Below are 72,089 nucleotides of genomic sequence, written 5' to 3'. Positions count from 1 at the left end.
TTTAATGTTTTAAAAAAAATCTGACCATCTATTATCAAAATATGTTTTATTAGTTCAGCATTGACTCCAATATCTCCATCTCAAGGGGTACATTCTCTTATGGATGTGACTGTTTTGATCTAGGATCAATCAGACAAAACCAGCTTCTCTGTGACTCTCATTAACTGCACTTAAAAGTTTTCCAGCAATGAAATGCTGTTTTTTTTTTATTATTATTTATTGTTTTGTTTATATTTTTATGTATAAAATTTTGTTTACCTGTCATTTGTGCTCTGTCCCCAGGTGTGTATATGGCTGTCTATTTTTATTGTTATACTATAACATAGCTACAGTTTTTATATAAAAATAAAAATCTGAATTACAAAAAAGTTGCCAGTGCTTTTTGTCAAAGTTACCTAGATATACAAGTTTTCATAGAAACATAAGGTTTGCACTGTAGTATCAGCACACAACTTGAAAGTGTGTTTAGTGGTGTGTGTGTGTGTGTGTGTGTGTGTGTGTGTGGAGAGGGGCATTATGGTTAACTGTTTTCTTGTATGTTATAAACATATTAAGCATTTAAAGAGATGGACCCCATTTAATGCAGATTGCCAGCCATCTTTCACCTCTACAAGCTTTCACTAGGTTATGTGGGTGATACATTCAGATTATTGTACAGTGCACTTGCAGTTCACACACCTGAGGTTGCCAGATATTTCTCATGTGCAGCTTTTCCGGCGTGCATATTTTACCAGCATCTAAGCACCTCTCTTTAAAACCAGCACTTGCCTTTAAACCAAAATAAATCGAGTGCCAGACAATGTGGAGTGATATAGCAGTTCACACTTTCTGAGTGTGAGTTTTCTGAGTGTCTATCTAGAGAACGTATATTTGCTAGTTACCAATAAGTTAGAGAGAAAGACGGTCCTGAGCTCAGATACTGCTAGAAACGGTAGATACAGAGAGAAAAGGACAGAGTTGAACAATCAATACTTCACTCAGTGCTTATTTAAGTGCTGTGTAAAGAGATGATTCTTCAGTCTGCGTTTGAAGACAGCGAGAGACTCTGTTGTACAGAGAGCCAGTGGGAGTTCGTTCCACCACCTGGAAGCCAGTACAGAGAACATTCTTGATGCTTGTCTTCCAGGCGTCTTGACAGACGGTGGGTCAACTTGAAGCTCAAAGGGCTCGTGGTACAGTCCGAGATTTCTCCATTGCCATCAAGTAGGGAGGGTCTGGTCCATTTTTGGTTTTGTAAGCATCAGGGTTTTAAATCTGAAGCGTGCGGCTACAAGAAGCCAGTGAAGGGAGCGGCAGCAGCATCTGAGGGGGAGAATTGCACAGCGTTGTACAGCAAGAAGCTCAATGGTGGTCAAGTCATTCCCAGAAGGCTGGTTATCAGTGGGTACCCAATCAAGTCAGAAGAGGCAACAGCATCAGACACACAGGACGGGCAGCTATTCAACTCGGCATAGAAAGGAAAAAAAACAGAGTTAGTTCTGTAATGAGTGACTGTTCATAGATTACAGTATTAACAGAGCAACAAAGACTCCAGCAGGTCTAGATCTGACAGGGAAAATGAATTACCAAGGGCTTTTTAGCCTAGACTTAAAGACTGAGGCTGTGTCTGATTCCCGAACATGCTGGGGGGGGGGGGTGTTGTATGAGGAGGCTGCCCCCCCTAATGTAACTTCATTAATTCTAGGTACCAGTAGTGAGCCAGTACCTTCCTCCAGCAACCCCCACTTCCTCCAGAATTAACTGCCATGTTGTCAGGATAAGATTTATCTTGGCATTAGAGATTACTCTAATTTATCATTTGGCCAACGTAGGGGTGTTTAAGGCGCATTGTCTTACAGTCTGACAATATGGTGGGTCAGTGCTGATATTCAGCTGTAACTGAACTGGATAGCGACAGATCTTTATTCAGTCTGGATTACTTGGTCATTTTTATCATTGTCTTTAATGAGCAAACCCACATTCTGTTCTATCCTCCAGTAAGCTGTGCAGGCAGGCTGTTTCACCTTCAGTCAGCAGATGGAGACATTTACTGTAAAACAGGACACTGAATTTCTCAGGATAATCGCGACATTTTACTCTGACGAAACATAGAAAAGCACAGCTTTTTAGAATGAAGGTAGTCTGAGTTAATAGTGCTAAGAATACACTTAATAAACTAAAAACAAACGGATACTTTTAAGAACACCTTACATTATACATGCGGCAGTGTGGCCGTGTGATAAAGTTTGGTGTGGTGACAAGCGTTTCGTAACTCACATGTGAATTCCGGTAAAAGCAAAACCTGTTTTTGGCAGATGTTTGCAGTGATCATCTGTCATCATTAGATTTTCAGATAAATCTCTGACCAGAATGCAAAGCAACTTTCAGTCCTCAAAGATTTCAATACTATAAAATTTGCTTAAAAGTGTTTGTGAGGTTGGTACTGATGGGTTTTGTTGACTGTATTTGACTTTTTGTTCCAATAAAAATGTTTTTTTATTTAAAAAGTATCTGCCTGTTTCCACATGAGTTCATTTCTTTATTGACCTCAATAAACATTTTTACAGTCTTTTTTTGATTATTCCAACATTTAAGTGAAGAATTGATATAAATGTCCTGACAAACAAAAACATCAGTTCTAGGAAATGCATTCATAACTGGTTGTTTGTGATAGTGATCTAAAAGCAACTTTTAGTTTCAATTCAGGTCACAGATCCTAACAATGACAAACCAGAGAGCTTGTATAACCTCTGTTCTGAAAGCTCTGGCTCCTTGTATCTTTCAAAATCAAAGTTCTCCTATTAGTTTTTAAGGCTCTAAATGAACCTTAAAGCACTGCATACATCACAGAGTGTCTTTCTGTTCATGATCTTAGATCTGCAGATACAGAACTGCTACAAATAGTTTCTGTAAATACAGAAAACGTGGAGAGACTCTTTCAGCTTCTCTGCTTCTAAACTGTGGAGTTCAGTTCACCTTTTATTAGACAGTCAAGCTCAGTGCTCACGTTTAATATAACATTCAAAAATGTATCTGTTTAATTTAGCATCTATTTAAATGAAACATATCTTTGGTATTAATTTTTTTTTAATGTGATCTGTGTTACTGTCATATATGATTTTAAATTAATATTCCAACTCTTGGTACAAGCAGTGGTCATCTCACGCCTCGACTACTGCAATGCTATACTGACGGGCCTCCCGGCCTGTGTTGTAAAACCACTGAAGATGGTTCAGAACGCTGCAGTGCGTCTGGTCTGTAACCAACCAGAACGGGCGCATGTCACCCCACTGCTCATTGAGCTCCACTGGTTACCGGTTGCTGCTCGTATCAAATTTAAAACTCTTACGATTGCCTACAAGGTGTTAACAGAGCAGGCTCCTTCCTACCTGCACTCGCTCCTAAAGGCTTACAGCACCGCCCGGCCGCTGCCATCCTCCAATGAGCGTCGCTTAGCTTTGCCAAACATTCACACAAAGCAATCGAGACTGTTCTCATACTTGCTTCCCCAATGGTGGAACAAGCTACCTTCCGCTGTCAGAGCAGCGGCGTCCCTCGCTATGTTTAAGAAACTCCTGAAGACGGAGCTCTTCAGGGAGCACTTGCTCTAATCGCCTCTTGCAGTCTAACCACTACCAACCTCATCTCCTTCTTGCCCTCCTTCCCTTCTCTACCCCACTATTACCCTTTGGCCTCCTTTAAGGCCTGACTATGTTTGTTCTATGTACCTCATTATTTGTAAGTCGCTTTGGATAAAAGCGTCTGCTAAATGTAATGTAATGTAATATTCATAGTTTTGTCTATTACTGTTAAGCTTTATTACCTGCCACTCTAAGCCACTACTGGTATGAAACGTGCTCTATAAATAAATGCAAATATGACTATAAACAGACTACATTGAATGCATTCAGGTGTATCATTATTGGCACCTTTGAGGAAGATGTGTAAGAAACGTAAGAAAAAATGTCTTTGTGGATAATTAGCATTGTTGGCATTCAAGCCTGTTGAGCTGGTTGTGTTGCTGGCAGTTGGAAAGATGTGGTTTGATGTCATATTTCTCAGAAGAAGCAAATGACAGCCTTCACCTTCCCAGTCTGAGCGTGGTGTGATAGAGGGAGATTTAGCTAACAGGTAGAATTAGCAATTACTAAAATGCCGGAGAAAACTGGAGAAAACTCTTCCTGGGTCCAACGTCTTCTCTTTTTGACTCTGCTCTTTAGCTCACCCAATGGGCTTTAGGCCAGGGAACTGTGACAGCCATGTCAACATCTTGTTTCTGTGGTCACTGAAGCATTTATGTGTGAAGCTGGATCACTATCCTCCTGGAAGATCTAAAAACAGCCCAGTTTTAGCTTTTCGCCAGAGGCACAGAGATTTTTCATTTTAAATCTGGTACTTCATGAAGTCCATGCTAGTTTCCTAACAAGGTTCCTGGAGTCCAAACCGTCACTGATCTGCCACCCTACTTAACAGTTGGGCTTAAGTTCTTTTTCTCTATTACAGGCCTTATTTCTACACAAAATTCAACTTAATTGTTTGTTGCCAAAGAGCTGTTTTTGCCTTATCTGACAAAAGGGCACAAGGGTCCATGATTTTGAAAAAGAATTTCAAATTTTTATTTGTTTGACCACAAGACACTTTTCCACTTTGTCTTCGTCCATCTTAAATTATCTTGGGCCCAGAGAAGGTGGCAGCATTTCTGGATATTGTTTATAAATGTTTTCTTCTTTATATAGTACAGTTCTTGCGTTTATGGATGCAGTGACAAAATGTGTTCACAGACACTGCTATTTTGACTGAACCCATGCAGTGATTTCCTTTACAGAATCATGCGTGTTTTTTTAATGCAGTGCCACCTGAGAACCCAAAGATCATGACCAGCCAATCCTGTTTTTCAGAGATTTTTCCAGATTCTCTGAATCGTTTAATGATATTATGTACATCCCCATTTATAATAAAGTTGTGTCACTGTACAACATGTAAATAAAAACAAAATGCAATCATGTGGAGATCATTTAAACCCCACATTTCACTGAAAATAGTACTAAGATCAGAAATATCAAATGTCAAAATTAAGAAATGTTATTGTTTGGTGAAAAATATTAATATAACAACATGTTCCAAAAAAGTTCGGATGAGGCCAACAAAAAAGGCTTATATATATGATACGTTAAAAATGATAGAAAAGGTTGTTTACCTATCTTTACCAAGAGTGCTAATAATGTTGGAGCTGACTGTATGTCCATAGCATGCAGAGATTTAATCTGCAGCTTTTCATGCCTTGCTTATCAGGCCATCTTCAGATGGTTGGGTTATGGTATTTGCTGTGTGTTTCCTGTTCTCCCACATTCTTTCAAATGTTTTTGTGCCATTTAATTCTTAACTCGATACATGTTCAGCCACATATTCACAGTATGGCTCTCTGTTTGTTTCATCGGTGTCTTTGTGTGTTGTTGGTGGCTATGATGTTGGGGCTGGGGGCCCAATGTGATCATACAGAGCCCCCATGTGGGGCATATACACCTGGGGACATTATCCTTGGGATTTTGGCATCGGTTCATTCCAAAGTAAAAGATCTTCCAGCACGGATTCGTCCAGATCAGTACACCTGCATTGAGTGAGTATATGGGATGAGTGTCCTTTTAAAAATAGTAATAGTTACTGCCTCACACTTTTTTATTACTGTAACCCACTCTCTTTGTTTGTTTTTTTCAGTTTTGATTTAATACCATTTGTACAGTCTTTAGCTGCAATTCACACCATTGAAACTATCAACGACTCTGGATTTCTTCCTGGGATTCGGCTTGGATATCTGATGTGTGATTCTTGTGTATACGCTACCAAAGCCTTGCATTGTGTGGAGCAAATGCTTGCTGTGAATGGATCATTTCCAGTCCTCTCTAACTACTCAGACTTTACATCATCTGTGAAGGCATTCTTGGGAGAAAGATACTCTGAATTGTCTATTCCCGTGGCAAAATTCTTGAGCCTCTATATGATTCCTCAGGTAATACCTTACTGACTTGCAGCCTAAATGGCTACCCTTAGAAAAGCTTGTGCTGTTAAAGGGATATTGCAATAAATTTGTCATGGTTTAAAAGCTCTTTCTTAATGAATTAGTGATTAGCTGATAATGATAATCAGGGTACCCTATTAAAGAATACAAGTTTGTTTCACTACAAGGCAGGCAGTGCATAGGTTCCTCCCAAGAATATTTACAGCTAGATTAATATTTAAGGACTCACTGTAAAACTATAATGCAAACATCAAATGTTTGCATCTTTATATAATGAATGTTAGTGCATTAAACTCGGCTATATAATGATACGAGGGGCCATGCAGAGGCCATGGATCAAGATTTTTAACCTAACTATAGCAGCAAATGAGGAGAACATAATAAACCATATTACATAGTTGCATTGGCATCTATTAAAATATAATAAATAATTCCAGATACAATCAGTCAACCATGTCTTATTAATGTTAATGTACAAAAATTCTTAAAAACAAAAAATGATAACTTCACTGAAAGAGACACAATGAGTTAAACCTGCTACCACAACACATACACTCAATATCACAGGAGGGTTTAAGTTGAAATGGACAGCAAATCCTTCAGTTTGAGTGTTAAGAAGGTTAAACTACTTCAACAAGAGAAAGATGGACAAACACAGAGGATTTTTTTTCCATTAAGACTTTGCATGCTTAAAATTATTACTGCCTAGCCAATGTGGCAAAAGCAGTTAATACAGGACAATATCCATTTCAAGTCAATCAACTCAACTCAACTCAAATTTATATGTAAAGAATTTTAAAAACAACAGAGGCTGCAACAAAGTGCTGAACACTGCAGGTATAACACAGACATATAGAACAGTAAACCAATAAAACCATACCAATAAAATAATATAAGCTATAAACAGTAAGAAAGTAAATATAAATAAAACCACACACAAATAAGATGCAGGAATAAAAATTATGTTAAATGAAAGGCCAAGGAATAAAAGTGGGTTTTGAGGCTGGTTTTAAAAGTGGACAAAGAAGAGGCCTGTATAATAAAAACTGGCAGTTCATTCCATAATTTCGGAGCTGCTATTGAAAAGGCTCGGTCCCCTCTGAGCTTAAGCCTAGACCTCGGTACCTCCAGGAGTAGCTGATCAGCTGACTGGAGGCACCGTGTGGGCACATGCAGATGCAGGGTAAGGCGGGGCAAGTCAATTTAAGGATTTAAAAACAAATAAGAGAATCTTAAAACGAATTCTAAAATGCACAGGCAGCCAATGGAGGGAGGCCAGAATGGGAGTTATGTGCTCCCTCTTGCGTGACCCCGTTAGTAGCCGGGCAGCTGCGTTCTGCACCACCTGGAGACGTTTGAGGGAGGACTGGCTGACTCCAAAATAAAGTGCATTACAGTAATCCAGCCGAGATGTAATGAAGGCATGGATTACTGTTTCAAAGTGCTCATGTGCTAAAATGGACTTCACCTTCGCCACTTGCCTTAGGTGATAAAAGCAGGACTTCACTACTGCGCCAATCTAGTGATCCAGTTTAAAATCGCTGTCCAATACATATTTAGATGTTCAGCAAAGACTAAAATGCCAGCTAAAAGCTTCTAAGCCCGCAGTCGTTTTTCTTCATATAAATGGCACTGAATGCAAATGAAATGACGTCATTTACTATGGTGTCTGTGTTCAGCTGATGCAGCCGTTTTTCACACACAAATCTAAAGCAGAAGTTTATTAGATTCGTTTTTGTGTTTGGAATTGTGTAGGTAGCTTTCAATCTGATTTGTTCAAACCGTGAGAACAGAGAATAGCTGACTTGTCAGAAAATCCCTTCAGCATTAATAATGCTCAAAAACGAATAACAACTAAAGCAAAAAAAAACCACAACAGAACACAAACCGCTTCAAATGTAGTACATAACTCAGAGCTGATTTGAGAAAAAAAACCTTTTTATTGCTTTTGTGCTGGTAGTGCTGCTTACATTTGGATTTCAGCATTTTTGTCTGTATTACACTTTTATTTAGCAGTTTTACAAATGAGTAATAATCGTAAATTACACAAACTTTGACTGTCAGTTAGATACGCTATAATGTACACATTCTCTTTTCTCTTCATAGATCAGCTGCACATCTTCTTCACCAGCACTGAGCGACAAATCACGTTATGCATCCTTTTTCCGTGTCATTCCAAGCGATGTGTACCAGACAAAGGCCCTGGCGAAGCTCATGAAGTACTTTAACTGGGACTGGGTCGGAGTGGTGACCCTTGATGATGACTATGGGAAACCTGCCCTGGAGAAATTTCTGATTGATTCAGGAAAAGAACAAATATGTGTGGAGTTCCAGGAAGTGGTGCCAAACTACTTAGGTTCCACAGATATCGCAAAGCGCATCAAAGAGTTGGCAGATAAAATCCGAAGATCCACCGCCAAAGTTGTGCTGCTCATTCTGAGACCAGAACATGTGGAGATGCTCTTTAAAGAGCTGATTAAGACCAATACTTCTCGAATCTGGATCGCCAGTGATGCCTGGTCTACAGCACGCTTCTTAATGAAGATGAAGGACATAAACAAAGTGGGCGACATCTTTGGCTTTACCTTCCTCACAGGGATGATCCCAGGGTTTGAAGACTATCTCAAGAATCTCAGGTTAGCCCCAGGAGAGAGGAATGATTTCATCAGGGAGTACAAGCAAATAAGGTTCAACTGCAGTCAGCAGTCAGAGCACACGTCCCCTTTGGCCTGCAATGTGACAGACCCGCTGGAGGCCAACGATGACTACCTGCTCAGTGCTGTAGACCTGACAGAGGCCTACAATCAGAGAGTAGCAGTGTACGCTGTAGCTCATGCCATCAGGAACCTTCTTAAATGTAATGACACTGCCTGCTCTGGAGATACCAACTTACTGCCGTGGCAGGTAAAATTTCTATGTTCATTGTAAGGATGTTTAACTAACTCATAATGCACATGGTAATTGTTTATTATATTATTTTATCAGGCTATGTGCTTGGAAGGGTGGTAAATAGCAGCATCTGGAAATATATTATTATTTAAGAGTAGTTTGTTGTACCCACTTCAGGTACACAGCCAGAAAAGGGGTAATTTACAGACATATGTTTGTCCTCCAAGATACAGTGTCATCTAAAATAGCTTGCCTTGCTGGAGGTACAACCACAGTCCATCTTTACCGATGAATGTTGGCTATGGAATTGGAAAGACATTCAGTTTTAGAAGCAAACTTAAAAATATAGTCACACATATGAGGAAATAATTGCCACACATAAAAGTCCAAACATTTACTAAGTATATCTTGTTCCTTTTTTGTTCATATGTAATCGTTAATTATATTTTAACATTAAAAACAATAGTCAGTCTAGGGTTCAAAGTGTTAATAGCTTTTGTTAAAACAGCTTTTCACTGTACAATTGCTATATAAAAGTGAACTAAGAGAAGCAGACTGAAAATGTACCTTTACAACAAACGTGTATTGATGTGAACAGAAATATATTTTTATTTTTGCATTTTCAGCTTGTGAGCATTCTTCGTGAAATTAATTTTACCTTGGACAACAAGACATATTCCTTTGATCAATATGGCGATTTTGAGAATGCTTATGACCTCATTAGCTGGAAAAAGAACGGTGATGAACGAGTGCCAGAGGTGGTGGGACAGTTCCTTATAAAGAATGAAGAAGTTGAGGTCAATGACCACAAAATCCCATGGAACAATAAAACGGTAAGATAAATACTTTCTGTTCCACAGTGTACAATATTAGAGGGCACTACTGTACAGCTGTACATTATGTAGGTCAGTTAAACAGTCAGCTACATGCGTTTATACGCTTTGTCATTTGTGGGTTAGGCACTTGTCCCTTTTTGTCATTCTGTGTATAACTACTGCAAATGCAGATCATCTTATACATCTAACCAAACCAAGAAAACCTCTCTCTTTACATCCAGGTGCCCTTGTCCAGATGTTCAGTGACATGTCTCCCAGGCACAGAGAAGAGCATATCAAATATCTCCTGTTGTTATACCTGTACTAACTGTAGCGAGGGATACTATTCTAATGAGACAGGTGAGTTAAATAGATATATTTGTAAAATGAGTTCCTTGGGGGGAAACTAGTTATTCCTCAAATACAGTTAGGCTCTATCTATATACTTGGTCCTAAATGCTTTTATTAATGTACAGTGAGTCGTGCTGACTATATCTAATAAGCAACACAAGCAGCTGCTTAGGACACTGCAGCCTCGGATGCTTAAGTGAGGAGAAAAAAAAACAACTGATTAATCATGTCGTGTAAGGGGAGCGAGGAGGCGGACGCAAACGCTGAGATAAGCGAGATTTATTAAGTGCAAATCCAGGGTCGTGGTCAAAACAGTCCAGGGTCAATGAGCCAACACGGACAGATCGAGGGTAAGACATGACAAAAACCAGAATAACCAGCCAACAGAGACATCAAACAAAGACCAATACAATGATACAAAGATACAGATACAAAGATACAAAGACTGGCAAACACAAGGGGCAAACACAGGGCTTAACTACACGGAACAATGAGGGACAGGTGAACACAATCAGGGGCGGAGTAACCAAACAGGGGGCAGGACCAAACAAACCAAAACAAAGGAGCACATGGACAGGACTGGGAGGGGCCAACCATGACATATCTCAAAGAGAACATATGCATTTTAAACTGAAAAACAGAAAAGAAAAAGAGATCATGTAAAGGGCCATTTGTTCAGTGAACATCATCTTGTGTCTGCAGGATGTGAGCAGATGTGATGCTCCTAAGCAATTCAAAATTAGCCCTGGTTGTCTATGCCAGCAGACTCAGCTTAATATAAATGCTTCGTCCAGATAAGTTTATTAAAGCTATCAAAATATAATTATCATATTAAAGCTGAACATATTTCCTGATAAGGACATTTAGACTGGCTTCCTACCCGCCACCTTCTTGCTTGAAGTTTCCTGTTTCACCTTAAATGGTGTAGCAGTTATTATAATGCCTGCTGCACCATTTAGGTGGAACTGGAAAATTAGCTGTCAAATAAGCTGATTTCAACTTTGCAGTTTTAATGCTGGTAGCATTTTTGATAGGGTGATTCAGGTCATTAAAATATCCTGCCTATAGTTGTATGTAGAAAACTATAAACTATGTGCTATGGTAGGACATTTTGACAAGGTAGCACAGTTTGTTGCAACCCCAGGAGGGTTCACTGAGGATGCAGGAGCAACTGCTTCACTAACAAACATGCTTCAGAGTTTTGTGATTGTGATTGAGAGGATGTGATTAATCCAGACTTACATACAACCTTTGTTATTAAACAGTAATTAATGTAGATTTAGACACTCAGTGTTTGATTAGTCCAGGTTTAGATACCTAGACTGAATAATTCAGGTTTAGCTACTCAAACTGTGATTAATCCAGCCTTAGATAGTCAGGCTATGTTAATTCCAGGTTTCAATACTCAGACTGTGATTAATCCAGATTTATACACTCAGACTGTGATTAATCCAGATTTATACACTCAGACTGTGATTAATCCAGATTTATACACTCAGGCTATGATTAATCCAGCTTTATACACTCAGGCTATGATTAATCCAGGTTTATACACTCAGGCTATGATTAATCCAGATTTATACACTCAGGCTATGATTAATCCAGGTTTATACACTCAGGCTATGATTAATCCAGGTTTATACACTCAGGCTATGATTAATCCAGATTTATACACTCAGGCTATGATTAATCCAGATTAATACACTCAGGCTATGATTAATCCAGGTTTATACACTCAGGCTATGATTAATCCAGATTTATACACTCAGGCTATGATTAATCCAGGTTTATACACTCAGGCTATGATTAATCCAGATTTATACACTCAGGCTATGATTAATCAAGGTTTATACACTCAGGCTATGATTAATCCAGATTTATACGCTCAGGCTATGATTAATCCAGATTTATACACTCAGGCTATGATTAATCCAGATTTATACACTCAGGCTATGATTAATCCAGGTTTATACACTCAGGCTATGATTAATCCAGATTTATACGCTCAGGCTATGACTAATCCAGATTTATACACTCAGGCTATGATTAATCCAGGTTTATACACTCAGGCTATGATTAATCCGAATGTAAACATTTATTCTGTTATATATGTGTATAATTTTAACAGTTTATTGTTGTCATTTGTTAGTTAGCCTCTAACTTAACAGGACATCACCTAGCAAGATGGGGGAGCCCTCCAACAAATCCCATCAAAAGGTTAGAAGGGGGCCTGATTGTGAGGCTTTCCTTTTTGACTGCCTGACCTGTATTGCCAGTAAGAACAGTTGTGTGCAGAATTTGATCCATCCATTTTAAATAAATAACTGTTGACAATACAAACATTTATTTAGTACTTTCATATTGAATGTAAACTATATTGCCAAAAGTATTCACTCACCCATCCAAATCATTGAGATTTGATGAAGAGTTGAGGCTGTTATAGCTGCAAAGGGTGGGCCGACATCTTGTTAAACCCTGTGGATCAAGAATGGGATTATCACGGCGGGAGGCTGTGACGAGTGGAGGATGTAGACATGCTTCCCCATAGTTCTGAGAGAAAATGGTCTAGAAGTTTATCATTTATAACAGTAACGTCTTTGATTCTCCACTTTTACCAATTATTTGGGACCCCATTTATCACCTGAATCACACTTGTCTACTACGCAAAGTAAATTTGAGGCTCCAAAGTCAGGCAATAAAGCCTCGGCTTCGGTTGAAGCTACGGTGCCGGAAGAGGGAGGGGACACCTCCAAACAAGGCACTATCAATGCTATTCTTCTACAAACTTTGCTGGACTCTGTAAAGGTAGATATCTGTACTAAAATAGACAGTTTGGCCACAAGTCTACGTGCCGAAATGGCTGTGGTTAGACAAGAGCTACTCGCTTCGATTGTTCCTCTACAACAAAGTTCGGTATCTCACGCTGAAACTTTGCAAGAGCTGGAGCGAGCTACTACTGATCATGGTGCTCAGCCAACCGAGCTGCAAACAATGGTGGTCACTCTTTTGACTCAAGTTAAACGTCTTGAAGACAAGTATGAGGACTTGGAGGCTCGGTCTAGGAGGAACAATTTGCGGATCACCACGATCCCAAAGGGCTCTGAGGGTCCACACATTACAGAATTCATGGCTGGGTGGCTGCAGAACCTCCTACAACTTGAAGAAAAACCTGTGCTAGATAGGGCTCATAGAGCTCTGAGAGAGAAGCCCACAGAAGGCCAGCCTCCTCGTCCCTTCATTGTCCGGGTTCGCTTTTTTCATGTTCGCTCAGAGATTTTGCAGCAGGCTGGGAAGACCTCCCCACTTCTCTTTGGAGGTAAACATGTGTTTATCTCACCAGATTACACATCTTCGGTTGCCAAACAGAGGGCTGCATTTGGTGGGGTTAAACGGCAACTATGCTCTGTTCCCAGGGTGAGGTTCAGACTTCACTATCCCGCTACATTGAGGATCTCCCTTCTAGATGGTCACTCCATCAGTTTTAATGATCCACAAAAAGCAGCGAACTTTGCTGAGAAGTTGAACAAAAAATCCTCAGATTAAAATGGAGAGAGTGGACATGAGGAGGTGCTGGTCATTTTCCAGTGGTCCCCTTCACGAGTGGTTACTAGTAACTGTAAGTTGTGGAGACTGTGATATATTATTGCTATTATTAATACTATTTTTATTGATTACAACATTATTAATAGTTGACTTGGCTGTACAGATAGGTTACTGTTGTTGGTGATTTCTTAAAGGCCTTTTTCTCTCACATAGGATTTTGATGAGCTTTTTAGACACTTGTTTTCCAATATTCAAACTTCCTTATTATGGGTGGGGACTTTAATTGCTGGCTTGATCCTGATTTGGACCATTCCTCAAACGGCTCTAGGATTCTATCTAAATCAGCTTGAGTGATTAACACATTTTTGGATTAATTTTTCATTTCAGACACTTGGCGTTCCATAAATCCCAAGACCAAAGCTTACTCGTTTTTCTCTCATATGCACCATATTTATACACAAATTGATTATTTTTTATAGATAATAGTTATATAGTTAGTTAATTACCTGATTTCTTGCACATAAAATACAATTCTCATTTCGGACCATGCTCCTGTTAGTATGGTACTCCACTTGGACGGTGCGAGGGTTGCATGTGCTCCGTGGTGTCTGAACACACGTTTATTGTCCGATGACGTTTTTGTTAAATTTGTTTCTGATCGTATAGATTTTTTTCTTAGCACCAACGCTACTCCTGAGATCTCTGCCTCTACACTTTGGGAAACATTTAAAGTTTACATCAGAGGCCTCATAATCTCATATTCTCATAATGAAAACCGACAAAAAACAGAAAAAATGAATGACTTGATAAATCTTATTGCCAAACTTGATAGAGATTATGCCTCCTCTCCATTTTGGCTCATCAGATCAAACTGTTCTGTCACACCAGATTTCTCAAATTCGATCGGCCAGTGGACTCACAGCTGATCCTCTGCAAATTAATTTAGAATTTAAACAATTTCATAAGACTTTGTACTCCTCTGACATAACAGCAGAAACTCAAGATTTTAATAACTTTTTTGACTCAATTAACTGACCTCAGCTGGACCAGAGTTTGGTTGAATTGCTGGATGAACCCCTCTCCATAGAAAATCTTACTTTCGCTGTTCGATCTATGCAGAGTGGAAGATGTCCAGGCCCAGATGGGTTTTCCATTGAATTTTATTTAAAATTTTTGGACAAATTGTCCCCCATGCTATTAAATATGTTCAATGAATTGCTGGACACAGGCAGACTACCGACCACTCTTAATCAAGCAATCATTTTTGTCATACTTAAAAAAGACAAGGATGCCTCACTCTGCTCATCCTATCGTGCAATTAGTCTATTAAATGCTGATTTTAAAATTCTATCTAAAATTAAGGTTGGAGACGGCACTACCTTCAGTGATATCTCCAGATCAAACTGGATTTATTAGAACAGGCATCTCTTTTTCAACCTGAGGCGTTTGTTTTATGTAATCTATACCCCTTCTAATTCCAATTCCTCAGAAGCAGGAATTTCAATGGACGCTGAAAAGGCTTTCGACAGGGTGGAATAGGATGACCTCTTCTACACGTTGAAAAAATTCAGTTTTGGTAGTGCATTCATTTCATGGGTGCACTTGTTGTATACCTCCCCTATGGCAGCAATTAGGACCAATAACAATCAATCAGATTTTTTTCCTCTATATCGCTCTACTAGACAAGGATGTCCTCTAAGTCCCTTATTGTTTGCTCTGGCCATTGAACCCCTTTCTCTAGCTCTCCGTGAGAATGTTGACATCACAGGCATTACTAGATATAACACGGAACAGAAGGTTATGCTGTACGCTGATGATTTGCTCCTATTTGTTTCTAATCTTCACAGTTCACTCCCTGCTGCTCTTTCCACAATAGACCAGTTCACTGCTATTTCAGGCTATAAATTGAACCTTACGAACAGCGAACTCCGTCCCCTTAATAAGCTGCAGAGGAAGCCAACATTTTACCATTTAAATTGGCTCAACACAGTATTAGGTATCTGGGGGTACAGGTGACTTATAACTTTACAGATCTTTAAAAGGCAAATTTTTTATCCTCTAATGGAACGGCTCAGAAAAGATTTGTCTCGTTGGTCGATCTTAAATATACTTGGTGCTTGGATCAATGTGATTAAGTGTAAATTGCTACCCATGTGAGCAGGGTTGGTGGCTGGTGCACTAGCTTGGGGCTAACGCAACAGAATGTGATTAATTTGTTAGTTTGCAGTGGCATGTCCAGCTTCTGTACACTGATCTTTGTCCAAGGGTAAAAAGTTTAGCACAGTAATTCTTAAGCTGAGATGATTTTCTCATGTTGTTTTGTTTTTTTTTTTCTCTCACACCACACATCCCATTTGATTTAGATTTTGATTGAATATGAAGTACAACCTTTATTTCGTGTGTCTGTGCTGCACATGGCCCAGACTGAACAGATCAGGCTAAACCCTACTGAACGCACTAATAAACAGAAAATAGAAGCTTTAACATGTTAGCATAAACATTGACACAGGGCACATTTTCAGAAACCCCTTATTTTTGCTGTAATGTATTGAATCAAGCAAATTATTACACTCCTAGGCTGTAGGCTGAGTTGTTCTGTTGAAGGGCGCAGGAAAGCCTTTGAAAGAGGTTAAAAATGGTATCGTTAACTCTGACGGAAACACAAAATTAGATATATTTTCAAAAACACTTCAAGACAGAAGACTTCAAAAAGGATTTCAAATTGAACCTTTTGTAATAAACACTATATCCAGACTGAACTTCAACTTTCATTTGCTATGTCAGTGGTTTTTCTACATTTCTGCATTTTGCGAAAGGTACCAGAAGACAAACAATGTATTTGGACCACTTTTTGTTTTTCTTTTTTAATAACTTTTACTTTCACATTGTGCTAACTTTGAAGACTTGAAAGTTTATGAACTTATTTTTATTTAGCACAAAACAGTATTATATAAGAAACAGCACACGTATGTGTTTTGTAACATTTCTTAAGAAAAGGACCTGTTATTTCTGAGATTTTATGTGAGCGTTGGGCCAAAAAGCTTGTCTACCCCTGTGGTACTTTGTCTCACATGTTTTGTAAGAACTGACCTAATATTAAATATTGGGGAAAAACTCAGAAGATTGCATTTCTGTCTATTTTCCCTACATGAACATATATTGCTTTCTTTCTCTCCACAGATCAACTTACCTGTAAAAAATGTCCAGAAGGCTCCTGGTCTCTTCCAGGGTCGAGGGAATGTCAGAAATGGAGTATCTGGTTTTTGGAGTGGTCTGCAGCTTATTCCATTGTAGTGATGATTGGAACAGTAATAGGTGCTCTACTGCTGGTGTTCTCATTCATCTTTTACATCCTACACAGAGAAAAACCCTTCATAAAGGGCATCTTAGTCATTTCATGTCTAATGAAATTTGGCCTGATGGTGAGTTTTGGAGGTGTAATACTTTTCTTAGGCAGCCCAAACATCCATGTTTGCAGAGCACAACAGACCATGTATGGTCTTGGGTTCACTCTCTGTGTGTCCTGCATTCTGGTCAAGGCCCTTCACATATTCTTAGAGTTAATGTCCTCTAATCCTGCAAAGCAGCGTGAACTAAGAAAGTTTGATAAGCCCTTTGTCATCATAGGAATCCTCACTGCTATTCAAGCTCTCATCTGCATCTTCTGGATGGTATTTGATCCTGTTGATGTTGAGGAGAAACAATCAAAAACTCAGTTACTTACCCTGAACCGTCTGTGCACTCAGGGCTTTATGTATGGCTTTGGTGCGATGCATGTCTACATTGCTTTACTAGCTGTGGTGTGTTTTGGATTGGCCTTCAAGGGGAGAGATGATGAGACTGATCCTATAGTCTTCAGCATGCTCATCCATCTGTTTGCCTGGCTTTGCTTTATTCCAATCTTTATCACTCAATATGACTCACGCCCCATCGTCCAGATCTCTGGCATTATGGTCTCCAACTATGGAGTCATCTTCTGCCACTTTGCCCCAAAATGGTTTAAGATCCTCTCAGAAAAGACATTGGAGACAGTAAAAACCCCAGTTGCTCCTCTCACAAATGACTCAGACTCTGGAGTAATTTCTAACTTCACAAGTGACTTAAGAGAGTCAACGCACAGCATTCCACAGAGCCGATTCAGCATTGCAGAGTCAGAACCATCCAACTGGGATATTAGCAGCCTGCATCTGTCTGAAGTCAGTATAGCCTCATTTAGGCGTCGGAGACAAAGAAGTTGGAGATCAAAAAGTCTGAGACCAAGACGCCGGACACTAAGTAATTTATAAGCCTGTTTGGGTTGAATTGGTTTATTCATCTGTACAATCTGTAATTAAATTCTTACATGTCTTACCAGTGATAAACAACAGAACAAGCAAGTTTCTAGTGGGTTGTATTTTCTACAAACCCAGAAGTCTGCATCACCATGGTCATACCAAAACTAAAACTTGTATAAACGATAAAAACTACCAAGACTAATGGTTTAATGACTTTTTTGAAGCATCTGTCATTTTTGCTAGTTAAAAAGTGTTTAATATGGATCCACGCACTAGGAAACTAAGCCGAAGAGTAGTGGTCAAAACCCGTTTTTTTCTGCAGTTTGTGGTGATATCTACATCTACTGCTTGGACACAATTTAAGTTATTAAGCCATCTCAGATGGTGGCTACTTGGGCCTGTGATTTTCTTAGGGAAGAAGGTAGGAAAGCACTGTTCCAGATTTTCCAGGGTGTGTTATAAAACAGTGTTGTGAGAATATCATAAAGAAGTAATGCCACTGTTTTGTTTGTCTTCTTTTTAATCTCTTTAATCTTTAATGTATGTTTAATGTGTGCTCAATAGTGTTTGTCACAGCCAGAAAACATTTCTAAGGCACATATTTTAAAACAAAAATATGATTTGAAAAAAAAAATGTTTGTTTTTTAGAAAGAAATCTGTGTTAAAAATGTATTCTTTATTGTTCTGTAAGTTCTGTATATACAGTTGTGTGTTTTTTATATTTTACAAATACTGGAAATATGTTTGGTTGAGCCAGCATCCCACAGTAAACCCCAAGACTGACAGGGTACTCCTGTTTGTGCCCTTGGGAAAGGCAGCTAACCCCCATCCTACTGGCACCGCTGAGCATAGTTAGGCAGAAAATGGCAAATTTCCATTATAGGATCACCATCAAACCTCTTAGTGCCATAAACCTGTTTGGTGCTTTCTTCTAGAGAAAGAGGGCTACAATCTCTTTTTGACATCATTCATCTCAAATTGTTTTTAATCAGACAAAACTAGCTGCTCTGTGGATATGGAGAGTCACCGTTTGTCAAATCCTGTGTTGTCTTAGTGTTATTATTTATTAAAGAATGATTATGTATAAGTTGTTTACATGTTTTATGTTTGTCTTTCATTTTTTGTTTAATGCAGTCCTGTGTGTTGAGACAAGGATGTGTGATATGGAGTGTGTGGAGTTAAATGAGTGTCATCAGATCCTAAACCTGAATTCACGATCCTGAGCCTGAATTTGTGATGCTGAACTCAAATTCATGATACTTGAAAAAAAAAATTAAAAGCATGTAAAATTTGGCCTAATTAAAAACACAGTGAAATTTTAGAAATTTTTAACAATAATTTAACAATAACATATTGTTCACAGTTAACAATAATTCTAGTAATAAAAATCCAAGCCTGGAAATTCAAGGAAAACTCAGAAAAAGCAGGGAATACTCCGAAAAAACAAATAAGTGGGCAGTCGTGGGCTGGAGGTCAGGGAACTGGCCCTGTGACTGGAAGGTTGCCGGTTCGATCCCCAGCACCGACAGTCCATGACTGAGCAGTCCTTGAGCAAGACACCTAACCCCCAATTGCTCCCTGGGTACTGTGGATAGAGCTGCCCACTGCTCCGGACAAGTGTGCTCGCTGCCCACTAGTGTGTATGTGGTGTTTCACTTCATGGATGGGTTAAATGTGGAGGTGAAATTTCCCTGTTTATGGAAGTTCAGGACTCTTTATCTTATCTGACCAAAGAATATGGTTCCATCCAAAGTTCTGTGTTGTGAACACCAGAAGCTTACATTTGTGGTTAAATAAGCAAAGGCTTTCTTTTGACATGTCCTCCAAATAGTTTCCAGTCTATCATCTTCTGCCAATCTCCAACTGGGATCCTTGGAGATTTGCATGTGAGGAAAATCTAGACATGTGTCTTCTTCCAGGCATGTTCACTGTGACTCCAACTGTTTTAAGCTTAATAATTATTGCTCTAACAATAGATATTGGCATTTTCAGGTGTGCGGCAATTTGTTTTTAAACATAGTCTGATTTAAAAGGGTCAGCACATTTTTATCTTACAACCCCAATTCCAGTGAGGTTGGGACGTTGTGTAAAACATTAATAAAATCAGAATACGATGATTTGCAAATCCTTTTCAACCTATATTCAGTTGAATTCACTACAAAGACGAGATATTTAATGTTCAAACAGATAACCTTTATTGTTTTTTGCAAATATTCACTAATTTTGAATTTGATGTCTGCAACACGTTCCAAAGAAGTTGGGACAGGCATTTTGGATGAACAGTCCTCCTGCTCCTACTCTTAAAGTTGACAAAGAACATTTTGTGTCTATTTAGAAACATCTTTTTTGGGGAACATGCCACCAGACCTCTTACTAATGACTTGGCCCCATAAACGTCCATAAACCTCTAGTGATGCCCCTTACTGTGCCTACCTTTCCTTTTTCTGATGTATTGTTTGTCAGTCTGGCTTGCTCTAGTCCTGTCATACTTATTGCTTCAGCACTCTGTTTGATGAGCTTGAAATGATTAATTTCCATTTCCATTTTCCAAACCGCTTCTCCGTCAGGGTTGCGTGAAATTATTAATATGAATATTAAACTTTGGCTGCATCTCTAATGTTATAAAATGAATTTAAAACACTAGACTGATTGCTCAGTGCTGCTGTTCTCTGCCCTGTTTTCAGTTTACATCAGCACCAGTGAATCTGTCTAACTGTAAAACACTCAGTGATGTTAACCCTCACAAGATGTAAGTTTAACTAATTTTACTACGCAACACTCATTAATGGAAGCCATAGTGGTTGGTAGTAATTGATTACAGTCTTATTCATGGCAACAAAATATGTCACTGTGCAAAAACAGCTGTACAAAACTACAGTTTAGCCGTTTTTGGAAAAAACCTGACATCTAGTGTGCACTACTGTTTAAGGCCTTATCCTACAGTCTGTATGATATGGTAGATCACTGCTGATATTTAGCTGTGACTGAACCGTAAAGTGTCGTATCATTATTCAGTTAATAATGCTAAACTCGAAATCACACTAAAAACAAACTGATACTTTCAAGAACACCTTACCTTATACAGGCAGCAGTGTCAGCATGTGACAAAGTTTGGCATGGTGACAGGCTTTTCTTAACTTACATGTACATATCTGACCTTTCCTGTGAATACAAAACATGTTTTTGGCAAATGTTTGTAGTGATAATCTGTCATTCGAGTGCATCGCAATCAAATTTTTCAAGACATCTCACAATAAAAACCATTACTTATTGTAATATTAAATAAAATTTAAGATGATTTCACTTGCCAGGCTATTTTGAGTCTATAAACGCTTCTCATTCAGTCTTAATCACTAACATAAGTGTTTTTTAGACTTTGCTTTCCTGTTCTGATCTTCCACTTGTTATGCTTTCACTCTCCCAGAACATGACCTTTTGTAATACTGAATTAAGCTCAGCCACATATTTCCATTACTTCACTTCAGTTTCAGACAATGAGTTCTCAAAATAAAGTGTCTTTTGTGCTGTGGGTGGCTGTAATATTGGGGCTGCAGTTCCATATATAGTTGCCATATATACAGAGTCCATATATGGGGCACATGCACCTGGAGACATGGTCGTTGGGATTCTGAGTTCAGTTCACAATGACATAAAAGATCTTCCACCTTGGATCTTTCCAGATACATCTGCCTGTATGAAGTGAGTATACAGCAGAGCTTTGACTCCTTTTCACTGTATTAAATTGGTAAGAAAACACCTTAATTTATAACAATGCTGGTTTACAGTTCCTCACATTTTCAACATTCCAACCAGTTCTTTCTCTCTCTAGTCAAGCTTTGATCTAATAAGATGTACAGTATTTAGTTGCAATCCATGCAGCCAAAGTGATCAGTGACTCTGGATTTCTTCCTGGGTTTCAGCATGGATATCTGATGTCTGGAGCACTGGCTTACTATTAACAGGTCACTTACAGCCCACTCTAACTTTTCAGAATTCAATCCAACTGTGAAGGCATTTTTGGGAGAAAGTCACGCTGAATCATCTATTTCTGTTGCCAGCCTGCTCAGCCTACACCTCATTCCCAGGAAATACTGAGTAAGATTCTGGGTTTTTACAGGACTACTGCAATATAGTATTGGACCCCCTTTTGCCTTCAGAACTGCCTTAATTCTTTGTAGCATATTTTCAATAAGGTGTTGGAAACATTCCTCAGAGATTTTGGTTGGTTATTTGAGTTGCTGTTGCCTTTCTATTGTCAGGGTTTTTGAAGAAATATGTCCATAAATCACCATTTGATAAAAGTTTTGTAATAACTATCAACTTGGAAATCTTTAAAAAACAGAGTTATAAGCCTTAAACTGAGACAAACTCAGCACTTAGAGGAAGAGCAGGCCTAATGCTCCATATATAGAGATTACACTCCAGAAGCAGGTACTGCAGGGCATGAATGATAGTAGGGGCACCTGGCCTAAGAAAACCTGAGAAACGCTGCACCTTCAAACCGAACCTGCGGCTGAAGTTTGGTTTTTTCATCTGACTTTGACTTTTTGTAAGATTGATTCTTCACCTTTCTTTAACTTTTGCAAGAATACTTTTTCAATTCTTTTAATTTGTTACTCATTTTTATATTAGAGAACAGACTAAATTAAAACTAAAACTTTGATTTAACTTTAATTAATTAGTTAAGTTTTTTGACATCTTCTGGGACTAGTGGGCTGAGGATGGGGAGCTCTGGGTCCCGACACTATTATCTCAAACTAGTCTGCCCATTCTCCTCTGACCTCTCACATCAACAAGGCATTTTCGTCCACACAACTGACCGCTCACTGGTTTTTCGGACCGTTCTCTGTAAACCCTAGAGATGGTTGTGCGTGAAAATCCCAGCAGATCAGCAGTTTCTGAAATACTCAGACCAGCCCGTCTGGCACCAACAACCAGGCCACGTTCAAAGTCCCTTAAATCCCCTTTCTTCCCTGTTCTGATGCTCGGTCTGCACTTCATCAGGTTGTCTTGACCACTTCTACATGCCTCAATGCATCGAGTTGCGGCCGTGTGATTGGCTGATTATCTATTTGTATTAACAAGCAATTGTACCTAATAAAGTGGCAAGTGAGTGTATATATCTATCTGTATATCTATCTATCTATCTATCTATCTATCTATCTTTATATATATATATATATATATATATATATATATATATATATATATATATATAGAGTGTGTGTGTGTGTGTGTGGGGTGTATATATATATATATATATATATATATATATATATATATATATATATATATATATATATATATCATGAGACTCATGAGAAATTACAATTATCATTTAGGCTAGTTTTTGCATATCGCTGTTGTCGAGACAAAACCTCATATCTACATTTTTTTTTTTCATTTTAACTTGAAATTACCTGTTACCCTTCACATTCTGTGTTAAAAAAGCTTGGTTCCATTGACTTACATTAAAAGTAGAAGAAATTTTTCCTTCTCCTGTAAAGTTGTTATTTTGGAGATACAAGGTTTTGTTCCAACAGATCAAATAATCAAATAATCAAATAATTTTTTATTGTCTTAATTTGCTAGTTGTATATTGTGTTATGACCTGGTCAAGGGTCAGGCCATAACAGAAAGTTAGGGTGAGCTCTCTCCCCAGACCTGCTGCCAGAACAAACTACAGACACTGTTTCAAATGCAAGTCACATTTTTAAGTGGAAAGTTACTGACTGCTCTTTAATTCATAGCGTGAACTCCACTTTCAACAATCACACTGTAATGTCCTGTCCTCCTGCTAGGCCACCTCCAACCACTAGGAGGAGTCAGAGAAATGGGACAAGCTGATTAAGGCTGAGCAGATGGAGCTGTGCATGCTGTACATGAGGACAGCTCTCCCACAGGTCACTGCACAGTCTTGAGTTTATGTTGCCATGTGCAAGTCTCTCTGTGAGGTGTACTAGACAGTGCCAGCTATTTAGATGGTAATGGCTGTGTGTTGAGTTATTTTCAGAGGACAGTAAATCTATACTGCAATACAAGCTGTACACTTTTAATTCTGTGGCTTGATAGTAAGCTAAAACTCATTTGTGAAGTTCAGGTAAAATTTGGGAAAGGGTGATTTTAGGTAGGTTGGCTAAATGAACAAGACAGTGCAGCATGATCTGGGTTCTGTGAACACTTAAAAGTGTTGCCCTTCCAAATAAACTAGTTTTCTACTCCTTTTCTGAAGTGGAGTAATTCAGCCGTACCCATCTAAAAAGCCTGGAAGAGCAAGCTATCACATATACCTGTCGTTTCACAAATTGAAGTAAAGTATCAACTACAACTACAACTCTTTGTCAGTTTTGTCAACCTACACTTGAAAGCCCTTGGTAGAGTCAGGTGGCATCAGGATCGGTGAGGAGATTGAGGCCTTATTGATGCTCTTAAAAGGCTATTTGGCACTCATCAGTCCACATCCACATCACACCTTTTCCTTATCAGAGCATTCAAGCAGGCTGATTTTTCAGTAATCCATGGAATGAAGCACTGAACGAGCCAATGCCTTTTTGTGGGTGAAACCTAGAGGAGCTGAACACATGGTGCTAAAGCCAATGTTCAGATCTCAGAGGGTTGCAGGAGGCATACAGAAGCAACTCATCCACCAAAAATAACAGCTTAGCAGACAGTAGAGACAGCAGATGGCCTGGATGGCAACAGAGGTGAGTATAGTGGAGGTTTGCACTAGAGCTGAAGCTATGCATGAGCTATGGTGGCAGCATGGGTCAGGGTTAGGTTAACTGAAGGGCAGAAACAGCGGTTGTGAGAGCTTTTAAGTCATTATAGTGAATTCTTTGCAGCTTCTAATGAATAATGCATGTAGACTGATTTGGTGCTGTATAGAATTCACATGATGCTGCTCCAATTTGGCTCTGTTATTTAAAAATAGGCTGAACAGAAAATAAAAGAGATGGGAATGGTAGGGGTTATCGTCAAATAACCCATGGGCAGCACAGTGCTCCTAGCAAAGAAAAAAGATGGACATTAATTGGACTAGTACTGACCAGGACAGTGGACATTCTGAAAGCCCTGCTTACCTTTGGGAGAAAGTATTCGGCTAAGAGTGTTAAGATCATTTGTAAACTTGGAAGCAGGTGTTTTAAAGGGACCACAATAATTACATCACCTGCTTTATTACACTTTACTCTTGTACACTGTGCAGGTTACAGTGTTAGTTTCACATTCAATCAGCAGGTGGAGACATTTGCATAAAAAATGCTCTCCAGTAACTCATTTGAGAAATATCATATCTGCACTTTGTAAGTCTTACAGTGTCTTCCCCAGCTTAATGTAATGCTCAGTGTAAATAATTAGTGGTGGTCAGTAACTAAGTAAATATAATTCATTACTGTACTTAAGTAGTTTTTTAGTGTATCTGTACTGAAGTTTCTCCGTTCTGGGCGACTTTTTCCTTTCACTCCGCTACATTTCAGAGTCTAATATCGACTTTTTCCTCCTACATTTTGAGAAATCTGTCGTTCCTTTTGGTTTCTGTGTGTATAAAAACGTAACATGTCAAAACGAAAGAAGCGCAAAGCCAGAGCACCAATCAGGGCCCAGCGGTCACTTTGTTCAGAGCTGGTTTTGACCTGTTGGTCATACCGACCCAGTGCAGCACGCGGTTCAACGTCAGCGCAGCAGCGTAAAACTTTGGGAGAGTCTGTTCAACATAAATGATGAACTAACCTAACTTTGTGTAAATAGAGCTCAATATAGAAATATGTCCACATATGCAGTCGAGACTGACGCGGCTTTTTTCTGAATTTCTACAAACACCATTTCATTTTATAGTAAATTAGTTTGGGCTGGTTTATGTTCATGGGCAGAGACCTACAGACACAATTTAGAAAAGGAAACTTATTTGTGATCCTGTGGTTAAAGCAAGTTTTTATTAAACCTAAACATAACAAAGTTGCAAGTAAATCTTAAACTTTGCTTGTTTGTAATTAGTGATTTCAGAGCCACTTGCTTCTACCTAATAGAAACTGTTTGCTAATTAATGACATTCTATTAAAACATTGGTTTACCAAGATATACTGTATTTTCACCTAAAATTAGTTAATGAAGCAATAGTCTTGTTACGAAAATAGTAATCATACATTAGAGTTATAATTAATCTTTAAGTACTTTTACTTTCGATATTTAAGTACATTTGAAGGCAAATACTTTTACTCAAGTGGAGGTCTAAAGGGAGGAACTTCTACTTTTACTGTAGTAATATTTTACCTTGAGTATTTCTACTTTAACTCAAATACATTTTTGTACATGTTTGTGTACTTCATCCATCACTGTAAATAATGCAGTGTATCAGACTCATTCCAATGATTGGATTACCCTTCAGGTGATTCCTGTTTTGCTCAGCTACATTGTAATTGAGGGTCCCTCTCAATGTATTCTGATTTTAAATGAAGATTAATTGATTGATTGATTGATTGATTGATTACCCAAAGAGAATGTGGAAATATTGATGCAAAAAAGTGAAATTCCTAATAATTATTGTAATGATTATCTCAATACGTACTTTGGCACTAGCCAAAGAAGTGATATCTCAATACGATTTTTTTGTTTGTTTTAATTATTATTTTTTAAATTTTATTCTTCACCAAAAATACTTGATAAAACATCTGATTATCCAGCATTTATGTACATAAGTAAATTTTCTTGCCAAAGATTCTACTGGGATGAACATTATTTCATATCTACTCTCACAATTTATAATGAAAAGACAGCTGCAGCTTCACCAGGGATGGTGCAAGGCCCAGGTACATACATAAGTACAGGTAAGGACGTAAATGACATAAGCACACAGAACAACAGAAAATACAAAATATCAGCATATGTAAAACTTCTTATTGAGAGGGTCATTAAGCTACAGGAATGGGAGTCCCAGGGGCAGGGGCTAGTGTAGGTGAAAGAGTAGTGTTTAGCATATAGCCAGGTTCAGAAGCTGTTTCTGACACTAGTAGTACGGGCTCTGATACTCCTGTATCATCTACCAGAGGGCAGGGGGGAGAACATGCTGTGGTCTTCGGCACACTAAGAACGAGATTGTTAGAGTAAGGTGCTGGATCTCATCCCTGTAGGCCATCTCATTACTGTTAGTGATTGGCAGGCTGTTGTGGGTAAAGAGGGAATGGAGGAGGGGGCACAGAACACAGCCATGGTGGGCACCTTTGCTGAGGGTCAAGTTGGAGGAGTGGTTGCCTAACCAAACAGGCTGAGGTCTGCAGGAGAAGGGTTGATGACCATCATTCTACATCATGGAAAGCAACCTGTAATGTCTGCGTGAACTATATTTTTTGTGAACAATTGTTTTATTTTTTAACATATGTTACCATGCATGTGAGGGCTGGGAGATCAGTGTCAGCCTGATGCCAGAAAATAAGAACCTTGGAATAAAAACAAAAGTAATGTGAAAAAGTACCAAAGCTCCTCTGAGAAAAACAAATTACAAATAGGAGACTGAGTAAGATATATAAGTCCAGTATACAATCTGGTTATTTGGGTTCCTTGAAAATAAACAGATGGTTTCCCAAGTATGGTCTAAGACCTTTAGAACAGACTGAATACACTCCAAGTGGTGTGTAAGAAGCTTTAAGTAAAAAGACACAAATATTGGAAACTGAACAAGACTGTTTATTAGGATTAATCACTTTGAGCATGGGATTTAACTTAGTGCTCATGGACACTGCAAAAGAATGAAGGGCAGATTTGAGCTGTAAATACATAAATATTTGTGGTGCTGGGTGAATTGAAATTGCTCTCTAATATCCTGAAAGGATCTAAATCTGTTTTCATCAAAATTATAAGTGTGGAGGAGCAGAGAATTCTGTCAACATATAATGACTGAAAAAGTGGGGAATGATAATAAACTTGGAAATGAAACTTTGTGTTTACATACTGCCTCTCTTACTTAAGAAGTTGGGAAATTAGTTTTTCCATTTAATGTGCCTTATAAGTAAATGAATCCTATGAATCATAAGCAATTTGGCTAAAAATCATTCCTTTCTCAACAGATGAGCAAACAAACCAAAAGGTAGGATGATGTCATTGAGGGTCTCATTCCTAGGTGTGGTGCTTTTGCATTCCATTGATGCTTTGAATAGCACTCACTGTTTACATGATATTTGAAACTGGTTTCTTGTTATGAATTGTGAAAAGTAAATATAAAACCCAAAAGATATAGATGCTTAAATAGAAGTAAACTAAATACTAAAACAATAAAAATATAATATGGAGTACAAAAATAAAAAGTAAAAGTGACTATGTATTGTAAACAATAAAAAAGAAAAATGGCAACATCCCAATACTTTTGAGCACTGCAGATTTTATAAGCTTTTTTTTATAAGAAATGTTGTAAAGTTTAAAATGTTTTAGAGGTATTTTAAATTGTAGGGGAAAAAAATTAAACAAGATTGTCTTATGTATAAATAAAGTAATGCTTGTGCCGGTGTATATAAACTTGTTTTATTTATACACCACTTTTCACAACCACAAGGTTGCATTACACAACACATACAGTAATTTTCAAAAACAAAGAGTTGTCACTTTATGATAATGCACTAATCATCTAAAGAAACTGATGAGGCAGAGGAAGAAGTGCTGTGTGAAAATGAAAGCCTTCTAAAGAATTTTAAATGAGGAAATAGAAGTGCCCTGTAGGGACTGGGGTGGGGAATTCCAAAGTATGGAGAAAACTGGCCTCTCCTTGGATCACCACCTTACTGTGGTGGAGAGGTTTGCGTGCCTACATGATCCTAGGAGGTATGTTGTCAGGGGCGAAAGCTCCTGGTAGGGTCTCCCAAGGTAAACAGGTCCTAGGTGATGGGCCAGACAAGGTGATCCAAAAACCCCATATGATGAAAAATAACAGGACCCAGTTTAGCTCACCCGGATTAGGGTTACCGGTCACCCTGGTGTCAGGCCTGGGGGAGGGACTCTTCAGTGAGCACCTGGTGGCCGGGCCTTTACCCATGGGTTCAGGGCTCAGCCCGAAAGAGCTACATGGGACCACTCTCCCATGGACCCACCACCTGTGGGAGAGGCGCTTATGGGAGTCCGGTGCAATGTGGATCAGGTGGCGGCCGAAGGCAGGGGCCTTGGCGTTCCGATCCTCGGCTACTGAAACTGGCTCTCGGAACATGGAACGTGACCTCTCTGGCAGGGAAAGAGCCTGAGCTAGTGTATGAGGCTGAGAGATACCAACTAAATATATATTATTCCACACTGTTTTCCAGGGTGAAAGGTGTCGGGTAGGAGTGGGCTTACTCATAGCTCCCTGGCACAGCGCCTGTACATTGGGGTTTTCTCCAATGGATGAGAGGGTTATTTACCTGTGCCTTTGGGTTGGGAAACAGGCTCTGACTGTTGTCTGTGCTTATGCACCGAACGGCAGTTTGGAGTACCCAGCCTTCTTGGAGACCCTGGAGGGGGTACTGGAAAGTGCCCCCTCCGGGGACTCCATTGACTTGCTGGGTGACTTCAATGTTCATGTGGGCAAAAACAATGAGACCTGGAAGGGTGTGATTGGGAGGAACAGCCTCCCCGATCTGAACCCGAGTGGTGTTTTGTTATTGGAGTTCTGTGCTCGCCACAGTCTGTCCATGACAAACATCATGTTTGAACACAAAGGTGTACATAAGTGCACATGGCATCAGGAAAGACTTCGTAGTTGTGTCATCGGATTTGCGACCACGTGTTTTGGATACCCGAGTGAAGAGAGGAGCGGAGCTGTCAACCGTTCACCACCTAGTGGTGAGTTGGATCAGATGGCGGGTGAAAATACCAGACAGACCTGGCAGATCCAAATGAGTTGTGAGGGTTTGTTGGGAACGTCTGGCAGAGGAACCTACCAGAAAGATGTTCAACTCCACATCCAACAAAGCTTCGACCGCATACTGAGGGAGGTCGGTGACATTGAGTCCGAGTGGGCCCTGTTCCGTGCCTCCATTGTCGATGCAGCGGATCGGAGCTGTGGCCACAAGGTCATAGGTGTCTGTCGTGGCGGCAATCCCCGAACCTGCTGGTGGACACCTTGGGTAAAGGAAGCTGTCAAGCTAAGGAAAGAGTCCTATCAGGCCTGGTTGGCTTGTGGGACTCTGGAGGCAAAAGATGGGTACCAAAGGGCCAAGCAGGCCATGGCTTTGGCGGTTGCTGAGGAAAAAACTCGGGTGTGGGAGGAGTTTGGTGAGGCCATGGAGAAAGACTATCGACAAGCACAGAGAAGGTTCTGGCAAACTGTCAGGCGCCTCAGGAGAGGAAAGTGGTTCCTGACCAACACTTTATACAGTGGGGCTGGGGGGCTGCTGACTTCGACTGGTGATGTCATTGGACGGTGGAAGGAATACTTCAAGGATCCTCTCAATCCCACCAATGATCCTTCCCCAGAGTAGGCAGAGCTTGGAGATCCGAGCAAGGGTCCATCCATCACTTGGGCTGAGGTAGCCAAGGTGGTTGGAAAACTCCTTGGTGGCAGAGCACCGGGGTGGATGAGATCCAATTCCTGAGGGCTTTTTAAGAAAGGGGACTGGATGGTGTGTTCCAACTACCGGGGGATCACACTTCTCAGCCTACCCGGTAAGGTCTATGCAGGGGTACTGGAGAAGAGAGTCTGACCAATAGTTGAATCTCAGCTACAAGAGGAACAATGTGGGTTTCACCCAGGTCGTGGAACACTGGACCAGCTTTTTATCCTCACCAGGGTCCTGGAGGGTGCGTGGGAGTTTGCCCAACCAGTCTACATGTGTTTCGTGGATTTGGAGAAGGCATTTGACCGCGTCCCTCGGGGGATCCTGTGGGGAGTGCTCCGGGAGTATGGGGTGAGGGACTTGTTGTTACGGGCCATTCAGTCCCTGTACAAACAGAGCAGGAGCTTGGTTCGTATAGCCGGCAGTAAGTCAGATTGGTTTCCAGTCAGGGTTGGACTCCGCCAGGGCTGTCCGTTGTCACCGATTCTGTTCATAACTTTTATGGACAGAATTTCTCAGAACAGCCAAGTGGTGGATGACATCCAGTACGGTGGGCTCAGGATTTCACATCTGCTTTTTGCAGATGATGTGGTCAGGCCGGGACCTCCAGCTCTCTCTGGACCAGTTTGCAGCGTGAAGCAGCTGGGATGAAAATCAGCACCTCTAAATCTGAGACCATGGTCCTCAGTCGTAAAAGGGTGGAATGCTCTGTCCAGGTTGGGAGTGAATTCTTGTCCCAAGTGGAGGAGTTTAAATATCTTGGGATTTTGTTCACGAGTGAAGGAAGGATGGAGCGAGAGGTTGACAGGCGGATTGGTGCAGTATCTGCAGTAATGTGAACCCTATACCGGTCCATCATGGTGAAGAGAGAGCTGAGCCAGAAGGCGAAGCTGTCAATTTACCAGTCAATCTAAGTTCAGACTCTCACCTGTGGTCACGAGCTTTGGGTAGTGAACAAAAGAACGAGTTCGCAGATACAAGTGGCCAAAATGAGCTTTCTCCGCAGGGTCGCCAGGCTGTACCTTAGAGATAGGGTGAGAAGATCGACGATTTGGGAGAGGCTCAGAGTAGAGCCGCTGCTCCTCCACATTGAGAGAAGCCAGTTGAGGTGGTTCCGGAATCTGGTAAGGATGGCCTCTTGACGCCTCCCTAGGGAGGTGTTCCAGACATGTCCGACGGGGAGGAGACCCTGGGGAAGACCCAGGACACATCGACTGTCTTGGGAATGCCTCAGGGGAGAGGGAGGGCCTCTTTGCTTAGGCTGCTGCCCCCGCAACCCCGACCCAGATAAGCGGTTGAGGATGGATTGATGGATGGAGAAAACTGGATTTTTAAAAATAACATGCCCTTTCAAATGGAAGCAAATCAATTTGAGTACACCTTTCACAAAACCCTAGGTTGGGGCTGTGTACCAATGGTGTGTTGTGCTGCTGTGGTGAACTGGACAATTAGGCTTCTTTACTAGCTTACAAGACCAACAGAAGGAGTACTGCAGTACAGAGTAAACAGCAAAGTTTGTTTTTCAGTAGAAAAATATAAGAATATAAAAAGGGAAGAGGGAAATATTATATAGAAATATAGACATAATATAATAAATATAAGTAAAGCAGCATGTATTGTGTGTATTGTGTAGGGTATATGGGTGTGGCACAAGAGTCTGGTTATATGTGTGTTTGTTTAACATTTAAGTGCACCTAAAAGCAAATATTGCAACTTCATGATGAAACATGAAGTAGATTACTGTTTGCACTATCACACACATGTGTATATTGCTTGACCCTACATAATCTGTAAATTGCTTGTATATTGTGTATTGTCTGTAAATAATATATACATTGTCTGTATATTACTTGTCCATATATAGTCTGCATTCTGCTTGTTTGTATACTTTGTATACTGTATATTGTACATTGTGTATTGTCTGTACATTATTTTCACATTGTTTGTATATTGCACTTAATACTTGAAAGACACCAACAGCTGGAACCAAATTCATTGTTTTTGTCAAGATACTTGGCCAACAAATCTGATTCTGATCTAATTTTGATTCTTATTTAGGAGTAATATTTTACAAAGGGTATCACTACTTTTACTCAAATACAACAGTTACTGTACTGCATCAGATACTTGCTTATCACACGTTCCACTGAAGCTTGGTTTTCATTTATGACAGTAAGCTCCATGTAGTCAATACTGAATATTAAAAAAGCTATAAAATGGAAAAATTCTGCAATGTTTGCAAAATAGCTCGATCTAGTGTGGCTCAAACTGCTGTAGTGGGTACTGAGAGTTTTGAGGAACGATCATAAGCAAGCTTACTTTGTTTAGCAACCCAATACTATCAAATGCAGGACAGTAACAGCAGCAACTACCTGCTAAACAATCAGCCATAACAGTTTTGTTCCATTAAATAGTTAATATAATTTTGGATTAATATTGATAAACCACATTATATTCTCTATCTTTAATTTTTTTTTCTTCGTTTAATTTGGTTTCAGTTTGTGACCTAAACTCTCTATCAATGGCTTTGCAGGGAGAAAGTGGCGGGGTCTAGAGGGACACTAACCTGCTAGACTAGCTCAAACTGGCAGCCAGCCTCGTTGTGATAGTTAATATTGGACTTTTTGGTTAGCACAATCAAGCCTTCTCCTGTCCAACCAAGTTAGTTATAGACCTTGCTTGACGCACAGCAATCACCAGTTAGCGGTTTGGATAACTGGAAAGCCCAAACTTCCACTGGCACCGTGGGAGTCTACAACGTTAGCTGCCTCAGCCAACTAGCCTAGTGACTCTGAGCAGACATTTGTTACCTTTTCTTTCCGACCCTCGACTCCAGCCGTAGACGGGGGTCAGTGGAACTTTATTTTCTGTTGAAGTTCCCTGGGCTAGAGCTAACTGCCCTAGGGTAATACCCACACCTTTTAGCTCAACTTGCTTGTGGTAGAGAGTCAGTTTGAGACCGGCTGAAAGTCCAAGCACGGCAGCATTTATTCACAGCTTCATTCAGAGTAAACTCAGTACAACTGCAGGTAAAGGGGGAGAGCCATGGAGTGACTGAGGCTAACCTATGCTAAGCATTTAGCAGTGTAAAACGACAGCTTTTTGCTTCCCTGTGCCCACCACTCGCTATTGAACAAAAAAAACTACGTATCAGTGGGGTGCACTCGCATGACCCTTATCTCACAACACATTGCACTTAGACTAAAGCATGTTGTGCTAATTGCGTTCATAAACTCTTAGCTAGCTGCATACACATACCATAGCTATGTTATATATTAGCCTATAGCATGTGTGCTGCGGTTACTCTGTGACTCAGGGCAGCACAGCATCTCGTACAGAGATGACCAGAGCAGACAGTTCAGTCTATGGACGAGTCACACCTGTTCCGAGATCAGCTGAGAACAAGTCACAGCTCATTGGGCAGTTTCACTGCCTTTTTCTATTGGGAATCTCATAAAACCCTCCAAATCCTTGAGTCCTATCGCTAGTCACAAACATCACAGGCGCTAATTACTGATCGATTGCGGATAGCAATGGTTGCTAAGCAGGTTTCGGAGGGTTGAGGAAAAGACAAAGCTTGGCAGATTTTGACTTGTCATAATACAGTGTCAGCACTCGCAGAAAACACAAAATTTCATTATCATGAAAAATGGCACATATTAAACATTCTCTCACCCACCTTTGGGTGGGCCTGTGATACCGTGGCTGTGCTCCTGAGTATATACTGCACTATTTCATCTTAATCTCGTGAATGGAGAAAAGTGAATCTTTCTGAAACTGAAGGTCAGGTCCTCGATTTCCTCATACTTAGTTATGGCCAAGTCGAGTAATCTAAGGTAAAATAAATGGTCTATAAGCATTTTACAATGCTGCTATGTCAGTGTGCTTTAGCTTAAGACACTTGACAGTTTAGGTAAACCTGCTGGTGTTGTTTTTCCTCGACTAATTGTAGGCTTTGATGGGGTAGGATGAAAACTGCACTATGATAAGCAATAGGCTATGGCTTGATGTCAAGACATAGCACACTCAGAAATGTATAAAATGTATCCTGACACAAGTGTGTGCTGTATGGAATGCTTTAACTTTCCGTGTGCATGCAGTGTGAGTGTGTCAGAGCTTGTAATGGTTACAGGATTTTTTTACATATCAAGTACCTGTCACCTATTTTGTAAGATAATCTGTCAATGTCATTAAAGTAATATTAATTTTTTAAATAAAAGTTTGAATTTATTTGGCTACACTACTTAATTAAATGCTGTCTTATATATTACTGATTACTTGGCAGTCTACCTGCACACTACATTCTCTGATTGATTGATTTTAACAAGTGACATTGCTTTTCTTCTTGTGTTCATTGGCACATGGCATTTGCTTGATGTTTGAAACCAGGTATTGTGCTTGGATTGGGGGAAACAAGCTTATTTAAAGGCCAAAATAAATGCCACAGTTTCACAAACTACAGATCTTTGCTGAAAACTTACTCTGTGTTAATTTACAACAGTTTCAATTTTAATACTATTTTTAGACCGGCATTTAAACAGGTTGTGTTGTTCCTGTTCTCCCACATTCCTTCTCTTAGTGGTTTGCATGTAGTTCTTCAGCATGTTACCCGCAAACACATTCACGACATGGCGTTCTCGGTGTGTTGTCTGTGTTTCTGTGTGATCTGGGTGGCTGTAATGTTTGGAGCGGGGGTCCACTGTGATGATACGGACTCCCTATTAGGGGCATATGCACCTGGAGATATCATCATTGGGATTCTGGGATCAGTTCACTCCAATGTAAAAGACCTTCAGACACGGATTAGCCCAGATAAATATACCTGCACAGAGTAAGTGAGAAAGCTTAGTGTATTTTTTAATGCCAATGCTGATTAGAATTCATTGTAACCTGCTGAGCTTCTTTCTCTTTTCCAGCTTTGATCTAATATCATTTGTAGAGTCTTTAGCTGTAATTCACACCATCGAAACAATCAATGACTCTGGATTCCTTCCTGGGATTCGGCTTGGATATCTGATGTGTGATCCATGTGCATACGGCACCAAAGCCTTACAGTGTGTGGAGCACATGCTTTCCATTAACACGTGCCTTCCCATGCTTCCTGACTACTTAAACTTTTATTCACCAGTGAAGGCATTCTTGGGAGAGAGATACTCCGAGTTGTCCATCCCTGTGGCCAAACTGCTCAGCCTCTACATGATTCCTCAGGTAAAACAATACTGATTAGGAGTCTAAGATTAACAGGGTACTACAGTATAGCCAGAAACTATATGACGTGACGTCTTGATCATGAAGATTATCTTTTCAAATACAGAGTCCATGTTATGTAATTTAACATTGAATGTTAACAGCAATACTTCAAGAAGCCAGCTGTAATAGCCACGTTTTTTGTGTTGTCCGTATTTCTAAATGATGGCCATCAAATCAGACTTAAAACTAAAGATCCTCTTATTTCTAGTAAGAAAATATTTATGGAAGCAACACATCAACATGTGTTGTATATTATGAAATAAGCCTGACCTAATCCTTTGCTTATGCTGTCCTTAGCCTCACTAAAGCACAGGTTTGAGTTTGAGGTCCAACCTGACAACATATAGCACAGATAGGCCCTTAGGTAGTGTTCAGCTCCCGCATTGATAGTTAGAGTTATATATTAAACATATTACATAACAAGCAAAGCAACAAATTATGCAATGGAAAAGTATTTGGTAAAGAGTAACAATGCATAACAAAAAGCATGGAGATATCAACAAAAACTTCAGTTCTTCTTTCAAATCAGGGGTTCCCAAACCCAATCCTCTGAATAAGGACAACATTTGGTCACCCATTGTTGTATATTGCAGTCACTCCATGACTTTCTTTAACGTTTTTGTCATATAACAATGAACATATGATAACACAGCACAAAAACATTTGCTTTATGAGTACTTTTTGGCCACCAGATTACCATCATAGTTCCTATTCAGCACCAATCCAGTGGTGCCTCTCTTCTCGTGCTGGGCCTCCCTGCTCCCTGCACACTGCACTATGTAGTAATTTAAATACTGGATCCTGCAGCCCAATGGTGCAAAATACAGTTAGGAAATAGTCATTTGGAACACCTGAGTGCCATAGTTACGCTCAATAAATCATGCACTATTTGTCTCTAAAGGCTAGAAATTTCATAACTAACACGCTATTTAGGGAGTATTCCATTTGGAATTTGCCAAGGTTTGAAATGACTTCTGACAAGCACGAACATTTGAAGCATATAATCTATTTAAGTGTCTTTTTTAGACTTTTAAACTGCCATGTTACAGTTAATCATACTGTAAGTACTTTCATTTAAGCCTGTGATATTGATGATGGAGTTGTTTAACTTGTGAGATATCTTTTTGCCTCTTAGCCAGCTGACCAACCCCTTAGTTTAAACAAAAAATGTGTTCTTACCTCATCAATAACCTAAGTGACCAATGTGAGCAGCATTAGAATCAAAGATTGTTCCATCAACAGTCCAAGGGTTTTTTTTGTGCTATGGAGTAGTAACATACAATTCATCTGTGTATATCATGGATTTTACAGTGGTTTCAAACACAGTGTTGAGATACATTAAAGAGCATACTGTTTTATTAATTAATTTCAGATACTGTATGTTCCATTTCACCTGTCTCATAACAGATAAGCTGTGCATCATCTGCACCGGCACTGAGTGACAAGTTACGTTATGCATCCTTCTTCCGTGTCATTCCAAGTGACATATACCAGACAAAGGCACTGACAAAGCTCATGTTACATTTTAACTGGAAGTGGTGTCAGTAGATGATGACTATGGAAACCTGGACCTGAAGAATTTTCTCCAAGATGCAGAGAAAGAAGATATATGTGTAGATTTCCAGGAAGTGTTACCAGACTATCTAAGTTTGCAAAATATAGAACAGCAAATTAAAGAGTTGGCTGATCATATTCGATCCTCCAGTGCCAAAGTTGTGCTACTTATCTTGAGACCAGACCTTGTGAAGATGCTGTTTGAAGAGATGATTAAGACAAATACTTCTCGAATTTGGATCGCCAGCGATGATTGGTCCACAACACATGATTTAATGAAGATGAGAGGCATAAACAAAGTGGGAGAAATCTTTGCCTTTAGCTTCTTCACAGGGAACATTCCAGGTTTTGAAGACTACCTCCAGAATCTGACAATAAGCCCTGGGCTGAGGAATGATTTCATCAGAGAGTACAAGCAAATGAGATTTAACTGCAGTCTGCAGTCAGAGCACATGTCCCATTTGGACTGCAATGTGACAGACCCCCAGGAGGCGAACGATGATTACCTGATTACTGCTGTACACCTGATGGAGGTCTACAGTCAGAGAATTGGAGTGTATGCCATAGCTAATGCAATCAGAAAACTTCTTCATTGTAACAACACTGCCTGCTCTGGAGATACCAACTTCATGCCATGGAAGGTAAAGTTTGCAAGCACACCATGCTACAAACAACTAATGCTGTATTCACATACTCCTGTGAATTAAAATAACTAAATAAAATAACTACAATCAAGTGAGGATAAGAAAATATAAGGTTATTTTTTATCTGTGGTATTGATCACTGAAAATAACAGACAAGGATCAAAACTGAACATTGATGCAAAATCTAAAAAATTACAACCCCAATTCCAGTGAAGTTGGGATGTTGTGTAAAACATAAATAAAAACAGAATACGATGATTTGCAAATCCTTTTCAACCCATATTCAACTGAATACACTACAAAGACGAGATATTTAATGTTCAAACGGATAAACTTTGTTGTTTTTTGCAAATATTCACTCATTTTGAATTTGATGCCTGCAACACGTTCCAAAGAAGTTGGGACAGGGGCGTGTTTACCACTGTGTTTCATCACCTTTCCTTTTAACAACACTCAATAAGCGTTTGGGAACTGAGGACACTGATTGTTGAAGCTTTGTAGGTGGAATTCTTTCCCATTCTTGATTGATGTACAACTTCAGAACTGCAGAATGTGGCTTGGCAATGTCTTGCTGAAATAAGCAGGACGTCCCTGAAAAAGACGCTGCTTGGATGGCAGCAGATGTTGCTCCAAAACCTGTATGTACCTTTCAGCATTAATGGGGTCTTCACAGATGTGCAGGTTACCCCTGCCATGGGCACTAACACCTCCCCACACCATCAGAGATGCTGGCTTTTGAACTTTGCGCTGAAAACAATCCGGACAGTCCTTTTCCTCTTTGGCCCGGAGGACACGACGTCCATGATTTCCAAAAACAGTGTGAAATGTGGACGCGTCAGACCACAGGACACTTTTCCACTCTGCGTCAGTCCATCTCAGATGAGCTCGGCCCAGAGAAGCCGGCGGCGTTTCTGGGTGGTGTTGATATGTGGCTTCGCTTTGCATGGCAGAGTTTTAACTTGCACTTGTAGATGAAGCAACGAAGTTCACTGACAGTGGTTTTCTGAAGTGTTCCTGATCCCATGTGGGAATATCCGTTACAGAATGATGTGGGTTTTTAATGCAGTGCCGCTTGAGGGGTCGAAGGTCACGGGCATTCAGTGCTGGTTTTCTGCCTTGCTGCTTACTTGCAGAGATTTCTCCAGATTCTCTGAATCTTTTGATGATATTATGGACTGTAGATGATGAAATCCCTAAATTCCTTGCAGTTGCACGTTGAGAAACGTTGCTCTTAAACTGTTGGACTATTTGCTCACGCAGTTGTTCACTAAGTGGTGAACCTCGTCCCGTCCTTGCTCGTGAACGACTGAGCCTTTCAGGGACGCTCCCTTTATACCCAATCATGACACTCACCTGTTTCCAATTAACCTGTTCACCTGTGGAATGTTCCAAACAGGTGTTTTTTGAGCATTCCTCAACTTTCCCAGTCTTTTGTTGCCCCTGTCCCAACTTCTTTGGAACGTGTTGCAGGCATCAAATTCAAAATGAGTGAATATTTGCAAAAAACAATAAAGTTTATCCATTTGAACATTAAATATCTCGTCTTTGTAGTGGATTCAGTTGAATACGGGTTGAAAAGAATTTGCAAATCATCGTATTCTGTTTTATGTTTTACACAACGTCCCAACTTCATTGGAATTGGGGTTGTAATTCAAGATTTTATGGCCACATCACACGTTTGAAACTACTACAAAAATACAGGGATAATAATAATAATAATAATAATAATAATAATAATAACTAAATGTGCATTTCCTGAAGGAACTGCAAGAGTGCTTGAAAAAGAGCTGCAAGTGTGCATGTGTTTGTGTGTGTGTGTTTCTGTGTAGGTGAACAACACCTCCTTAGGTATGTGTCTGTTTGTGTGTGTCTGTGTGGTGTGTGTGTGTGTGTGTGTGTGTGTGTGTGTGTGTGTGTGTGAGAGAGAGAGAGAGGGAGAGATGTATGTGTTTGATGTATGTGAGATGTATATGTCTGCATTTTGTGATAACCTGAGAACTCTCTGAACATGTATTTATGTAAGGTGAGATTGATGAGTAAATGAAATTGTGCAAATACATTTTTTTGTAATTGAAACTTCAGGTGTGTCACACTGAATGATCATCTGAATATTACAGCACAACACCTTTGACACTGTTGAACTCTGATGTCTTTATTGGCTTCTTATTAAAGTGAGATGAACAAATGTGATACTTCCAAAAAAGGAATGTGGAAAAACAGATCTGAGCATGAAAGAAGTTTATAGACTAGCTTATACAGTAAATTGAAACATAAGGATAGCTCACTACTAATGAGCTCGGAGTTGATGATGTTCAGGAACAGTATTATAAAGTGAAACTGTTGTGAAGATTTTGAGATGTGAAGTAAAAAGCTGAGACCTGGGACTTGACTTTGGCTCATTAAATACTCTAATACACCAGGGGAAATGGCTGGCTTCTCAGTGGCATAGTCACAAAGTCAAAGCTAACACTAAGGCACTCCTATGGTATGTGTCCAATAGGTCAGACACCCACTGAGATGCTTGTTGAAAGAGCTCTGATTACAGTTTATTCTAATTTAAGTCACATGAAAATAGCTTCTCCTTTAGTTCGTACCAGTAGCAGTTAGCTATATACTGGGATCCAAACATTAAAAGGAACCTGAAGCTTTTTAAAAACATCAGGGTTTTTTCCTGTTGCTCATAGGGAGTTTTTCCTTGCTATTGTCCCCTTTGGCTTGCTCACTGGGGCTTGTAGTCAGATTTCTGTAAAGCGTTTGTGACAACACCTGTTAAAGTGACAACACCTGTTAGAGACTTGAACTCTAGAAAATGGCTTGATATGTGAGGCTAATAAAACTTGTACCTGCTTATAGATGTACAGTGATTACTTGATGATATGTGGTAAGAGTATTTGATTAACTGTGTTCAGCAGTTTGTATTATAAATGATATGTATATTTCTTTATGTTTACACCTTTATTTTCCAGCTTGTGGATTTTCTTCGTAATCTGACATTTACCTTGGACAATGAGACATATTCCTTTAATCAATATGGTGATTTTGAAAATGGTTATGATCTCATAATGTGGAAAGTGAGTGGTGATGAAAGAATGCTTGATGTGGTGGGAAGATTTCTCATCAAGGATGGGGAACTTGAAGTTGATGAGCACAAACTCCCATGGCCCAACAATACGGTGAGAATTAAATAATGAGCCCCATTTAAATGAATGCATTAGGATTCTTTTAAAGCATTAGTTCCTTAGCCAAAAGGCTGATATATACTTCCACATCTGCATATCCCTGAACATGTGTGTAACGCGGAGCGATGAGGCGGACGCACGTGCGGAGGTAAGCGAATTTTAATAAGGGCAAATCCAGGGTCGTGGTCAAAACGGTCCAGGTTCATATAGCCAACACAGACATATTGGGGGACAGACGTGACATAAACCAGAATCAACAGAGACCAAGACATCAAACAAAGACCGGCGAACACAAGGGCCAAACACAAGGCTTAAATACACAGGGAAAATGAGGGTCAGGTGAAAACAATCAGGGCGGAGTTACAAAACCAAAACAAACGCACATGGAGGGGGAGGAGCCAATCGTGACAATGCGAAGGTTTTGTATCCAGACTTTTGACATCTGATGTCTGCCAACACACTTGAACCCCACACATTACATGAACCCCTTTTCAGCATGTTGATATGTGCATTTATGCAGATGTATACATCAAGCATAAGTAACATGCAGAGCCCTTGGACATTTCAACCAAAGAAAATCTCTGTCTTTATACTTAGGTGCCCTCTTCCAGGTGTTCAGATCCATGCCCCCCTGGCACAGAAAAGAATATATCTAAAATCTCCTGTTGTTACAACTGTGCTGACTGCAGAGATGGATACTATTCTGACAAGCAGGGTAAGTTATATATTTTATAAAGTGATTCCTCTCAGAGGTAATGTAACATTATTATCTCAAAAGCCTCACAAGTAGCTCAGCCTGACCAGGCATTGCTTGTGCTGGTGTAACGTTGTTCAGGTATGGAGTTTTTATTATTGGCACCAAAGTTTATTTCGATTATATAGATTGACCACTGATTCATGGAGTGGAAAGGATGCCATGCTTCATTTCTCCCTGTTAATACTATGCAGCACTACCCAGCTGAGGGTGTATGTTCTGTTTTTGGTCACATAGTCTGTGTGAAGCACTTACTTCCTCCCAGTGTGATGGCCTGTCCACTGACATTGGATGGACTTGATCCTTCGTCCGTGCAGTTGTAGGACTTCTCTAGCCACAAATTCTTTTGCTGCAAGCTTATAAAACTGAAAAAAGAAGTTCTCAGTGGCTTGTGCATTTATCAGCCTAATAATCCTGATATTTATACAACTACAATTTTTACATTTTTGGCCCAATCTAAGATCACGCCATAACAAAAAATGAGAGTGGGCTCTCTCCCCACACCTGCTGCCAGACCACGAGTACCATGGAAGTCAGAAAATGGCAGGTTTATTTACTTTAAAAGCTTAAAACACAAGTTGGGTTGATGACTTCAGGGATAAACACATGCCAATGTAACAAACAAAACAACTAATGATTACAAATCTAAAATAAACCTGAAAACAGAAAAAAAATAAGGGCTACCTGCTTTAAAACCAGGAGAAAACAAATGACACTCATCCCCTAGAGTGGTGTGAAGCAGAGGCTTGATGGCCTGCATGGAAAGACCAGCCAAGAGCGAGTTGCAGTAGTCCAGCCTTGAGATGACAAGTGACTGCATTAGCACTTGGGCGGCCATTCGGGTGGCGAAGGGTCAGATCCTACGGATGTTGTACAGGAGATATCTGCATGACCAAGTTAGGTTCGCAATGTGAGAGAATGATAACTGGCCATCCAGAGTCACACCAAGACTTCTTGCCTCTACAAACGGAACAATCAGAGAGTTCTCGAATGAGATGGCAAGATCATGATGAGGACCTGTAGTTGCAGGGATGAATATCAGCTCAGTCTTGCTAGGATTGAGACTTCAGGTGGTGAGCTGCCATCCATGAAGAGATATCAGTCAGACATGCTGAGATGTGACTGGAAACCTGTGTGTCAGAGCGTGAGAAAGAAAACATTAGTTGAGTATCAATCAGCATAACAGTGATAAGAGAAGCCATAAGAAGATATCACATCACCAAGAGAGCTAGTGTAAAGAGAAAAGAGAAGAGGACCGAGCACTGAGCCTTGTGGGACTCCAGTGGAGAGCCTGCATGGAGAGGATGTGAACCCTCTCCATGTTACCTGATAAGAGCGATCCTGCAGATAGGACTTGAACCACTCCCACACATAGCCAGTGATTCCAAGGTTGGTGAGGATGTCCAGAAGGATCATATGGTTGACTGTGTCAAAAGCTGCTGAGAGATCAAGGAGGATCGGGACAGATGACAGTTTGGCTGATCTGGCTAATTAGAGCTTCTCAGTCACTGCTATGAGGGCAGTTTTTGTTGAGTGCGCTGGTTTGAAGCCAGACTGGTTGGGGTCCTGGAGCTGGTTCTATGTGAGACAGACAGAAAGTTGATTATACACTGCATGTACAAAAATTTTTGAAAGGAAAGAAAGAAGTGATACCGGGTTTCTATAATTTTTTGACAGCTGGATAACAACCCAGTAAATCAGGTAATGCAAACATAATGTTAGACAAGCAGAAGGTCAGAGCTGTTCTTGACCTTATATGCTGAATGATGAAGCCGAGATGATATTCACCAATGGTTTTTTTGTGTAAAAACGTGTTAAGAAATTCCTCTATACTTTTGAAAATTAGTACTTCCTCTAAGAAGGACAAGTGGCTATGTCTGTTGGTTATCTCCAAGTATTGCACTACACTATTAAAGTGCTGTTTAAGTTATGGGCATTTGAGTTACTTAAAATATTGTTTAGCACTGTCGATTAGCTTGGAGCTAATTTTGTTTGAAGTGTTCTTATTCAGAATCTAGAAGTAGAAAACAGAAGCATAATAAATCCCTGGAATGTGGGTGAAATTTGCCTACTGAACTCAAATGCATAAAAGATTACAACTGCCATGAGCACCACAACTTCCATGAGTTACACCATAAGGTCTGGGAAATTACATGGCTAATATCAAAAAGTTACATTTGAAGACCCCAGTTGTTACCATCTGTGTCCTCATATAAGCAGGAACTAATAAATATTTTACATGTACTGATTCATGCAGCAGTTGATGACAGCATGTGAAATGACTTAATTACTGGCAGAACATTACACTCTAAAGGGTGGGCAGTATTATAAAGTGCTACTGACGTTCTCAACCTTTCACATATTACTACCCGAAAACCAAAGCCCAAGTAGTGTTGTCGTGTGTGTTATTGACAAAGCAGATTTGTACCTATCATGGGGATGTATGACTGTTTGATATTGAGAAAAAAAATCCTCTTTTCTTACTCTTGACAGATCAACCAGCTTGTCAGAAATGCCCAGAAGGCTCCTGGTCTCTTCCAGGGTCAAGGGAGTGTCAGAAATGGAAGATCTGGTTTTTGGAGTGGTCCGCAGCTTATTCCATTGTAGTGATGATTGGAACAGTAATAGGTGCTCTACTGCTGGTGTTCTCATTCATCTTTTACATCCTACACAGAGAAAAACCCATCATAAAGGGCATCTTAGTCATTTCATGTCTGATGAAATTTGGCCTGATGGTGAGTTTTGGAGGTGTAATACTTTTCTTAGGCAGCCCAAACATCCATGTTTGCAGAGCACAACAGACCATGTATGGTCTTGGGTTCACTCTCTGTGTGTCCTGCATTCTGGTTAAGGCCCTTCACATATTCTTAGAGTTAATGTCCTCTAATCCTGCAAAGCAGCACAAACTAAAAAAGTTTGATAAGCCCTTTGTCATCATAGGAGTCCTCACTGCTATTCAAGCTCTCATCTGCATCTTCTGGATGGTATTTGATCCTGTTAATGTTGAGGAGAAACAATCAAAAACTCTTACCATGAACCGTCTGTGCACTCAGGGCTCTATGTATGGCTTTGGTGCGATGCATGTCTACATTGCTTTACTAGCTGTGGTGTGTTTTGGATTGGCCTTCAAGGGGAGAGATGACGAGACTGATCCTATAGTCTTCAGCATGCTCATCCATCTGTTTGCCTGGCTTTGCTTTATTCCAGTCTTTATCACTCAATATGACTCACGCCCCATCGTCCAGATCTCTGGCATTATGGTCTCCAACTATGGAGTCATCTTCTGCCACTTCACCCCAAAATGGTTTAAGATTCTCTCAGCAAAGTCTGAGACATTGAGGTCAACAAAAACTGCAGTTGATCCTCTTAAAGATGACTCAGATTCTGGAGTAATTTGTAACATTTCAAGGAGCTCAAGAGAGACAATTTCAAATCTCAGCATGTTACAAACCCGATTTAGCTTTGCAGAGTCAGAAATATCCAGTTCTGATAATAAAAGTCTGCATCTGTCAGAAGTCAGTATTGCCTCATTAAGGCATCGGAGACCAAGAAGTCAAAGGCCGAGGAGTCTCTAGCTCCTCTGTCTATATCAGACATTTGCCAAATAAAGTGATATAAAACTTTATTTATGGGAATGTACCATAACCCTCTTAGTCCCATTGACCTGGACTGGAGTTGGGGAATGCTGCCATAGTTGACTGGACTACAGTGATATAAAGTGGAACAGCACCTTTAATGTTTTCAAAAATCCCGACCACCCATTATCAAAACATGCTTTATTGGTTGAGCATTGACTCCAATTTCTCAACCTCAAGGGGTACATTCATTCTCTTATTGTGATTGCCAGGCATTTCTCATGTACAGCTTTCCCTGCATGCACATTTTACCAGCATCTAAGCACCTCCCTTTAAAACCAGCACTTGCCTTTAAACCAAAATAAATTGCGTGGTAGATAATGTGAAGTGATAAAGCAGTTCCAGGTTTCTGAGTGAAATATGGTGTGAGACTAGTGCCAGTCACTCATGCTTTCAAATAAACAGGAGTTTGACCTCTTAAAAGCCCAGGATTATTACATACTAAGGCTTATTATTTGGTCATTTCAGGCATTTAATGCAAACTAGCTGAGCTGTTCTTAGGTTGTAGTGAAGAATTTTTCATTTCTCAAAAAAAAATCATTATATTTATTGTATTTAAGCTCATCTACTGTATGATTAAGGACACCTGCATTTATGAAAATATTTTTTTTTCTCACTCAAATGCAGTTCCAAAGAACTTGGAAAACTATGTGAAATGCTGATGAAAACACAAAGCAGCCGTTTGTTAATCTGTTCTGGGGTCTGTCTAAACCCCCACTTCCTCCAGAATTAACTGCCATGTTGTCAGGATAAGATTTTGTCTTATCATTATACATTAATCTATTTTATCATTTGGCCAACATTAGGGTGCACTACTGTTTAAGGCACATTGTCTTACAGTCTGACAATATGGTGGGTCAGTGCTGATATTCAGCTGTAACTGAACTGGATAGCTACAGATCTTTATTCAGTCTGGATTACTTGGTCATTTTTATCATTGTCTTTAATGAGCAAACCCACATTCTGTTCTATCCTCCAGTAAGCTGTGCAGGCAGGCTGTTTCACCTTCAGTCAGCAGATGGAGACATTTACTGTAAAACAGGACACTGAATTTCTCAGGATAATCGCGGCATTTTACTCTGACGAAACATAGAAAAGCACAGCTTTTTAGAATGAAGGTAGTCTGAGTTAATAGTGCTAAGAATACACTTAATAAACTAAAAACAAACGGATACTTTTAAGAACACCTTACATTATACATGTGGCAGTGTGGCCGTGTGATAAAGTTTGGCGTGGTGACAAGCGTTTCGTAACTCACATGTGAATTCCGGTAAAAGCAAAACCTGTTTTTGGCAGATGTTTGCAGTGATCATCTGTCATCATTAGATTTTCAGATAAATCTCTGACCAGAATGCAAAGCAACTTTCAGTCCTCAAAGATTTTACATCTTCAATACAATAATATTTGCTTAAGTTTGCTTTTGTGAGGTTGGTACTGATGAAGAGTTTTGTTCACTGTATTTGACTTTTTGTTCCAATAAAAATGTTTATTTGACTTGAACAAAAGTATCTGCCTGTTTCCACATGAGTTCATTTCTTTATTGACCTCAATAAACATTTTTACAGTCCATTTTTGATTATTCCAACATTTAAGTGAAGAATTTATATAAATCTTCCTATCATATTCACTGAGCAAAAAAGTCCTGACAAACAAAAACATCAGTTCTAGGAAATGCATTCATAACTGGTTGTTTGTGATAGTCTCTAAAAGCAACTTTTAGTTTCACTTCACTCAAAAACTAGTGCTTTCTGACATACCTGAAATATCATCCTTGAAGTGTCATCCTCGACAGTACCCTGTCATTTCAATCCCACATTAATAACATCACTCGATCTGCTTACTTTCACCTCAGAAATATTCATCGCTTGCGACCCTCTCTTTCCTCGGACACTACTGCTATTTTGGTTCATAGTCTTGTTACGTCACGCCTGGATTACTGTAATTCTCTCCTTTTTGGCCTCCCCCTAAAATCACTACACAAACTTCAAATGGTTCAGAACTCTGCTGCACGTATCATTACAAGAACTCCTTCTTTCCATCACATCACTCCTGTTTTGCATCAGCTGCACTGGCTCCCGGTTACTCAACGCATACAATACAAAATATTACTCCTTACTTTCAAAGCAATTCATAACCTCGCCCCTCCTTATTAATCTCACTTCACATTCACGATCACTGAGATCATCTGCCTCTATCCACCTGTCTGTACCCACTATACGCCTTAGCACCATGGGAGGTAGGGCCTTTAGTACCTCTGCCCCCAGGCTATGGAATACTCTACCGCCTGACTTAAGGAACTCTGACTCTATTTTACATTTCAAGTCGGGTCTCAAAACATATCTCTTTAGATCTGCATATAACTCCTAACTCCAATCACTCTGTTTTATTAATTTTATCCATTTTTATTTTATTTTATACTTTGAGTGTTATCTCTTGTTTTTTACTGTGTTTTATTGTTTTACTTGTTTATTTACTATTATTATCGTCTCATTTTATGTAAGGTGACCTTGAGTGTCAAATAAAATTTATTATTATTATTAAATCCAATGTGCTGACAAGAATTGTGGAAAGAAATGAGAATAAATCTTACATGTAGCCTTAGACTCTGAGCTGTTTTACCCTACATGTAAACACAGTCAGTAAAGTAGTTCAGCCTTTTCTATCTCAAACTTGTTCATGCATTTTTCATGTCGTTAGGTCACAGATCCTAACAATGACAAACCAGAGAGCTTGTATCACCTCTGTTCTGAAAGCTCTGGCTACTTGTATCTTTCAAGATTGAAGTTCTCCTACTAGTTTTTAAGGCTCTAAATGAACCTTAAAGCACTGCATACATCACAGAGTGTCTTTCTGTTTATGATCTTAGATATGCAGATACAGAACTGCTACAAATAGTTTCTGTAAATACAGAAAACGTGGAGAGACTCTTTCAGCTTCTCTGCTTCTAAACTGTGGAGTTCAGTTCACCTTTTATTAGACAGTCAAGCTCAGTGCTCACGTTTAATATAACATTCAAAAATGTATCTCTAACTCTCTTTAATGTGATCTGTGTTACTGACTTATATGATTTACAATTAATATTCATATTTGTGTCTACTAGTTAAGCTTCATCACCTGCCACACTAAGCTGCCACTGGTATGAAATGCATTTACTACTTTGTGCTTCTGTTTGCACTGCATAACAGCAGTGAGCCCTATCAGCTGGAGACTGCTATTTGAACCCTGGTGGTGCCACAGCCAGTCCAGAGCAGCACAGGTATCCTCTCTGTCTCTCTTTTTGACCCTTATCACTCAGTGCACAGCTAGCCAACTTGGACATCTGTTAGGTAGCATGACAGAACTGTCAGTTGGCATTTTTCTTCAAGCCTGTTGAGCTGGTTGTGTTGCTGGCAGTTGGAAAGATTTGTTTTGGCTTTGCATTTCTCAGAGGAAGGAAATGACAGCCTTCACCTTCCCAGCTTGAGTGCTGCACTCTCTACCCATTTTTTAACTACAACCCTTCCAAAAAAGTTGACACACTGTGAAAAATGTAAATGTAAATAAAAACAGAATGCAATGATTTGCAAATCTCATAGACCCATATTGTATTCACACTAGAACATAGAACCCATATCAGATGTTGAAAGTGACATTATATAATTTCATGAAAAACATTAACTAATTTAGAACTTCATGGCAGCAACACATCTCAAAAAAGTCGGGACAGGGCCATGTCTACCACTGTGTATGCTCCCCTCTTCTTTTAACAACAGTCTGTAAATACCTGTGGAGTGAGGAGACCAGTTGCTGGAGTTTTGGGAGAGGAATGTTGTCTCATTTTTGTCTGATGTAGGATTCTAGCTGCTCAACAGTTCTGGGTCCTCTTTAATGGATTTTTCGTTTCATGATGCACCAAATTTGTACTATCATCATCATCATCATCATTAACCACTTAATCCAGATAGGGTTGCAGTAGCAGTTGGGACAGCAGAGAATCCCAGACGACCTTGTCCCCGCAACTTCCTCCAGCTCATTCCCAGGGACCCCAAGCCGCTCCGAGGCCAACTTGGAGATATAATCCCTTCAGCGGGTCCTAGGATGACCACAGGGTCTTGTCCCAGTAGGCCGTGCCTGGTACACCCCTACTGGGAGGCATCCTGGGAGCATTCCGGATCAGATGCCCAAATCACCTCAACTGGCTCCTCTCAATGCTGAGGAGTAGCTGCTCTGCTCCAAGCTCCTCCTGCATGACTGAACTCCTCACCTTATCAAGTAGAGTGTAGCCCACCACCCTACAAAGAAAGCTCATTTCTGCCACTTGTACTCGCGATCTTATTCTTTCGGTCATTACCCACAGCTCATGATCATAAGTGAGGGTCAGGATATAGACTGACCAGTAACCTGAGAGCTTCACCTTAAGGCTCAGCTCCCTCTTCACCACTACAGTCCGGTACAGTGACCGCATTACTGATACCACCTGTCCCAGCCTGTGGTTGATCTCATGATCCCTTTTTCCATCACTCGTGAACAAAACCCTGAGATACTTAAACTCCTCCACCTGGGGCAAGTCCTTTCCCCTTACCTGGAATGGGAATGCCATCTTTTTCCGGGCCAAGACCATGGACTCAGACTTGGAGGTGCTGATCTGCATATCAACAGCTTCACACTCAGCTGTAAACCACTCCAGTGAGTGCTGGAGGCATCCATGCGATACCTGGATGCCAAAAGTACAACACTGTCTGCAAATAGCAGAGATGCCACCCTCCACACATAATGCCCTCCTGACCTTGGCTACGCCTTGACACCTTGTCCATGAATATCATAAACAGAAGTGGAGACAAGGCACAACCCTGGCAGAGTCCAACGCTAACACTGAAAGAGCCTGTCTTAATGCCAAGTATATGAACACAGCTCTCTACGAACTCGAGACTGAATGGCCTGGAGTAGTAGCGCCGACACCCCATACTTCCACAGGACCTCCCACAAGATATCTTGGGGAACAAGGTCATAAGCCTTCTCCAAGTACACAAAACACATGTAGACTGGGTTGGCAAACTCCAATGCCCCTCAACAATCTGTGAGAGGGTGAAAAGCTGGTTGTCATGCCTCAGACAGATCCTCTCAGTGTTAAGAACTCCATCTCCCAAGATACATTGGGAGAACACGTGACCTCAGACATTCCAACAGTTTCGGGGTCCAGACCGGACTCCATTTCCCAGGAGACTATTAGTGCTCACAGCTTTGGTGATGATCAGCCACGCACCTGGTTCCGATCACAATCACCGGATTACCAGCTTTCCGCACCTGTGTTAGGTGATCACATGGCTAGCTAAGATGGTACTTAAGCTAGGACTTTAGGTAGCTCTCATTGTGAGGTATTGTTTCTTCTATGAACTTGTTGAGTGGTTTCCTGATTCTACCACTCTTGTTTTTTGCCTTTGCTTTTGACCCTTTGCCTGTACATTTGGACTTTGAATTTTGCCTGGCCCGTTTGGTTTTGTTTGCCTGTTTTTGGATTCCTGGTTTTGACCTTCTGCCTTGTTTTGATTACCTCACATATTGGATTATCCTTCTGCTTTTGTCTGCCTGGTGTCATGATCTCTCTGATGATCACATATATGGTTTTGGTCACGACCCACGCCTGCCTCTGGACTTCCCTGCTGTTTCACGTAAATAAAGCCAGTCATTTCACTAAGATCTGCATTCGTCTGACTGATACTGAATTCTTACACTGGTTCATTGTTCTATGGCCAGGATGGAATCTGCCTTGTTCCTCCTCAATATCAGGTTCAATTATAGGTCTAGATCTCCTTTCCAGCACCTTGGCATAGACTTTCCCAGGGAGGCTGAGCAGTGTGATACCCCAGTAGTTGGTACTCACCCTCCAGTCCCCTTTCCTTAAAAATAGGGACCACACCCTGGTCTGCCAGTCCAAGGGTAGTGTTCCCAAGGTCCATGCAGCATGTCAGCCACAAGGTCCAGAGCCTTGAGCATCTCTGGACAAATCTCATCCACCCCCGGTGCCTTGCCACTGAAGAGCTTGCTAACTATCTCAGTGACCTCCACCAGGGAAATGGAGCTTGACCTGCCAGAGGCCTCTGGCATGTCTCCTGGATTAAGGAGCTCCTCATAGTGTTCCTTTTATCAAATCAAATCAAATTTATTTGTATAGCGCTTTTTACAACGGATGTTGTCACAAAGCAGCTTTACAGAATTTCGGAAAAGAAATCCACAGCTATGCCTGGCAGCTTCCACAATGGAGGTTTTGAACAAGATCCATTCAGACTCCATGTTCCTTGCCTCCTCTGGGACATGAGAAAAGCTCTCCCAGAGGTGGGAGCTACAATCTTTCTGAACAGGGGCCACCCACAGTCGTTCCCAGCACATCCTCACTATTCACTTTGGCTTAGAGGGTCTGACCATCAGTTTTCCCTGCCACCTGTTCCAGCTCACCACCACATGATCAGTTGACAGCTCAGCACCTCTCTTCATCCATGTCCAGAACATACGGTCCCAAATCAGATGAAATGACAACAAAGTCAATCATTGACTTGCCCTAAGGAGCACTGGTACCACGTACACTTATGAACGTCCTTGTGTTCAAACTTGGTGTTTGTTATGGGTGATCCATGCCATTGCACAGAACTCCAATAACAATTCACCATTCGGGTTTAGATCAGGCAGGCCTCTCCAGGTCTCCCAGTAACTGCCAACATGAGCACTGAAGGCCGAATACTCCGACCTGTTGTTTGGTGCATAAGCACACACAAGAGTTTTTTCTCTCTGTGATTGTAATTCACATTGAGGCGACCCTCTCGTTCACCAGGACAAACTCCAACTGCACAGTCTCCAGCCGGGGACTCGTGAGTATCACTCCAGACCTGTGCACCCTGGGAGACTCTATCAGAAGCATATTGCTCCTGACCACTTGGCTCTGAAGATCACTAGACCACACAAGCCCTTCTGCCATGTCAAGGCCCCAATTCAGGAGGAGTCTTTGTACTACTTTAATAACATATCGGGTTTAACATTTTGCGTATCATTATGTTCTATTATTATCTACATTTTGTACAGCATTCCGATTTTCTGGAATTATGGATGTAAATAGGAATGTTTACATCACTTTTTGCCTAATGAAATTTCTAGAGGTGCCGGTAACTGTGGCACATATTTTGTTAAAAAAAAAAAAAACTTTGTTTGAAAAGTTTGTTTGTTTTATTGGATGAAATAAAATTCAGTTAAAGCATAAACTGTTTTGTCACATTTTCAGTGTGAGGTTATATCAAGGATACCTCAGTCATGGACTGTCAGTGCTGGGGATCGAAGTGGCAACCTTCCTGTCACAGGGCCAGTTCCCTAACCTCCAGCCCACGACTGCCCCAAGCTGGGACAGGGGCAAAAAAATACTGGGAAAGTTCAGGAAAAACAAGTTCAAGTTCAAAAACACCTGTTTGGAACATTCCACAGGTGAGCAGGTTAATTGGAAACAGGTGAGTGTCATGATTGGGTATAAAGGGAGCATCCCTGAAAGGCTCAGTCGTTCACAAGGACGGGACGAGGTTCACCACAACTGCGTGAGCAAATAGTCCAACAGTTTAAGAACAACGTTTCTCAACATGCAATTGCAAGGAATTTAGGGATTTCATCATCTACAGTCCATAATATCATCAAAAGATTCAGAGAATCTGGAGAAATCTCTGCAAGTAAGCAGCAAGGCAGAAAACCAACACTGAACGCCTGTGACCTTCGACCCCTCAGGCGGCACTGCATTAAAAACCCACATCATTCTGTAACGGATATTCCCACATGGGCTCAGGAACACTTCAGAAAACCACTGTCAGTGAACTCAGTTCGTTGCTACGTCTACAAGTGCAAGTTAAAACTCTGCCATGCAAAGCGAAGCCACATATCAACACCACCCAGAAACGCCGCCAGCTTCTCTGGGCCGAGCTCATCTGAGATGGACTGACGCAGAGTGGAAAAGTGTCCTGTGGTCTGACGCGTCCACATTTCAAATTGTTTTTGGAAATCATGGACGTCGTGTCCTCCGGGCCAAAGAGGAAAAGGACTGTTCGGATTGTTTTCAGCGCAAAGTTCAAAAGCCAGCATCTCTGATGGTGTGGGGAGGTGTTAGTGCCCATGGCAGGGGTAACCTGCACATCTGTGAGGCCCCATTAATGCTGAAAGGTACATACAGGTTTTGGAGCAACATCTGCTGTCATCCAAGCAGCGTCTTTTTCAGGGACATCCTGCTTATTTCAGCAAGACGATGCCGAGCCACATTCTGCATGCGTTACAAGAGTGCGGCTTCGTAGTAAAAGAGTGCGGGTACTAGACTGGCCTGCCTGCAGTCCAGACCGTCTCCCATTGAAAATGTGTGGCACATTATGAAGCGCAAAATACGACAACGGAGACCCCGGACTGCTGAGCAACTGAAGCTGTATATCAAGCAGGAATGGGAAAGAATTCCACCTACAAAGCTTCAACAATTAGTGTCCTCAGTTCCCAAACGCTTATTGAGTGTTGTTAAAAGGAAAGGTGATGTAACACAGTGCTAAACACGCCCCTGTCCCAACTTCTTTGGAACGTATTGCAGGCATCAAATTCAAATGTGTGAATATTTGCAAAAAACAATAAAGTTTACCCCGCGACCCTGACAGAGAAGCGGCTTAGATAATGGATGGATGGATGGACAATAAAGTTTACCCGTTTGAACATTAAATATCTTGTCTTTGTAGTGTATTAAATTCAATATAGGTTGAAAAGGATTTGCAAATCATCGTATTCTGTTTTCATGTTTTACACAACGCCCCAACTTCATTGGAATTGTGGTTGTTTCCAAAATGAAAACTGTATAGGAAAATGAAATAAAATCTACTTTATTTTAATGTAAGTCAATGTACCCAGACTGTTTTTTCAAGTAATTTTTGGGCATTTCTTTTGGTCCATTCAAATTATGTCAAAAACTGAAAAAAAGACAAAAAAATGGAGATACCATGTTTTCTTCTGACAGCAGCTGCATCGTCTTGTGTCTTGCTTATCATGCCCTCTTTATATGGTTGGTTTCTGAGTATTGCTTTGCTTCCTGTTCTGCCACATTCTTCCTCTAATCTTTTTTTCACTGTGGCTTTTAGTTCTTCACAGAGACACATTCCACCACATATTCACAGCATGGCTCGCTGTCTGTGTCTTTGTGCAGTGTGGGTGGCTGTAATCTTGGGGTTGGGGGTCCACTGTGATGACACAGCATCCCTATGTGGGGCGTATGCACCTGGAGACATTATCCTTGGCATTCTGGGATCAGTACATTCCACAGTTATTGACCTTGAAACAAGGATTCGTCCAGATAAATATACCTGCACAGAGTGAGTATACTGGATTAGTGTCTTTTTGTTGGTATCAATTGCCGCTTCACACTTTTTCAACACTAACCTGCTCTCCTTCTGTGTCTTTTCCAGCTTTGATCTTATTCCATTTGTAGAGTCTCTAGCTGTAATTCACACCATTGAAACGATCAATGACTCTGGATTTCTTCCTGGGATTCAGCTTGGATATCAGATGTGTGATCCATGTGCATACGGCACCAAAGCCTTACAGTGTGTGGAGCACATGCTTTCTATTAACAATTCGTTTCCCGTCCTTGCTGACAACTCCAACTTTACTTCATCTGTGAAGGTGTTCTTTGGAGAAAGATACTCTGAATTGTCTATTCCTGTGGCCAAGTTCCTCAGTCTCTACATGATTCCTCAGGTAACGTAATACTACAGTGTGGGATTAAAGGGGTACAATTACATTCTGTGACTCTATTACTCAGTTTTAAAAGCATCTAAACATTTAAAACGCACTTTCTCATTAAATCAACAGTGATTAGATTTCAGGAAAAACCAGAGCATTTTGGTGGTCATTCAAGTTGTAGACTGAAGATTATCCACAAAGGGGTGCTATTAGCACTCAGGTTGCTTTTTGTGAACCTTTAGGTAGGTTTCCTCTCAAACTGTGGAATTAACCTCCAGCAAACTACAGATTGAAAGACATGCTAAAATACAAGTCTGTATAACAACCCAGAATGTTGGTCAAATTTTGTTTAACTTTGTTTACCTTTGTTTGAATTCTTTTTCTTTTTAAATGATAAGAGCAGAAAGCATGAGCAAACATTATGCGTCAGGAATGATCCATTAGTCAGTGTAGGCTGCCACTGTGCAGGTGCGATTGTTTATGCTGCCGTTTACTCTCTACTATCAATATTATGAATATTTCAATTTCTAAATTAGTCCACTGGTCCCTGCTGTGTCCTGTTTATGTTTATGACAAAAATAGACATACCTGGTCTGTCATGACTCAAATGCATTTATTCTGCAAATATGTTTCCATTGTCACTAATGAAGAAGAAGTGTAATCCTCCTCAAGCAAACTTTTATCCAGGTGTTGCTGATATTATTTTGTATTTGCGTTTTACTCAATCTTTTTTGTTTGGTATGAAAAATTATATCTTTTTGAAGATATAAACTGTGTTTGTGTATGCCCTGAGGGGTAAAACATATTCAAACAGTTTTGTTTCTGTTACTTATACACTTACATATTGGCACGGTCAGAAGAAAACCTTGTATCTTTACAGGAGAAAGAAAAACTTTTGGAAAGGTTTCATTATTGAAAGGCCATATGCAAATTGAAATGATTTTCTAGTTCTTTATCAAGGATTTATCAATATTGTATCAGTCTGTTCACAAGCGTAAGCCAGTCTTGTCTTTCACTGTGAGCAGTTTTAAGACATCAAATCTGTTTTTCAGACATAAATTATTATATATCTAAAATTATATAATATCACATTATACATTAGATGTAGATTAATTTTATATGGAATTGCAGTGCCAGTGGTGATTTACAAATAAAGACCATTTTAGTTCTAGTTTAAACAGTGAAAGCAAAATGATGCCCACATTCTTACCTGTTTTTTTGTTTGTTTTTGTTTTGTTTTTTGCCAGGCTGATAAACAAATCCCAATCGAGAGACTAGTTTATTTCATTATTACTTTTTTCTCCAATGAGCATGTATTTATGTCCCAATCAACATCAAACATTGGTTTATTTTATAAATTATTCAAATAATTTACATAAATATATAAATAACAATACCATAGTAATAAATCTATTCTAAATCATCACAGTTCAGTCTATAACGAGGTAACAATTCAGATTCAGGCGATTTAATATGTAATAGATATGATAATGTTTTGATGTAATGATGAATTGTTTGGAACGATAAGAAGTAAAAGGGTATTAAATACAACAAAGTAAAGTAATTACTGTTTGTTACATTTTGTTCCTTGTTACTATATAAATAATATAAAATAAAAATATAAAATATATAAAAATATAAAATAAAATGTATAAACTCTATCCTTCACATAAATTCACAAAAATGACCAATATCATCATCATCATCATCGTCGTCGTCGTTAAAAACACTTAATCCAGATAAGGTCGCGGTAGCAGTTGGGAGAGCAGAGAATCCCAGATGACTCTGTCCACTGCAACTTCCTCCAGCTCATTCCTAGGGATCCCAAGTTGCTCCCATGCGAACTTGGAGATGTAATCCCTCCAGCGGGTTTTAGGACTACCCCAGGGTCTTATCCCGGTAGGCCATGCCTGGTACACCATGTGAGTTTTGGGCCCATGATCCCCCCATGTTGCCTTTTAGGCTGAGCTCAGCCGGCTTACATGGGCTGCCCGGCCATGAGGCGCTCACCGGGGGACACTACCCCCAGCCCTAGCTCCAGGGGTAGGTCCCGGTGACCCTATCCTGGGCAGGGTACACAGTATTTTGTTCCTGTTCTTCATGTTGGGTTTTCTGGATCATGTTAGTCTTCACTCCAGACCTGTTCACTCTGGGAGACCCTACCAGGAGCATATTGCTCCTGACAACTTGGCTCTGAAGATCCCTACACCACACAACCCCTTCCCCTACAACAAGGCTCTGATCCAGGAAGGGATGAACAATATCAACAATTCTAAATACAAAAGCAAAAAATATTTACACTGTAAGGATATTTTACCCAAATTGCACATGGAATATTGCACATGGTGTTTGATTATATTATACTTGGGAATGGTTATTGATAGAAACATTAGATAGAAAAGCAGGAAAATCTTTACACTGTAGAGATATTTTACACATATTGCACACAGAGTATTGACTATATATTGACTATATTGCACACAGGAAATGATGATAAATTCACAGTTAATGTTCTGTAGGTGTGTGAGGTCTAACAGTGTGTGTGAGGCTGTATTGGGAGTAGTGCTGGTCGTACAGCAGGAAGGAAAGACCTGCAAAAGTGCTCCTTCACACACTTGGGGAGAAGCAACCTGTGACTGAAGGAGCTGGCCAGTGCTGTCAGAGTCTTATGCCTGGGGTGGGAACTGTTCTCCAGTATAGATGTTAGTCTGCTATTCTGGCTAACCTCCTCCTGTCTCCCACCACCTGCACTGAGTCTAGAGGGCTTCCAGGACAGAGCTGGCCCTCTTAGTGAGTCTGTGAAGTCTCTTCCTGTATGCAGTTGAGATGCTGCTGCCCAGTAGACCACTCCACAGTGTCAAAAAAGGTCCTCAGGAGTGCCCCCTGCACTCCAAGTGACTTCAGTCTCTTAAGCAGGTGGAGCCTGCTTAGTCTGGAGTTTGTCTGGAGTTTATCTGGAGTTCTTCCTCACAGTGACGATGTGTAACACAGTCATGAACTAGAACATGGGCTCTACGTACAACTTGGAGCATGTAATCCAGCAATAATGAGAAGGCACCTTTGACAAATCCCTAAGCAAGACCCAAAGGGATTCTTATGCACCATTCCTCACAGCTGTTTTGCTGCTGCATATCTCAAGTTCATTTTCATGCACATATTGTGCAACTGATCATTCCTCTAGACCCATAGTTGACAAATTCTTACACACCCTTCTTCTCTCACCATCTATATTAAGATGGTAGTGTTACTAACCTTCTCAAATCCTTGTTCTGTGATCTCTTCTTTGCCACAGGAGTATAATCAACTAGCCCTGCCTCATAGAGCCTTCTATCTTCCCAGTGCATCTTCTGCTAGAAGTGCTGGAAAATTCTTTGCCTGAATTCTTCACTGAATGTTTTGAACACTTTCTACTCTCTGACACACATCATCCATGACGTGCAGCTCTCAGGTCACTTCACCCACATCTTCTGCTTGCCACAATATGACTTCTCCTACATTTTGCCTTCTTCTTGGAATGATATGTTTCCAGTTTGGTGAATTTCATTCTCATCCGAATCTTGCCAGGAATTACAATAAAACCTTAAAATGACACAACAAAACTGTCTAAACTTAAATGCAATATATATATATATATATATATATATATATATATATATATATATCCCATATTTCCCATGACACTGTTTTTAGGATTTTCCAAGTAGAACAAAATCACAATCAGAGAGGCATTTCACAGTCCTACTCCTGAAAAGCTGATGGACTGTGTTAATGTTTAGTGTAACAATAGCTCTAAACTCTCAAAGCCTTTCCATGTAAACAAAAAATTGGGCTAATCAAGCATCAAATAATGCCATGCAGTTATTAAATGACTTTCACTTCATTTGTTTCTTACTCCATTTTGCTTCTTTTGCAGGCTTTTCTGTCATTCTGATATCGCAAACACTTTCCTTTCTCTGACTCCCTGCATACATCCAGCATTGCCTAAGGCACAGCAATACTAACATTAGTAAAATGCAAATTGCCTGCTAGGTTAGCTATTATATCAATGATTTACTTCTTACAGTAATACCATTTGGTTAATTCATTAATTCATTTGCTTTATTCATAATTAATGTTAAAGAAACATTGAAATGCTAAAAAAATCCAAGAGTTTTCTATCATAACCACAATGCAGACTGCAACTTTTTTTTGCCTCATCATGGGGGACATCCACCACGGCGCATAACTCTTCTAATGACAATAATATCACTTGACTGAAAAATATACAAGCATAATTACAGTAGAGTCAAGTCAGCCAGATATTATAGGGTTGCACTAGGAGAATGAGGAGATGGGGCATTACCATGAAAATGCTGGATAATTACATTTCATTAGCTGAACATTATCTATGTGATACTGGCATCAAAGTAATGGCTAAACAGTAATAAACAACTGCAATGGCTTAATGTGACACTAGGTGGAGATGTGAGCTAGAAAGCTAACAGCAAACATGTTAGCTCCACGGCCGTAACAATATACAATGTCATTTGACTTTGTAATTATAAATATAAGAAGGCATGTATGCAGGAGCATAAATAAAATTCATGATATGATACCTTATAAGAAGTAATTAAGCCTTTTGGCAGCATTAGGGTTCAATGTAGGTCTATTCCTCATAGCAAACCAGTTCAGTTATGAGGAGTCTATTAATTAATATAAACAAATGTGGTCAAATCCTTGTCTCTGCACACTGTAAAGTAAAAGGCTTGGTACTATTCTAAACATACATTACAACACAGTTTTGTTTTAATACAAGAATATTCAGAGTTAAAATTTAAATTAAAGGGTTTAGGACTTATAAACCTTAAAAACTATGGTTTCTGAACACACATGATTTGACTATAAGACTTCATAGTTCATATTTTGGAACAGGTTAGGCATTGTTTCTGTTAATGCTAAGGTAATGTTTGATTTTGTTGATGATTTATTAATGTTAAGTCATTGTTTATAGTTTTAAACTTGCTATATACTGACAGATTATAGAAGAAAATATTGTCAGAAAATAGGCAATAACCATACCCTCAAAAAGTCCCATGTAATCATGTTATTTAGTAAGTAGCACCCACAGAAATTTGTACGTTTTAAACTCTACTAAACAAATTAGATCATTTCTGGGTTACTTTATACATCAGACTAATACTGAGATCTTAGGAGAATCCAACACTACTTTGACTTCTACTGTGGATTTGTCATGAAATGAAGTAGAACAAAATCTTTTTGGCTCTTTGTGGATACAGCAAAACATGAATACATTCCCTTTTTTGACTGTCGCTATTCTGGGCATATCTTATTTTATTCCCGTATAATTTCAAATTTACCAATAATGTAATCAATGCATCTTTTTGTTAACAGATTAGCTGCACCTCTTCTTCACCAACATTGAGTGACAAATCACGCTGTGCATCCTTTGTCCGTGTTATTCCAAGTGATGTGTACCAGACAAAGGCCCTGGCAAAGCTCATGAAGCACTTTAACTGGGACTGGGTTGGAGTGGTGTCCCTTGATGATGACTATGGAAAGCCTGCCTTAGAGAATTTTCTGCAGGATTCAAAAGAAGAACATGTGTGTGTAGCTTTCCAGGAAGTGCTACCAAACTACCTGGGCTTCAAAGATACGCAGCAACGCATCGAGCTAGTGGCTGCTACTATTCGAAACTCCACTGCCAAAGTTGTGCTGCTCATTTTGAGAGCAGAACATGTGGAGATGCTCTTTCAAGAGCTAATTAAGACAAATACTACTCGAGTCTGGATCGCCAGTGATGCCTGGTCTACGACACGCTTTGTAATGAAGATTAAGGACATAAACAAGGTTGGAGAAATATTTGGCTTTACCTTCCTCACAGGGAAGATTCCGGGTTTTGAAGACTATCTCAAGAATCTGACAGTAAAACAAGGAGTGAGAAATGATTTCATCAGGGAGTACAAACAAATGAGGTTCAACTGCAGCCATGGTCAGCAGTCTGAGCACGCGTCCCCTTTCGCCTGTAGTGTGCCAGACCCCCAGGCAGCGAACGATGACTACCTGCTCCATGCAGTAGACCTGACAGAAGCCTATAGTCAGAGAGTGGCAGTATATGCCATAGCGAATGCCATCAAGAAACTTCTTAAATGCAGTGATACTGCGTGTTCTGGAGATGCAGACTTCATGCCGTGGCAGGTAAAATTTTCATGTTGTATTTTTGTAACAAGCATGTACATTCTGACTAAGTGATGCCACCAGCTGTATGACATCTGTCATGCATGTGCCCATGATATGAGATATAAAACAGAATATCACCATTTTTAGAAGGATTACTTTGTAAATTTACTGTTCTTCACCAATGTTAGCTAGCTTAAGACTTCAGCATCACATTAGTGTATATGGACCATTGTACCAATTTGGCTCAAACTGTGGTTTAAAAAAAAAAGCTATTTAAAATCCTAAGTATTCGGACCTCAGGCGGAAAAGGGTGGAGAGCCCTCTGTAGCTCGGGGATGAGCTCTTGCCTCAAGTGGAGGAGTTCAAGTATGTCGGGGTCTTGTTCACGAATGATGGTACAAGGGAGCGGGAGATTGACAGGCGGATTGGTGCTGGGTCAGCAGTGATGCGGGCTCTTTACCGGTCTGTTGTGGTAAAGAAAGAGCTGAGGCTCTCGATTTACTGGTCGATCTACGTTCCCACCCTCACCTATGGTCATGAGCTTTGGGTAATGACCGAAAGAATAAGATCGGGAATACAAGCGGCCGAAATGAGTTTCCTCCGCAGGGTGTCTGGACTCTCCCTTAGAGATAGGGTGAGAAGTTCAGTCATTTGGGAGGGACTCAAAGTAGAGCCGCTGCTTCTCCACGTCGAGAGGAGCCAGCTGAGGTGGTTCGGGCATCTGGTTAGGATGCCTCCTGGACGCCTCCCTCGGGAGGTGTCACAGGCAAGTCCACTCGGGAGGAGACCCCGGGGAAGACCCAGGACACGCTGGCGTGACTATATCGCCCAGCTGGCCTGGGAGCGCCTCGGAAACAGCTTCAGTGGTGTTGTGACTGTTTTGGCAGTAACAGAATGGCTTTACCTTAATCATCTGTTTTAATAAAACAAGCATAATTCAAGTATAAGGTCACTCGGTGCAAAATGATTTTAGTCCCTAGATTTTGGACAGTTAATTCTTTATTCAATATTGGCTGGCATATTTTATCGCTTACTAATCATGAAGCTGCGCAATGAAGAAATGAAGTGTTTTAAGCATTTGAAAGCTGACATATGGAAGAGTAAACCATATTTAGTTGATGGGGCTTTTGTATCATTTTCTGGTAAATGCATGTTTTCTACATGTCCCCTCTATTCTGCAATTAGAAATCACAGCCGGTCTCAGTGAAAGGCTGCAAAGTAAGCTGCAAGTTGAAAATACAGTTTGAAAGTTTGAACATTCCTGATCAACTTACATGTTTTGTTGAGGTAAAAATAACCTCCTCAATAGAGAACAGAAATAATTATGACGTTTCACGTGGATGAGCTGGCAGATGCCAAGGAGGGCTGTGCAGTCTTTGCAAGCACTTCCATGGTGGTCCCAGACGCTGACCCTCTTCTTCCTCACAACAAAACTCTTTCACGCATGCTTTCTGTCTGTCCTTGTTCATTGCAAATGCATAAAGTATAATGTGCTAATGCTTGCACAGGCCACATTTTAATCACGTCTTTTTTCAGTAATCATAATTATGCATTAAAATGTGAAGAAGTGTGTTCTCTGTGGAGAATTGTGTTATTTTCACTTATCATTATGTGTCATTTTACCTGGGGCATCCAAACTGCTGCAGACAACTACTTCTTCAACAAACTTTTTCACTTGTTTACATGACTCAACCACAAATAATTTTTTTTGTGAACAATTGTTTTATTGTTTCTTTTCCTTTTTTTTCCCCAACCCTCCCGGTTCCCGCCCCCCCTACTGACAGACCCCCCCCGAACAAATCAATATACAGTCACATATAAGAGAACATTGCTGCCATCAATCTCCAGAGTCTTGAGAGTTCACTTGTGCAAGAGAAGCAGTTTCACCCTCTCAAAGGCATCATGCCATCTTCCCAGAGTCCTGGCCTTAGCCCCGTGTATACGAGCTGTAGAAAGTTCCATAGATATTATGTCCAATAAGGTTTGAATCCAAGCAGTTCTGTGTAGCTTACATGTAGGGTTCCAGCATTTGGTCAGCAGAAGTTTTGCCGCGGTAAGAGCTGCAAGCAGTAGATTTCTCTGCCATAGTGACAAGTTGAGGCTTGAGATGTTATTTAACCCCAAATAATTTGATGTTTTTGCATTTTCAGCTTGTGGAGATTCTTCATGAGATGAACTTCACCTTGGACAAGCAGATGTTTTCCTTTGACAAGTTGGGTGATTTTAGGAATGGTTATGATTTGATTAGGTGGACAATGAGTGGTGATGAAAGAGTACCTGAGGTGGTGGGAAAATTCCTCATAAAGAATGGAGACATTGAGGTCTATAGTGACAAAATCCCATGGACCAACACTACGGTGAGATAAAACGAATAATCTCTGTTACCTTGTGAAAAGAATTTTAGCTGTGCAGTAATCTGTGTAGGTTTTGTTCTAATGTATAACAAGTTAAATGTAATTAAGTAGTTCATTATGATTATGTTAATTACATAATGAATACCAGGCAGGTTCAGTTAACCTTCCGAGTTAACTAGGGCCCAACTATTGTGAACATTTGTGGAGGTGTAGCTACCGATTCTTAATTCTAGTAAGAGTCACTCCACATTTAAGCATGTCCCAGTAATACAGGCTGAACGAGTTCCCTAGTGGTTCAACATACACTGTACGTTACCAGTGTTTTTTCATCAAGTATTGCAATTAAAAACTGAAGGTGATGCCAGTAAATGAGAGCAAAATGAGCAAGTTGAAAGTATATGTTTAAAACCAAAAGGTCTTTGATTCACTTAATTTATCTTTCTTTTAAATTCCGTCTTAGATTTCACCCCATTGCAGGAGATCATAAGTTCTTTGCCTGGCAAAAAAGTAGATTTTTATCAGTAATATTTTGCAATGTGTCAATACCAGCTGATATAACTGACCTATAAACAGGTCAATCTAGTATCAACAGATTTGACACTCATTTTTCTGGAAAAGAATAGCAAATGTGAAGGTTTTTCTTTTCTTAAAATGTGACCGTATGCTCAAAAGTAACTTTTCTTGAAATTGAATCCCCTATTTCTGGAGTACATACTGAACATTTAAAGGGTGCCTCTTTCAAAGAGTTACAAGTAAATAAATAATTCAGGTAATTTTTAAAATAAAACATGTTTTTATTACCACCAGAGATAACTGCAATTTTATCCCTTAGTATTTAATTACTGCAAATGCAGAGCACTTAACACATTTAACCAAAGAAAACCTCTCCCTTTACATTAGGTCCCTGTGTCCAGATGTTCAGAGCCATGTCCCGTGGGCACAGAGAAGAAGATATCTAGGATCTCCTGTTGCTATAACTGTACTAAGTGTAGTGAGGGATTCTTTTCTAATGTGACGGGTGAGTAAATTAAATAGATACATTTGTACATAGAGTTTTACATTGAATCAGAAGTACAGCATTCTTCCTACAGATACTGAGCAATGATGGATTAGATTAGATTAAGTGACCCTTATTAGTCCCACAACATGGAAATATTACCTCTGCATTTAACCCATCCGTGAAGTGAAACACCACATACACACTAGTGAACACACAGGAACACTAGGGGGCAGTGAGCACACTTGCCCAGAGGGGTGGGCAGCCCAATCCACAGTGCAGTTGGGGTTTAGGTGTCTTGCTCAAGGACACCTCAGTCATGTGCTGTCGGCTCTGGGGATCTAACCGGTGACCTTCCCGTCATGAGGCTGGTTCCCTAACCTCCAGCCCACGACTGCCAACCAAGAGTAAAATGAATCCAAGAGGTTTCATAGACCAAACAAAGCCCTTAGCACCAAAGAGTATCCGAAGGCTGTAGTTTCATACAGGCTCTTCATGCTGCCATAACATAGCTATGAGAGGGATCTGCCCATAGATCTCTATTGAAAGGCTTTCTCCTCGACTGACTAATTTTGCCAGAAAGAACATTTTTTGCAGAATCAGGGTGCTATCCACTCTCAAAGAACAAACAACCAGTCCACTGACGTGTATGCTAGATTACCCAGCCCTTGAGGATAAAAATAAAGGAAATGATTGTAGTAAACAAGGCATGTCCAACATTGAGTCATTAAGACATTAGTGATCATCACTTGAATGGCAGATATTGGCTTATTTTGGAAGGCCTCTTTTCGACAAATCAATATCTTTTTGAACAAATCAAATAATATATGGTCTCTATCAATAATCTGGTCTCAATAATCCCAAAGTGCTTTACCACTGTCTGTCTACAGGACTCTCTATTACTCATGCTTTGTCTCTGTAGATCCAATGTCACATTTTTGCCATTCAAAAATGCATCTGTTTTACACATGCTCATTTTTTTATAGCTGAATAAATTATATGAATAAACAGCTCTCAGTGTGTAAAAGTCTTAAGGCCAAAGTATAGTATAGGTTATCAGTCAAGTTTGAATTGATTTTAAGTGATTAAGTGATACTTTTTTGATCCCACAAACGGGGAAATTCCACCTCCGCATTTACCCCGTCCGTGAAGTGAAACACCACATACACACTAGAGAACACACACACACACTAGGGGCAGTGAGCGGTGGGCAGCCCTATCCACGGCGCCTGGGGAGCAGTTGGGGGTTAGGTGTCTTGCTCAAGGACACCTCAGTCATGGACTGTCGGCCCTGGGGATCGAACCGGTGACCTTCCAGTCACAGGGCCAGTTCCCTAACCTCCAGCCCACGACTGTCCCCCCTAGTCACTCTTCCCTTTAAAGGGACAAGTAGATCTAAATCATGCTAGTAAAATGCCCCCTCTACCCCCCACCTCCTCACATAGCCATTGGGCCACCTAACTGTGGGAGTCAGTCATTCAGAACTGTTCCGTCCACAATTTTGGGGGCAGTCGTGGGCTGGAGGTTAGGGATCTGGCCCTGTGACCGGAAGGTTGCCGGTTCAATCCCCAGCGCCGACAGTCCATGACTGAGGTGTCCTTGAGCAGGACACCTAACCCCCAATTGCTCCCCGGGCGCCGTGGATAGGGCTGCCCACCGCTCCGGGCAAGTGTGCTCACTGCCCCCTAGTGTGTGTGTGGTGTTTCACTTGCATGGATGGGTTAAATGATGGAATTTCCCCGGTTGTGGGATCAAAACAGTATCACAAATTGCACAAATTGATGCTCTCAGCCACTTGTGGAGAATATGGCTAAGGATGCCTGAACTGACCACATTGCATGTTTCTACATTTCTGTAAACCAGTGGCGATGAGTTTACACTACTGACCACTCACATGCTCATTTGTGTTAGTAATGAGAACTTTTCCACTGCAGTCCTACTATATCACTATAGTTTCTGATGACAATCTGATCATGTCCTGCACAGATGCTCTCAGTCACCTAAAGCTCAGCATTTCTGACAACAATTACATATTTCTTAAGTTGCTATTTTTCTACAGCAGGGTTCTTTATTTCTGGTACTGAAAGACAATTGTCCAGCACAATTTGGTGATTTACTTGCTTAAGCACAGCTGATTCAATCTACGTATCTGCTGACTGCCATATCTACTAGATGTGTTTGAGCAGGGAAATTACCAAACTGTGCTGAACAACCCTCTAGGAACTCCAGGAATTCTACAAGCCTATAACAAAGGTTTGTATAAAAAGAGATTGTTAAATATTTTTAGCCATTAAATCAGTGGTCACCAACCCTCCACCTGGAGATCTACCTTCCAACCAAAATAGCTGGAATGTGCTACCATCTCATTCAGCTAATCAAGGATTACTGAAGGCAGTAATTAGATCAGATAAACAAATTCGGTGAAAAATGCCTTAGATGAAGACAGTGGTGGACAGTAACTGAGTAACTGAGTAAACGTAATTAGTTTCTGTACTTTAATATTTTTGGTGTATCTGTACTGAAGTTTCTCCGTTCTGGGCGACTTTTTCCTTTCACTCCACCACATTTCAGAGTCTAATATCCGACTTTTTCCTCCTACATTTTGAGAAATCTGTCGTTCCTTTTGGTTTCTGTGTGTATAAAAACGTAACATGTCAAAACGAAAGAAGCGCAAAGCCAGAGCACCAATCAGGGCCCAGCGGTCACTTTGTTCAGAGCTGGTTTTGACCTGTTGGTCATACCGACCCAGTGCAGCACGCGGTTCAACGTCAGCGCAGCAGCGTAAAACTTTGGGAGAGTCTGTTCAACATAAATGATGAACTAACCTAACTTTGTGTAAATAGAGCTCAATATAGAAATACGTCCACATATGCAGTCGAGACTGACGCGGCTTTTTTCTGAATTTCTACAAACACCATTTCATTTTATAGTAAATGAGTTTGGGCTGGTTTATGTTTATGAACAGACGCCTACAGATCAACATAGTAAAGGAGCTCATCTGTGATCCTGAGTTTAAAGCCAGTTTTTATTCAACTTAAACTTGGAACTAAGTTGTAAATAAATCTGAAACTGAAACTTTGCTTGTGTGTAAAAAGTGATTTCAGAGCCACTCGGTTCTCCCTGATGGAAACTGTTTACCTTCAGTGTTTTGTGCTTCTGATCATTTTAATAGACGTCAGCGTCACTAATTAATGACGTTCTATTAAAAGACTGGTTTACCAAGAGAGACGCTGGAGGACTTTCACCTGAAATGAGTTCATGAAGCCAGTCTGGTTATAAAAATGATAACAGGACCAGATCAGAGCCAGAATTACTCTTTTAGTACTTTTACTTTATACTTAAGTACATTTGAAGGGAAATACTTTAGTACTTTTACTCAAGTGGAGGTCTAAAGGGAGGAACTTCTACTTTTACTGGAGGAATATTTTACCTTGGGGGTCTCTAGTTTAACTCAAGGACATGATTTGTGTACTTCGCCCACCACTAGATGAAGATCAGATTGCATTTTAGGAGTCATTTATGTATTTTGTTAGTTATTTATGTTTTAACATACCAGTGACAGACAAAAATTATACCTAGCCGTTACTTTCAACCTGACCTTGATAACCTGGCAAAAATTATTTTCAACGTTGACCAAGTGTTTCCCTCTAAGATTATTATGAAGTGGCCTACCACAGAGATTTAAAGTTGTAGGTGAAGGTTTGTCTATTCATGTAGTTTCTCACATGATGCAATATAACTAATGTTCAGTATTAAGGAGAAAATTCTTTCTGGTCTGTCTATCTTCACTTGAACATTACGCTTCTCTTTTGTGTTCACAGATCAACCTTCTTGTCACCCATGTCCAGAAGGCTTTTGGTCTCTTCCAGGGTCGAGGGAATGTCAGAAATGGAGTATCTGGTTTTTGGAGTGGTCTGCAGCTTATTCCATTGTAGTGATGATTGGAACAGTAATAGGTGCTCTACTGCTGGTGTTCTCATTCATCTTTTACATCCTACACAGAGAAAAACCCATCATAAAGGGCATCTTAGTCATTTCATGTCTGATGAAATTTGGCCTGATGGTGAGTTTTGGAGGTGTAATACTTTTCTTAGGCAGCCCAAACATCCATGTTTGCAGAGCACAACAGACCATGTATGGTCTTGGGTTCACTCTCTGTGTGTCCTGCATTCTGGTTAAGGCCCTTCACATATTCTTAGAGTTAATGTCCTGTAATCCTACAAAGCAGCGTGAACTAAGAAAGTTTGATAAGCCCTTTGTCATCATAGGAATCCTCACTGCTATTCAAGCTCTCATCTGCATCTTCTGGATGGTATTTGATCCTGTTGATGTTGAGGAGAAACAATCAAAAACTCAGTTACTTACCCTGAACCGTCTGTGCACTCAGGGCTTTATGTATGGCTTTGGTGCGATGCATGTCTACATTGCTTTACTAGCTGTGGTGTGTTTTGGATTGGCCTTCAAGGGGAGAGATGACAAGACTGATCCTATAGTCTTCAGCATGCTCATCCATCTGTTTGCCTGGCTTTGCTTTATTCCAATCTTTATCACTCAATATGAGTCACGCCCCATCGTCCAGATCTCTGGCATTATGGTCTCCAACTATGGAGTCATCTTCTGCCACTTTGCCCCAAAATGGTTTAAGATCCTCTCAGAAAGATCTGAAATATTGAAGGCAGGTAAAGCCCCAGTTGCTTCTCTCACAAATGATTCAGACTCTGGAGTAATTTCTAACTTCACAAGTGGCTTAAGAGAGTCAACGCACAGCATTCCACAGAGCCGATTCAGCTTTGCAGAGTCAGACCCATCCAACTGGGATATTAGCAGCCTGTATCCGTCAGAAGTCAGTGCCGCCTCATTTAGACATCGTAGACAAAGAAGTCAGAGATCAAGGAGGAGTCTATAACCCTATATAATTTGTTTATCTGGTGAACATCTGTAAGAAAATTCTTACAGGACTTGGCAGTGATAAATTTACAACTGGATAAGCAAATTTATATTAGGTTGTATTTTCAACAAACCCAGATGTTTGCATCACACATGACCATATTTTTCTGCCCAATTTAATCGTCTCCAAATCCACCCAGTAGTTACGGCTCCTCCAACCACATGATGCCATCAACATTAGGAGGGTGAAGGCTGGCACAGGTTTCCTCCAAGACCTGTGAAACCAGCCACTGCTTCTTTTTGAACTGCCACTCACGCAGCGTCATTGGACAGCTGAACGCGCTCTGAGGAAAGCACCAGCCGCCAGATCTGTTACGTCAGCTAACAGACGCCTGCGCTGACCAGCATTGCGTTGAGTGATTGAGGTGGTGGGGGGGTGGAGGGGGGAGAAGGGGGGGCCATCCGACCTCCCCAGAGAGAGTGAGACCAGTTGTGCTCTCTTGGACTCCCGGCTATGGAAAGCTGTAGCATCACCAGGGATCGAACTCGCACTCTCCTGATGACGGAGCCAACGCTTAGACGGCTGCGCCACTCAGGAGCTTTATAATCACTTCTTTATTCTCTTTCTTCTACTGCTGATGTTTTCCCAGTGTATAGAAGGCAGAGAGACCTAGACTAAGACTGAAGGTTGAAAGACTCTTTCAAATCATCTCTCAATTTGCTATTCGAAGTGTTTATTATGGATGCATCTGCTAGGAGACTCCAGCAAGTAGCAGCAATTTAAAAACCTTCCTTTCCATTGCCTGGTTCTATCTGCTTGGATAGCTATGGGGAATCAGACAAATGTGTACAGACAGCATTCCAATTATCAAGATACCACTTGTTTATTTTATAAATTTAATATTTTATTTAATTTATTTTTAATTTAACTTGTTTGCTACGCCTTTGCTATGTCATTTTAATAAAATAATTAATAATCCTGCTTAACTATAAAAGTTTCTGGCTTTTGTTTAATGTGAGCTCCATAGAGTTTGTCACACCCAGGCAGCCTTTTTTGTGCACATATTTCAAAGAAAAAAATCTAATGTATTATTTTTATTTTGTCTTTAGAAAAGAAATCTGTATATTATATGAAAACCTGTATTCTGTATTGTTTTATATACTTCTGAAAAATGCTTGGACAAATATATACATATATTACGATGACCACCTGCACCTCAATGTGACAAAGACAAAGGAACTGGTGGTGGACCTGAGGAGGGACAAGGCATCTGTGACCACTGTGTCCATCAGCGGGGTCAGTGTGGACACTGTGGATGATTACAAATATCTGGGTGTATATATTGACAATAAACTGGACTGGGCTAAGAACACTGACGCCCTCTACAGGAAGGGCCAAGGTTGTCTCTATTTTCTGAGGCGCCTGAGGTCCTTCAGCATCTGCCGGACTATGCTCAGGATCTTCTATGAGTCTGTGGTGGCGAGTGCTGTCCTCTATGCTGCTGCATGCTGGGGAAGCAGGCTGAGGGTGGCAGACGCCAACAAACTGATCCGCAAGGCCGGTGATGTTGTGGGTGTGGAGCTGGACTCGCTGACGGCCGTGTCGGAGAGGAGGACGCTGTCTAAGCTGAGGGCCATTATGGACAATGGCTCCCACCCACTCTACGACACGGTGATGAGACGCAGGAGCTCATTCAGCTCAAGACTCACTCTACCAAAATGACCACAGAGCACCACAGGAGGTCATTCTTACCTGTGGCCATCAAACTCTATAACTCCTCCCTCAGTGTGTGATTCACAAAACTCAATACCAAACTGTTCATATGTGCAATAATAACAATTGTGTGTGCAAAAACTCAGAGGGACACTAACTTCATTTAAATAATTTAAATAATTTTAACTGCTTTATACCTGATGTTTCATATTACTATCACAATCACCGCCACCTTACTATATTCATAAGTACTTAAATCTGGTGTACATACTGTAAATTCTCTATATTGTCTTAAATTATTAGTAAAGTGTTTATTTTTACATAAATGGCTGCAACTGTAACAACTGCAATTTCCCCCTGGGATCAATAAAGGAATCTGAATCTGAATCTGCATGTATCTCTGTACTCGAATGGATTTTAAGCCAAAACTTTCTCAAAACTAACACAAAATATTATTCATAACCATTTCATGTAAAAACTTTCCATGAGGGAGCTTTAAGAGTCATTACACTCTATACAGTCTAATACACACTATCAGCTCTACCATACTGATATTACAGGAATGCTTATACTTGTATGTGGTTGGTGTTCTGCTTGATATGTGTCATAAACTGTGTCAACTAAACTTGGTTGCTTATAAAGCCCCATTGCTGATGTGCAGCCTGTTGCTGTTTTTAATTTAAAAATCATTCATATCATCTATTTTACCTCCACTAGGTTTTTTCCTCTGATTGACAGTGGAGATTTGTAAATTACTGTAAAATCTCATATTGTCTTGTGAAGATATTTTGTATGTATAAAATGGGTGACACAGTCAACAGACTCTCAGTAACACTGTAAAACCATAGGGTTAG

The 72,089-nt window shown here is 40.3% G+C and overlaps 3 protein-coding genes and 1 pseudogene across 3 annotated transcripts in view; all 4 read left to right on the top strand.

Annotated features, from left to right (window-relative positions):
- Positions 1 to 315, top strand: part of LOC108412361 (G-protein coupled receptor family C group 6 member A-like) — a 13,129-nt gene extending 12,814 nt beyond the window's left edge. The window contains exon 6 of the mRNA XM_017684348.2: positions 1 to 315. This exon is cut by the window's left edge and continues 1,841 nt beyond it. The gene's annotated coding sequence lies outside the window, so the exon portion shown is untranslated.
- A 5,094-nt stretch (positions 316 to 5,409) lies between these two features.
- On the top strand, positions 5,410 to 18,962 carry LOC108412358 (G-protein coupled receptor family C group 6 member A-like). The gene is made up of 6 exons (XM_017684345.2): positions 5,410 to 5,596; positions 5,695 to 5,986; positions 8,102 to 8,899; positions 9,511 to 9,717; positions 9,942 to 10,059; positions 16,774 to 18,962. The coding sequence occupies exons 1-6, from the start codon at positions 5,442 to 5,444 to the stop codon at positions 17,877 to 17,879; spliced, it is 2,676 nt and encodes an 891-aa protein (XP_017539834.2). The 5' UTR covers positions 5,410 to 5,441; the 3' UTR covers positions 17,880 to 18,962.
- Positions 18,963 to 35,004: 16,042 nt separating this feature from the next.
- On the top strand, positions 35,005 to 46,829 carry LOC108412357 (annotated as a pseudogene).
- Positions 46,830 to 53,640: 6,811 nt separating this feature from the next.
- On the top strand, positions 53,641 to 69,831 carry LOC108412356 (G-protein coupled receptor family C group 6 member A-like). Its single transcript, XM_037538123.1, has 7 exons — positions 53,641 to 53,699; positions 54,506 to 54,736; positions 54,830 to 55,121; positions 60,498 to 61,301; positions 63,434 to 63,640; positions 64,538 to 64,655; positions 68,456 to 69,831. The coding sequence occupies exons 1-7, from the start codon at positions 53,641 to 53,643 to the stop codon at positions 69,538 to 69,540; spliced, it is 2,796 nt and encodes a 931-aa protein (XP_037394020.1). The 3' UTR covers positions 69,541 to 69,831.
- Positions 69,832 to 72,089: the final 2,258 nt, after the last annotated feature.

This window comes from Pygocentrus nattereri, chromosome 4 (assembly GCF_015220715.1).
Source record: "Pygocentrus nattereri isolate fPygNat1 chromosome 4, fPygNat1.pri, whole genome shotgun sequence".
NCBI lineage: Eukaryota > Metazoa > Chordata > Actinopteri > Characiformes > Serrasalmidae > Pygocentrus > Pygocentrus nattereri.
Note: the sequence above shows the minus strand (reverse complement) of the source record. Positions and strands in the feature narration are given on the sequence as shown.

Bases quoted from the DNA above. Each gene is read 5' to 3' on its own strand.
- LOC108412358 (XM_017684345.2), top strand. From the start codon at position 5,442: ATGATGTTGGGGCTGGGGGCCCAATGTGATCATACAGAGCCCCCATGT. The intron at 9,718-9,941 runs GTAAGATAAATA...CTTTACATCCAG, and splicing joins TCCCATGGAACAATAAAACG to GTGCCCTTGTCCAGATGTTC. The intron at 10,060-16,773 runs GTGAGTTAAATA...TTCTCTCCACAG, and splicing joins ATACTATTCTAATGAGACAG to ATCAACTTACCTGTAAAAAA.
- LOC108412356 (XM_037538123.1), top strand. From the start codon at position 53,641: ATGCCGAGCCACATTCTGCATGCGTTACAAGAGTGCGGCTTCGTAGTA. The intron at 53,700-54,505 runs GTACTAGACTGG...TGTGGCTTTTAG, and splicing joins TTCGTAGTAAAAGAGTGCGG to TTCTTCACAGAGACACATTC. The intron at 64,656-68,455 runs GTGAGTAAATTA...TTGTGTTCACAG, and splicing joins ATTCTTTTCTAATGTGACGG to ATCAACCTTCTTGTCACCCA.